Source organism: Pipistrellus kuhlii, unplaced genomic scaffold (assembly GCF_014108245.1).
Source record: "Pipistrellus kuhlii isolate mPipKuh1 unplaced genomic scaffold, mPipKuh1.p scaffold_m20_p_138, whole genome shotgun sequence".
In the NCBI taxonomy this organism is placed as follows: domain Eukaryota; kingdom Metazoa; phylum Chordata; class Mammalia; order Chiroptera; family Vespertilionidae; genus Pipistrellus; species Pipistrellus kuhlii.
The window spans coordinates 1-66189 of NW_023425447.1; the positions used below are offsets into that span (position 1 = coordinate 1).

Genomic DNA, 66189 nt, shown 5'->3' on the forward strand with positions numbered 1-66189 from the left:
ACCCTTCGACAAATCATCTAAACAAAAAAACAGCAAAGAAATATCGATCCTAAGTGACTCACTAGACCAGATGGAATTAATTGACATCTTCAGAACACTCCACCCCAAAGCCACAGAATATACATTCTTCTCAAGTGCACATGGGACATTCTCAAAGATAGACCACATTTTGGGTCATAGGCAAAGTCTCTTCAAATTCAAGAAGATAGAAATCATATCAAGTATCTTCTCAGACCATAATGGCATAAAACTGGAAATTAACTACAATAAAAATAATCCAAAGAAATCAAACACATGGAGACTAAACAGCACGCTATTAAACAAGGACTGGGTTACCAGAGAAATCAAGGAAGAAATTAAAAACATCCTGGCAACAAATGACAATGAAAACACAACAATCCAAAATCTATGGGACACAGCAAAAGCAGTCTTGAGAGGGAAGTTCATATCCTTACAAGCCTATTGCAAAAAACTAGAAAAAGGGGTAACAGATGATCTAACTCTACAACTCAAAGAGTTAGAAAAGGAGCAACAAGAAAAGCCCAGTGTAAGCAGAAGGAAGGAAATAACAAAAATCAGAGCACAGATAAACGACATAGAGACCAAAAAAACAATACATAAGATCAACAAAACCAAGAGCTGGTTCTTTGAAAGAATAAACAAGATAGATGAACCTCTAGCCAGGCTAACTAAGAAACAAAGAGAGAGGACCCAAATAAACAAAATCAGAAATGAAAGAGGTGAAATAACAACAGACCCCAACGAAATACAACGGATTGTTACAAAATACTACGAACAACTCTATTCCAACAAACTGAACAACCTGGAGGAAATGGACATATTCCTAGAAAAATACAAACTGCCAAAACTCGATCAGGAAGAATCTAAAAATCTCAATAGACCAGTGACTTGGGAAGAAATTGAAACAGTCATCAGAAAGCTTCCAGCAAACAAAAGCCCAGGGCCAGATGGCTTCACAGGAGAGTTTTACCAAACATTCAAGGAAGAACTAAAACCTATCCTCCTCAGACTTTTCCAAAAAATTCAAGAGGAAGGAACACTTCCAAACTCCTTCTATGAAGCCAGCATCACCCTAATACCAAAACCAGATAAAGACAACTCAATGAAAGAGAATTACAGGCCAATATCCCTCATGAACATAGATGCCAAAATCCTCAACAAAATCCTAGCAAATCGGCTCCAGCAGAGCATCACAAAGATCATACACCATGACCAAGTAGGATTTATTCCAGGAATGCAAGGATGGTACAATATCCGCAAATCAATAAACGTGATACATCACATAAACAAATTGAAAGATAAAAATCATATAGTCATATCAATTGATGCAGAAAAAGCATTCGATAAAATCCAACACCCTTTCCTGATAAAAACTCTTAACAAAGTGGGAGTACAAGGATCATACCTCAACATAATAAAAGCTATATATGATAAACCCACAGCCAACATTATACTCAATGGGCAAAAACTAAAACCATTCCCTCTAAGAACAGGAACAAGACAGGGATGCCCACTTTCGCCACTCCTGTTTGACATAGTACTGTAAGTACTAGCCATTGCAATTAGACAAGAGGACGAAATAAAAGGCATCCAAATTGGAAAAGAAGAAGTAAAGTTATCCTTATTTGCAGATGACATGATATTGTACATAAAGAACCCAAAAGACTCCATTAAGAAACTAATTGACTTAATAAATGAATTTGGCAATGTAGCAGGATACAAAATTAACGCCAAGAAATCCATGGCATTTCTATACACCAACAGTGAAACTACAGAAACAGAGACTAAAAAAGCAATTCCATTTACCATTGCACCAAAAAAATTAAGATACCTAGGAATAAATTTAACTAAGGAAGTAAAAGATCTATATGCAGAAAATTACACGACATTGAAAAAAGAAATAGAGGATGATGTAAGGAGATGGAAGAACATACCATGTTCATGGATTGGTAGAATCAACATCATCAAAATGTCCATACTTCCTAAAGCAATCTATAGGTTCAATGCACTCCCCATTAAAATACCAAGGGCATATTTCACTGACCTAGAAAGAACTCTCCAACAGTTCATTTGGAACAATAAAAGACCCCGAATAGCCACAGCAATCCTGAGAAAGAAGGGTAAAGTAGGAGGGATCTCAATACCGGACTTCAAACTGTATTACAAAGCCACTGTTCTCAAAACAGCCTGGTACTGGCACAAGAACAGACATATAGATCAATGGAATAGAATCGAGAACCCAGATATCAACCCAAATCAATATGCTCAATTAATATTTGACAAAGGAGGAAAGAATATACAATGGAGTCAAGACAGTTTCTTCAATAAATGGTGTTGGGAAAATTGGGTAGACACATGCAAAAGAATGAAACTGGATCACCAACTTACACCATACACAAAAATAAACTCAAAATGGATACAGGACTTAAACATCAGACGGGAAACCATAAAAATACTAGAAGCATCCTCAGGCAGCAAAATCTCAGACGTATGCCAAAAGAACTTCTTCACTGATACTGCCCCTAGGGCAATGGAAGCTAAAGAGAAAATAAACAAATGGGACTACATCAAAATAAAAAGCTTTTTTACAGCAAAAGAAACCATCAACAAAACAACAAGAAAGCCCACGGTGTGGGAGAACATATTTGCAAATAACACCACTGATAAAGGTTTAATCTCTAACATCTACAGACAGCTGATACAACTAAATAAAAGGAAGATGAATGATCCAATTAAGAAATGGGCAAGGGACCTAAATAGAATATTTTCAAAAGAAGACAGAAGGAAGGCCAAAAGGCACATGAAAACATGCTCAAAGTCACTAATTATACGAGAGATGCAAATCAAAACAACAATGCGGTACCATCTCACACCTGTCAGAATGGCCAACATCAACAAATCGACAAACGACAAGTGTTGGCGAGGTTGCGGAGAAAAAGGAACCCTCGTGCACTGCTGGTGGGAATGCAGACTGGTGCAACCACTGTGGAGAACAGTGTGGAGTTTCCTCAAAAAACTGAAAATGGAACTCCCATTTGACCCAGTAATCCCACTCCTAGGAATATATCCCAAGAAACTAGAAACACCAATCAGAAAGGATATATGCACCCCTATGTTCATAGCAGCACAATCTACAATAGCCAGAATTTGGAAACAGCCTAGGTGCCCGTCAGCAGATGATTGGATCCAAAAAACTATGGTACATCTACACAATGGAATACTATGCTGCCATAAAGAAGAAGGAATTCTCATCATTTGCAGCAACCTGGATGGAATTGGAGAACATCATGCTGAGTGAAATAAGCCAATCAATGAAAGAGAAACACCACATGACCTCACTCATTTGTGGATAATAAAGAGCATTATAAACTGATGAACCAAAAGATAGATATAGAGACAGTAAAGCAACAAGCAGATTGTCAAATTACAGCGGGGAGGGGAGGAGGATCTGGGGGAGATAATAGATCAACCGAAGGACTTGTATACATGCATATAAGTACAACCAATGGACATAAAACTATGGGGAGGGAGGGGATATGGGGGAGGGAGGGAGGGGGGCAAAAAAAATCATTAAAATATGTAAAATAAATAAATTAATTAATTAAAAAAAATTAAAAAAATAAAATAAAATAAAATAAAATAAAAGTGAATAATGAGCCAAAACTGGTTTGGCTCAATGGGTAGAGCATCGGCCTGCAGACTGGAAGGTCCCAGGTTCGATTCCAGTCAAGGACATGTACCTTAGTTGTGGGCACATCCCCAGTAGGGGGTGTGCAAGAGGCAGCTGATCGATGATTCTCTCTCATCGATGTTTCTAATTCTCTATCCCTTTCTCTTCCTCTCTGTGAAAAATCAATAAAATATATTTAAAAAAAATAAAAGTGAATAATGAAACATTGAAATAAAATAATTAGGAACTTTTATAGATTCTTTCTAGATAGTCACCATTCTATACACACACACACACACAGACACACACACACACTTCCTTTAACATTTGCATCCTGGACCACATATACAAGAATTCATAAATTGTTAAAAGAAGCAGATGAGCCCTAGCTGGTTTGGCTCAGTGGATAGAGCATCAGCTTGTGGGTCCCAGGTTCGATTCCAGTCAAGGGCACATAACTGGATTGCGGGTTTGATCCCCACTGGGGGGGCGTGCAGGAGGTAGCCAATCAATGATTCTCTCTCTTCATTGATGTTACTATCTCTCTTTCCCTCTCCCTTTCCCTCTGAAATAAATAAAAATATTTTTAAAATAAAAATAAAATAAAAGAAGCAGATGATAACAACTGCATGTCCTTAAGTTGAACTCAAAGTGGCCAATTCCTAGAAGTCATAAGTCATGAATTTATTTATTTATTTATTTATTTATTTATTTATTTATTCTTCCTAATCATAGAAAATATGTCATTGTAATAACTTTGTTAAAAGATACTTTGAATTTATATTTAATATTATTTTCATTAGAGAAAATTCAATTTTGCTCTATCCACTGGATCTAACTTACTTTTGAGTCTCCTGAGGAACAATTAGAAATGCCAGAAATAACTTGTAATCTAAAAAAGCATTAAAAACTACTTCTGTCTGGGCCCTGACTGGCTAGCTCAGTTAGAGCATCATTCGGATACCTTCGATCCCTGGTCAGGGCACATACAAGAAATAACCAATGAGTGCATAAATAAGTGGAAACAGCAAAGTGATCTCTCCCTCTTCCTCTCTCTCTCCCTCTTCCTCTTCCTTTCCCTCTCCCTCTCCCTCTTCTTTTCTCTCCCTCTCTCTTTTCAATCAATGCATTTTTAAAAACTTCTTATTTCTGGAAATATAGATTCTCTCAATCTTATTTCTGTGTTTCCTATATGCTGAAAAATTACAGAAACAACCTTAATTTAAAAAAAAAAAAAAAAAAAAAAAAAAAGAAGGCCAGAAACACTGCCAAAACCGATTTGGCTCAGTGGATAGAGCATCAGCCTGCAGACTGAGGGGTCCCATGTTCGATTCCAGTCAAAGGCATGTACCTGGGTTGTGGGCACATCTCTCTCATCGATGTTTCTAACTCTCTATCCCTCTCCTTTCCTCTCTGTAAAAAAATCAATAAAATATATATTTTTTTAAAAAGGCCAGAAACACAAAACAACTATTATCTATCCTATATAATAAAAGCCTAATATGCTAAATGTCCAGTTGTCCAGTTGTCCATTCAACCAAAGCGTAATATGCTAATGATGTGCTAGACCCTTTCAACTGCTCCCTATGCCATGCACTGACCACCATGGGGCAGACAGTTGACTAGTCAACCAATCGCTATGATATGCACTGACCACCAGGGTGCAGACAGTAGACAGGTCAAGCAGTCGCTATGATGTGCACTGACCACCAGGGGGCAGACGCTCTGACCAGTAGGTTAGCTCGCTGCTTGGATCCAGCCAATTGGGAGTAAGCAAGACAGGTTGGACATGTCCTGGAGCCCTCCCGCAGTCCCTCCCTGGCTGGCCAACCTTCCGCATTCCTTCCTGGCCCCTGATCTTGCACCCGTGGAGTCCCTTGGCCTGGCCTGTGCTCTCTCACAATCCAGGACCCCTTGGGGGATGTTGGAGAGCCAGTTTTGGCCCGATCCCACTGGCCAGGCCACTGGTGCATGATTCTTTATATATATATATATAATAGCAAAGTGATCTGAATGATGGATCACCCGGAATTACCAGTATTACCAGTCACTATGACATGCACTGTGGTAGCCAACTGGCTCAATTAGGGCCCCAATCTTAACCTCCCATGGCCCCTCCCCCTGGCTGGCCCTGCCCCTGACTGCTCCCCCCCCCCACTGAAAATGGGGCAGGGCCAGCCAGCTAACCTCCCACAGCCCCTCCCCCTGGCCAGCCTCGCCCCCAGTTATCCCCCATTGGGGAGGACCCACAAGACCCCACCCATGCACAAATTATTATAATCTGGACTATATTATAATATAGTCCACATTATAGTAAAGCTATGTCAGCAAGTTTGAAACTTTCTACATGTCCCCCTTGCCCATTTGAAAATCTCCAGCCCTTAACCTTTTATTCTCCCACTCAGTAGTCTGGGTGATATTTGACTGCAGTGGATGAGGAAATATTGAATATGGCACACATAAGAAACAAAAATGTGAATTCAACTCAAGTTTGAAAACAGTATTATTTAGTATGTCCAAATGCCTATCAGGCTAGGTCCTATTACACATGTGCTAAAGGCATAAAAAAGGTGTTTACAATAATGTGTGAAGGATGCTAATTGATACCATTGTAATCAGCCAAGAAAAGGAGCAAAGGGAAGGCCAGATAATATAAGCCTTCCATTTAACACTCTCCAGGTCTGTTCCCCACAAATCCTGAAGGAAGGGATTACCCATGCATGTCAAACTTGTAGCCTGCAGGCCACATGTGGCCCACAATGAATATTTTTGCAGCCCAGCCAATATAACAGTATGTAAGAAACATTTTAATAAAAATTTCATAACTTAATTGTTACAATATCCTGTTATACATAATTATTAATAACGAACTACAATGTTCACTAATGACTAATTACTACAATTGTGTTGCATTCATTTCCCTCACATGTCTTATGCACAGGTGCACCAGTTCTCTCCACTAATACTTGCAGTGAATATTTTAGCAGCCTATTGCCACATCATTAGTCTTGGGCTGACTTGTTTGATGTGCACAACAGGAAAAATTTTGATTTTGAAAAACAAGAAAAATAGGTTTATTTGCATTACACTTATTAATTTGTGCAGTTATTCAGTGTCTGGTAAATTAGTGTTCAAGAAAAAAATATTTTTTATTAAAATGTTCTATTATTTTATGTTAAAAATTACTCATTTATTTCAGCCCTTTGTATTCAGCATGTCTATATCAAAATAAACCTATGTTTCTATGAAAATTGAAGCATTTTGTTTTTTTGCAGCCCACATAAACTTAACCCTTGTTTATTTGGCCTGTGTTAGGCTTTGAGTTTGACATGCTTGGACTAGACAAAGAAAGAATAAACTCATGCCCAGGAAGTAGAGAGGTTGCTTTCCTGTCAGTCATATCTGAGAGCAGGTCATTGGCCAGAATAGGCGTGGCCATTGCAAAGACACAAAATCTAAAATACATAAGCTCCTGAACAAAGAAGTCCTCCCCCTCTCCCTCTCTCTCTCTCTCTCTCTCTCTCTCTCTCTCTCTCTCTCTCTCTCTCTCTCTCTCTCTCTCTCTCTCTCTCTCTGCTTGCACCTGACTCCTGGCTTGTGGGGCTTTCATGCTCTGCACTCACCTACATGGCCCAAAGCTATGTGGACCCCACACACAGTGGACTAATGGACTTTAACCAGCCTAATGATACATCAAATTCAGCTTCAACATGGAACAAAAACTCTGGACACTGGCTTTGCTTTTAGTTCTGCTGAATCCAAAGCTGAACCTTTCCTAGGACTGATTTAAGGGAAATGGGACTTTGAACATTGAGGGGTATAACTTCATACAAATAAAAATAATTCATTCTCCCAAGCAAGTCTTAGAAAATTCTTTTTCTCAAGATATCGTAAGAAACCAACCCCCAAAACCCACTGGGGAAAGGGATCCCTCAGTCCAACTAGCAACAGAGAAATTCCACTTTTGCAATTCTCCAATAGCACTATCATTTATTCATATTTTTCACAAAGTACCTACTTTGGGATAGTTTTAAAAGTAGATATAAAAAGTTGGTTCATTGGAAAGATAAAGTTAATAAACTCCTGGCTAGACTGATCAGGAAAAAAATACAGAATATGAATTACTAATATCAAAAATGAGGGAATACCAGTACAGTCCTATAGACATTCAACGTATTAAGGAAACATGAACATTTGCCAGTAAATTCAGTAACTTAGGTGAAATGGACAAATTGCTAGGAAAACACAACTTACAAAAATTGACACAAGATGAGGTTAAAAACCTGAATAGCCAGCCATCAATCTATTAAAGGAATTAAATTGATTAGCAAATCTTTCCAACCTCTCTACTTCCTGGGCATGAGTTTATTCTTTCTTTGTCTAGTCCAAGCATGTGTTAATTCATCACTGCTTTGTATCAAGCCTATAAAAAAAGACAAAATATAGACTAAAAGCTCACTTTAATTGCCTTTAGTAAGATTACAAATTTCATTATAACTGATTAAAGTTACCAGTTTTATATATATATAAAAAAAAGGTAGGCTCATAGCCCATGCAGCATTGCTGTCTAGTACTGTGATCAGAAAGGGAACCATCCATAAATAAGTGATTAATATTATAGTAAATTAATCTCTAGGGAGTATTTCCCCAAGAATCTGCATCACATGCCCATGTTTTCAGCCTATCCCATTTAATTTTCACAACAATCCTGTCAAACCTATGTTGACAGATGCCGTTTATAAGTGAAGAGACAAAAAAAAATCAGTGAGGAGAGATTAAAAATGGCAGCAGAGTAAGGGGATGCTGCATGGACATGCTCCGAGGACCAAACTGGAATTACAACTAGAATACAGAAAAACTCCCTGAATAATCAACAGAAGACTCTGGAGAGAACCCTGATAACTGAGGACCAAAAGTGGAGACTGCATACAGACTGCTAGGAGGGACAGAGGTGTGAAGGGCTGGCCAGGTCCCCACAGACAGCAAGTGAAGTTCAGCTGGGGGGGATTGCCACTGAGAACTCTGGGGCCTAAACCCCAAGCTGCCCCTACTCCCATCAAAGAGCATCAGAACTGAGAAGGTTACCCAGATAACATCTGGCTGTGAAAAGCAACAGGTTTGCTATCAGCCAGGGAGAGACAGCAGGAAATGCATGCACCCTCCTGAAGGGCCAATGTACAAAATTCCCTGTTGAGCCAATCACCTTATGCTCCAGTAGAGGGAGGAAAGTGTGGACTAGAGCTGTGTGAGGAGAAGTCAGGATTAGGGGCCCTGGGGTTAGAGCTCAGAAGGCAGACACGTGGTTTCCTATGCTGAGTCATTCCCTCATGCTTTGGAGGTCATCTTTCTCACACAGACATTCGCTATACAGGTGACCTTACCTGGGAGGAAGACAGTTGATCCACTCTATTGGAAAATACCTTGCCCCACAATGCAGAGTTGCTCAGACCCAGTAAGAGACTACAACTAGCCTTTAGGCAGAAACAATTGCCCCACACTATAGAGAGAGAAAAACTTCTTACCACATCTGTGGATGATTGACTGAGGGCAAGTCAAGACAAAATCCTATCAGTCTGTAGAGAAAGATGGTCTCTTGAGGCTTTGAATCTTTGCCTGCTTTAATTAGTCAGAAACAGCATTTGACACTGTCTTGCACTACAGATTGAGAGTTGTATCAGATATACCTAACACATAGTCACAAACCCAAAAAGGCAGCCAAAATGAGGAGACAAAGGAACAACCCCTAAATGAAAGAATAAAAGAATTCCCCAGAAGAAGAGATAAATAAATGGAGATGAGAAATTTATCTGAAACAGAGTTCAGAATAATAATGGTACAGATGCTCAACAGCATGATAAAAGATAAAATAACCATGAAAACAGACATAAATAATGACAGCAAAAATAAAGAACACATTATAAGGAATATGCAGCACATTAGGGGAAGCTGAGAATCCAATCAGGGAATTAGAAGACAGAATTGAAAAAAAAATCACTCAATCAGAGAACCAAAAAGAAAAAAAAGAAAATTAAAAAACAGGAGGACAGTTTAAGTGAGCATGGGACAATATGAAACATAGCAATATTACAATAGCAAGTGTGTAAGAAGAGGCAGAAAGAGAGAAAGGAATAGAGAACATGTTTGAAGAAATAATGGCAGAAAATTTCCCTAACCTGGCAAAGGAAAAAGTCACACAAGTCTGGGAGGCACAGAGATCCCCAAGTAAGAAGAACCCAAATGAGCCCAATCAAATCATAATTAAAATGCCAAAAATTAAATACAAATTGTGAATCAAAAAGGCAGCAAGAGAAAAGCAAACTGTTGCCTACAAAGGAGCTCCCATAAGGTTGACACCTGATTTCTCATCAGAGACTCTATAGGCCAAAAGGGAATGGCATGAAGTACTCAAGGTAATAGAAAGCAAGATCTGAAACCAAGATTACTATCAATATATCCAGCAAGGCTATCATTCAAAATTATCATTCAAGGCTATCATTCAAGACTATCAGTCAAATAAAGAGCTTCCCTGACGACAACAACAAAAAAGAAAGGATAAAGGAACACATCAACACCAAGCCAACATTACAAGAAATGGTAAAGGGATTGTTATAAAGAGAAGAGGAAATATAGAGAAATATAGGCACACAGAATTAAAATGGCATTAAATAAGTGCCTATCAATAATAACCTAAATGTAAATATATTAAATGCTCAAATCAAAAGGCACATGGTAGCTGAATGGATTAAAAAACATGACCCAACTATATGGTGTCTACAAGAGACCCACCTCAGAACTAAAGATACACACAGGAAGAGAATGAAGGGATGGAAAAAAATTTTCCATGCAAATGAAAAAGACAAAAAAGCTGGAGTAGCAACACTCATATCCCACAATATAGATTTCCAATTAAGGCCATCATAAGAGACAACAAAGGACACTACATAGTACTAAAGGAATCAATCCAACAAAAGGATATAACCCTAGTAAACATATATGCACCCAATATAGAAGCACTATATATATACAAAACTTCTAGATTTAAGGAAGAGAATGACAACAATACAGTCATAGTAGGGGACTTTAACAACCCACTGACCTCAATGGATAGATATTTGTGACAAAAACAAGGAAACAGTGACTCTAAATGATACATTGGATTAGATGAATTTAATTAAAATTTATAAAACATCTCACCCCAAAGCTGCAAAATATACATTCCCCTCATGTGCACATGGATCATTCACAAAGATAGGCCACATATTAGGATACAAAACAAGTCTGTATAAGTTCAAGAAGACTGAAATTATATCCAGCATCTTCTCATATCACTGTGTAATGAGATTAGAAATCAACTACAATAAAAACAACCAAAAACATTCAAACACACTGAGGATAAATAGCATGGTATTAAACAACTAGAGGCCTGATACACAAAAATTCGTGCAAGAGTAGGCCTTCCTTCCTCCAGCTGCTGGCACCAGCTTCCCTCCGGCACCAAGGAACCAGGCTTCCCTCCTCTGGCCGCCCGCAGGCACCCAGGACCCCAGATGGCTTCCTCTGGGCTACCCACAGGCACTCAGGACCCCAACTGGTTTTCCTTAGGCCGCCCACAGGCACCCGGAACACAGACTGGCTCCCCCTGGGCCACTGCAGGCTCCCGGGACCAACTAGCTTCCCCACGACCATCCACAGCCATTCAGGACACAGGCTGGCTTCCCCTGGGCTCCCCACAGGCACCTGGGACCCTGGATGGCTTTCCCTGGGCTTCCCACAGTTACCCAGGACACAGGCTGGTTTCCACTGGGCTGCCGCAGGCACCCGGGACCTGGCTGTCTTCCATCTGGCCCCAGCTTTGTCAGAAAGGACATCCAGAATGATGTCCATAAGATGTCCAATATAATTAACATATTACCCTTTTATTATTATAGATGAATGGGTTACCAACAAGATCAAGAAAGAAATAAAAAACTTCATAAAAATAAGCAAAAAAAAGACCACAAATCTCTGGGACACAGAAAAATAAGTCCTGAAAGAGAAGTTCATAGTACTATAGGCCTACCTCAAAAAACAATAAAGATCAACATTAAACTACTGTGTTTAACCCTATATCTTAAAGAGCTAGACAGAGAAAAACAATAAAAGCCTAGAGTAAGTAGAAGGAAGGAAATAAAAAAGATTGGAGCAGAAATATATGACATAGAGACTAAAATAAAATTAAATTAAATTGAATTAAAAAAATCAATGAAACCAAGAGCTGGATCTTTGAAAGGATAAACAAAATTGATGAACTGTTAGCCAGACTCATTAAGAAACAAAGAGAGAGGACCCAAATAAATAAATTAAGAAATAAAGTGGAGTAGTAACCATTGACACCAGAGAAATACAAAGGATTATAAGAAAATACTATGACCAACTATATGCCAACAAGCAGGACAATGTGGATGAAATAGATAAATTCCTAGAAAAACACAATCTCACACTGAATAAAGAAGAATCAGAAAACACTGAATAGACTAATGAAAACTGATGAAATAGAAGCAGTATCAAACTCCCAGCAAACAAAAGCTCAGGTCCAACGGCTTCACAAGGGAATTTTAACAAACATTCAAAAAACACCTATATTCCTGCCAAAATCAGTTTGGATAGAGCTTCGGCCTGCGGACTCAAGGGTCCCGGGTTCAATTCCGGTCAAGGGCATGTACATTGGTTGCGGGCACATCTGCAGGAGGCAGCTGATCAATGTTACTCTCTCATTAATGTTTCTAACTTTCTATCCCTCTCCCTCCTCTGTAAAAAAATCAATAAAATATATTTTTTTAAAAACACCTATATTCCTCAAACTCTTCCAAAAAATCCAAGAGGAAGGTACATTTCCACCCCCTTTTTATGAGGCATGCATTATACAGTGGTGCCTCACACAACAAACTTAATTCGTTCTAGGGGCAAGTTTGTTATGCGAAAAGTTCGTTATGTGAAACGTGTTTCCCATAACAATACATGTTAAAAAAAATAATTCGTTCTGTAGCATAAAATATGCTAAGAGGACATAAAAAAAGATAAATTTTTTGTTATTATTTTTATTTAGATACATCTAAAAACATAATTTTTTAAAAAAAAAAAACACACATTTTTTTAATTTTAAGACAGACTAAGTAGAGTCTACCGAATCTTGCACATCTTCATCCATTTTCTGCTTTTTGGCCAATGGTTTCATGAAAAACCTGTCCAAAGTCGTTTTGTTTTTCTCTTTTCTCCAACATCTGCTGGAAATAACGGACAAGAGTATCGGAGTAAAGATCGTTGATCCTGTTTGCTTCAGCTGAATCCGGATAGTGGGCATTGGTAAACTCCTGAACTGCTTTCCATTTGACCAGGATGTTCTTGATGTCAGCAGTTGGGATTGGTTGATTGTTTGATTGTTGCTCCTCATTATCAGATGACGCTTCCCTTTGAGCATTGTCCTGTTGCTGGACCAGAAGTGCTTGGAGCTCTTCAGTTGTCAGCTCTTCTTCGTGTTCCTCAATAAGCTCCTCTACATCCTCTTCCTCTACCTCTAATTCCAACCTTTGGGCCACTGTGATGATGTCCTTCACCACTTCTGTGTCATCAACTACTGCTTCTTCCTGGGTCCACGAAGGCACAAGCATCTTCCAAGCAGAAATGAGGGTCCTTTGTGACACTTCTTCCCAGGCCTTCTGTATAAGTCGTATTGCCATAAGGACATCAAATTTCTCCTTCCAAAACTTTCGGACAGTCATATTGTCTCCACCAAACTCGCATTCTTCAAACACCTTATTAAAGAGGGCTCTAGTGTAGAGTTTTTTAAAGTTCGCAATAACTTGCTGATCCATTGGCTGAAGAATGGATGTGGTGTTTGGTGGCAAATACTGCACCTTGATAAAAGGATAATTTTCCTGCAATATTTCCTCTAGGTCTTTTGGGTGAGAAGGGGCATTGTCAAGTATCAGAAGGGCTTTGAGCGGCAGTTCTTTTTCCAGCAAGAATTTCTTCACGGCAGGAGCAAAGGTTTCCAGAATCCATTCGTTGAAGATAACTTGGGTCACCCAGGCTTTTTGATTGGACTTCCAATGGACAGGCAGTTTGGACTTAATAACGTTATTTTTCTTGAAAATTCTTGGATTTTCAGAGTGATAAACCAATAGAGGTTTGATCTTGAGGTCTCCGCTGGCATTAGACGAAAACATAAGGGTAAGTCTGTCCTTCATGGCTTTGTGTCCTGGCAATTTCTTCTCCTCTTTTGTAATGAAGGTTCTGCTAGGCATTCTTTTCCAGAAAAGACCCGTTTCATCGGCATTGAACACTTGTTGTGGGCAGTATCCTTCATCCTTAATACATTTTTGAAAGTTAATAGAGAACTTTTCTGCTTCTTTCTTGTCAGCACTGCCAGCCTCACCATGCATAGTAACGCTGTGGATTCCACACCTTTTCTTAAATCTAAAAAACCACCCCCTGCTGGCTTTGAATTCTTCTTCATTATCTTGATTGCTGCTACTTCCAGGGACGTTTTTCTTTAGATCGTCATAAATTCTCTTGGCTTTGTGACAGATAATATCTTGGGTTGTTACGTCACCTTTCACCTGCCTGTCCTTAATCCAAATCGCTAATAGCCTCTCCATTTCCTCGTGGATTGAAGACCTATGTTTTTCATGAAATAGTTTTGATACTCCTTTGGCTACTTTGGCTGATTTGATTGCATCCTTATTTGTCAAAATGGTGAAAATGGTGGTCTTGCTAAGGCCAAACTCTTTGACGAGGTCACACTGTTTTACCCCACATTCACTCCTTCTAATTATTTCCTGTTTCATTTCAACAGAAATCACCTTCCTGCTTTTTTTAGAAGCCATGATATAAAAAAAATATTGAGTTTAACTTAAAAGGACGACTGCCGTGATACATGCGTGATTTAATTCGTAATGAAGAACGATTGCCGTGATACGTGCTTAAGTTAAGCGCAGTGACTAACGACTGCCTGCAGTGCCTGCGCGGAAGGATGCAATACATCGGCAGCGATCGTGGAAGCTCGGGCGAAGCAGTCGTGGAAGCTCGGGCAAAGCGGTCGTGGAAGCTCGGGCAAAGCGGTCGTGGAAGCTCAGGCGACTTCGTTGTGTGAAACGAAGTTCGTTGTATGAATCATGAAATGAAGTTCGTTGTGTGCAGCGTTCGCTGTGCGAGGCGTTCTTTATGCGAGGCACCACTGTACTAATGCCAACACCAGATAAAGAGACTACAAAGAAAGAGAATTACAGGCCAATATCCCTGATGAACATAGATGCTAAAATCCTCAACAAAACGTTAGCAAATTGCATCCAGGAATACATCAAAAACATCATACATCATGATCAAGTGGGATTTATTCCAGGGATGCAATGTTGGCACAATATTTGCAAATCAATAAATCTGATAAATTACATAAACAAATTGAAAGACAAAAATCACATGATCATACCAATAGATGCAAAAAATAAAAAGCAGCCAGAGAGAGACAGAAAGTTACATACAAAAGAATCCTCTTTCTATTTACCTAATGCTAAAATTTCACCCTACTTACATAGCTAATTTCCAATCCCCTGTGACAAGTCCATACACACTAATCTCTTTGCTGTCTTAACTATAAAAAAAATTGTTTTTCTCTCAGTCCTTTTGTTGTTGTTTGTTTAGATGTTGATTGTATTGAATTTTTATGCATTTTGTGACATTGTTTTGCTTATCCTTTTTTTTTTTTTTTTTGGTTTGGTATTTTTTTTTATCTGCTTTGTTTTTTTGCTTGTGTTTTCCCTTACCTCGCTTGATATTAGTTGGTGTTGTGGTTTAAATTAATGTCCAGGTTATTGTTGCTGGCATTTGCTGGGATTAGTGGTTGTTCTATTGGAATTTTCTCCCCATATATATAGTTTGTTCCCCTTTTCTCTCATTGTCTCTCTTATTCGCCCCCCCCCCCCCGCACCCCATTTCCCAATTTCATTTTCACACTCCTTTTTTTCTCTTTTCTTTTTACTCTTCTTCTTTCTCTCCTGTCCCTTAATATGCCTTTCTCTGGTGGTCACCTTCATTAGAGGTTATTAATATTAAGAATACATTTCTGTTCAGTGCCTTGTGTGTTGTACCAGGTTGTGTTACATTCTGTGTCTTTAAATCAATGAAGGAGAGAATTACATAACACCATGGGGAGACAAAGAAACAGCCAACATATGAAAGAAAAGCAGGCATCACCAGAAAAGTAAACGAGTTAGAGGCAAGCAACCTATCAGAGCAAAAAATCGTCATAAGATGGCTAAAAAAAAAGACAAATTGGACAATATGAGTAAGAACCAAGAGGAAATGAAGAATAACAAAGAAGAAATGAAAAATAAAATTGCTGTTGGAAAGAACACAATAGAAAGCATCAAGACTAGACAAGAAGAAGCAGAGGAGCGCATCAGTGAGCTAGAAGACAAGATGGAAAAAATACCCAAGTAGAGCAGCTCCTAAAAAAAAAAAAAAAAAAAAAAATTGAAAAGCAGGAGGAGAGCCTAAAGGAACTTTGGGACAGCACGAAACAAAACAATATTTGCATAATAGGGATTTCTGAAGGAAAGGATTCTGAGCAAGGAATAGAAAATCTGTTTCAAGAAACAATGACAGAAAACTTTCCTGATATAGGGAAGAAAACCCCCACACAAATCCAACAAGCTCACACAGTCCCAAGCAATATGAACCCCAAAAGACCAATGCCAATGCACATTATAATTAAACTGGCAAACACCAATGACAAAGTAATAATCTTAAAAGCAGCCAGAGAGAGACAGAAAGTTACATATAAAGGAACCCCCTTCAGACTAACAATTGATTTCTCAACAGAAACTCATCAGGCCAGAAGGGAATGGAATGAAATATACAAAGTCAGGCAAAAGAAGGGTCTGAATCCAAGAATACTGAACCCAGCAAGGCTATCAATCAAAAATTGAATGTGAAATCAGGAGCTTCACAGACAAAAAAAAAAAAGAATAAGGGAATTTATCACCACCAAAACAGCAATGCAACAAATGCTAGAGTCTGCTGTAAAAAAAAAAAAAAAAAAAAAAAAAAAAAAGAAAAGAAAGAAAGAAAAAGAAATAGGAAGCAAAGAACGAACACAAAGGTACAGAATAAAAATGGAGATAAATAAGTACCAATAAATAATAACTTTAAATGTAAATGGATTAAATGCCACAATTAAAAGTCATAGGGTAACTGACTGGATAATAAAACAAGATCCAGATATCTGCTGTCTACAAGAAACCCACTTCAGAAAAAAGACACAAACAGACTGAGGGTGAAGGGATGGAAAAAGGTTTTCCAGGCAAATGGAAATGAAAAAAAGGCTGGGGTAGCAATACTGAAATCTGAAAAATTAGATAGAAAAGTGAAGGACATAAAAAGAGATAAGGAAGGCCACTTCACAATACTAAAGAAAGCAATACAACAAGAAGAAATAACTCTGATAAATATATATACACCTAATACAGGAGCACCCAAATACATAATAAAACTCCTGGAGGATATCAAGGGAGAGATTAACATCAATACAAGCATAGTAGGAGATTTTAATACCCCACTGTCACCATTGGACAAATCCTCTAAACAAAAAATCAGCAAAGAAACATCAATCCTAAATGACTCACTGGACCAGATGGAATTAATTGACATCTTTAGAACATTTCACCCAAAAGCCACAGAATATACATTATTCTCAAGTGCACATGGGTCATTTTTAAAGATAGACCACATGTTGGAACATAGGCAAAGTCTCTTCAAATTCAAGAAGATAGAAATCATATCAAGCATCTTCTCAGATCACAGTGGCATAAAACTGGAAATCAACTACAATAAAAACAATCCAAAGAAATCAAACATATGGAGACTAAACAGCATGCTATTAAACAATGACTGGGTCACCACAGAGATCAAGGAAAAAAAAAACACATCATGGCAATAAATGACAATGAAAACACAACAATCCAAAATTGATGGGACATAGCAAAAGCAGTCTTGAGAGGGAAGTTCATAGATCTACAAATAACCCTACAACTCAAAGAGTTATAAAAAGAGCAACAAGAAAAGCCCAGCATAAGCAGAAGGAAGGAAACAATAAAGATCTGAGCAGAGCTAAATGACATGGAGACCAAAGAAACAATACAAAACATCAACAAAACCAAGAGCTGGTTCTTTGAAAGGATAAACAAGATTGATGAAACTCTAGCCAAGCTCACCAAGAAACAAAGAGAGAGGACCCAAATAAACAAAATCAAAAATGAAAGAGGTGAAATAACAACAGACTCCGCCAAAATACAAAGGATTATTACAAAATACTACAAAAAAAAACTCTATTCCAACAAACTGGACAGCCTGGAGTAAATTGACATATTCCTAGAAAAATATAATCTTCCAAAACTCAATAAGGAAGAATCTAAACAGCTTAAAAGGCCAGTAACTATGGAAGAAATTGAAGCAATCATCAAAAGCTTTCGGAAACAAAAGCCCGGGGCCAGATGGCTTCACAGGAGAGTTTTACCAAACATTCAAGGAAGAAATAAAACCTATCCTCCTCAGACTATTCCAAAAAATTCAAGAGGAAGGAACACTTCCAAACTCCTTCTATGAAGCCAGCATCACCCTAATACTAAAACCAGATAAAGACAACACAATGAAAAAGAATTACAGGCCAATATCCCTCATGAACATAGATGCCAATATCCTCAACAAAATTCTACCAAATTGGCTCCAGCAGTACGTCGGAAAGATCATAAACCATTAACAAGTAGGATTTTCCCAGAAATGCAAGAATGGTACAATACCTGAAAATCAATAAACGTGATATATCACATGAACAAATTGCGAGAAAAAAATCAGTTATATCAATTGATGCAGAAAAAGGATTTGACAAAATCCAACCCCCTTTATTGATAAAAACTTTCAACAAGGTGGGAATAGAAAGATTATACCTCAACATAATAAAAGCCATGTATGATAAACCCACAGCTAACACCATACTCAATGGGCAAAAACTAAAACCATTTCCCCTAAGAACAGGAACAAGACAGGGGTGCCCACTTTCACTATTCCTCTTTAACATAGTACTGGAAGTACTTGCTATTGTTATCAGACAGTAAGAAGAAATAAAAGGTATCCACATTGAAAAAGAAGTAAAGCTGTCCTTATATGCAGATGGAATGATATTGTACAGAAAAAAAAAAACGGAAAGACTCCATCAAAAAACTAATAGACTTAATAAATGAATTTGGCAATGAAGCAAGTTACAAAATTAATACCAAGAAATCTATGATCTTTCTATACACCAATAGTGAACTTACAGAAAGAGAGACTAAAAAAGCAATCACATGTATCATCACACCAAAAAAAATTAAGATACCTAGGAATAAATTTAACTAAATATGTAAAAGACCTATATGCGGAAAACTACAGGATACTGAAAAAAAAGATAGAGGAAGACGTAAACAGATGGAAGAACATACCATGTTCATGGATTGGTAGAATCAACATCATTAAAATGCCCATACTACCCAAAGCAATTCATAAACAGCCTAGGTGTCAGTCAGCAAATGACTGGATCAGAAAACTATGGTACATCTACACAATGGAATACTATGCTGACATAAAAAAACAAGGAATTCTTACCATTTGCAGCAACCTGGATGGAACTGGAAAACATTATGCTAAGTGAAGTAAGTCAGTTAATGAAAGAAAAATACCACATGATCTAACTCATTTATGGATAACAAAGATCATTATAAACTGTTGAACAAAAAGATATAGAGACAGCAAAGCATCAAACAGAATGTCAAATTACAGCAGGAAGTTTAGGGAGATGTGGGGGAGATAAGAGATCAACTGAAGGACTTGTATGCATGCATATAAGCATAAACAATGGAAGCAAGACTCTGGGGGGATGAGGGCATGTATGGGAGTGGGATGGGGGAGGAATGGTAAGGTATGTACACATATAATACCTTAATTAAAAAATGAGAGGGAAAAAAATGTATGGTTAAGAATTTTAAGAAGGGCCCAGACTGCTGCCTGTAATGCACATGTCTCTTGGCGAATCAGGGGCCCCGAGCTTATGGCTGAGGATGAGAAAAAGAAATTCCAGGCCTAGGAAATACATTCTCCCAAAATAATCCAAGAATGCTGAGATTTGGCAGCTGGAGGGGTGGGGGGAGGGGGCAGTGCCCTGAACCAGGGACAGAAGACATAAATTTTAGTATTGTGCATGCCGGTATGAGAGTGTTTGTTGTTGTTTTATGTCTCTTTGTTGTTTAATTTGTTTAAAGGTAGGTCAAGTCCTGCTTTGGGGGAATCCCAGTTGTCTGTGGTGAGGCTGAACATGTGACAGAGATTGTAGGACATCCCAGGAGCTGTCAATAATCCTAATTCTTAGGGACTCATCTTGCTCTTTCTTTCATGGTATTATCCCACCTGAAACTCTTCGCTAGTGAGATTTCAAGAATTTAACTGAAGACAGCTTTGTGACATCTCAAGGGCCCTGAGGTGATGCAAAGATTTATTCTTTCTCCCTAAAAAGGAATATGTTTTAACTAAAATAGACCAACTCAATATACCCTGTTTCCCCCAAAATAAGACAGTGTCTTATATTAATTAATTTTTGCTCCCAAAGATGCGCTAGGTCTTATTTTCAGGGGATGTCTTATTTTTCCATGAAGAATACGGTACACATTTATTGTTAAATGAAAATAAAGGAAATTTATTGCCTGTATACAGTACGGTAGTACGGTAGTTGTCAACACAAACCAGATAAACTGTGAATCCTACAGTATCAAGAATATACTCATTTATTCAATGACAATCATGTCATCATCTTTGGAACATCATCATAACGATCTAATTCCTGAATTTCCTGGTGAATTTCTTGTGACTCCATTTCTTTCAGAATCAGTGGACCAAATCTCTCATGTTTAGCCTGGGGGGGGGGCTTATTTTCAGGGGGGATGCCTTATATTTCACTCAGAAGGAAACCTGTAAGTAGGTCTTATTTTCGGAGGATGTCTTATTTTGGGGGAAACACAGTACTTGAAATTACATAAGGAAGTAAGCTATGCAGGCTGGGTTGAGTAACAAGATAATTGCTTCCACAATAATGGGCGGTTCTTAAAAGAGAATAGAGCACATTCTGAGGGTGGTCCCTGGTCCCGGGGGCATACGACTGCCAGCCAGATTAGCATGTCCTTTCCTTGAACAGAAAGGGCAATCATGGTTATTGGTCAAGAAAATGCTTTAGATAATAACTGGCTTTAAAAATCTCAAATTTGTTTTTTTTTCTGAGACAAAATGTCAACCGAACAGATGGACATGTTCTGAACCTAGTCCCAGAGCAGATAGAAGGAGCTCCTGTGAGCCACTCAGGGAGTGTTAGTTGGCAATCTAAGGGATAGCAGAACTCTAAGAGAAGGTAAGGGTCTGCTGGACAGGATTTCCTGACCAAGCAGCCCACACTGCGGCAGAGACCTCTCCCAGAGCTACGGGCTCAGAGGGAAAACTACGCCATCTTACAAAGAAAAGAGGATCTTATCTGAGGCCTGAAAAACCCACAACTGAGGAGACCACCAAACAGCTGTGACGCCCTAATTGGAGCAAACACATGGATTGAAGGGAATTCTTCAATCCCCTACGGAAAGGTCAGAGTTTGCCGGGGATAACAAAAGGGATTTGGGTCCCCTCTGTGGCGGCGGCAGCGGCTGCAGCGGCTGCACGGCCAGAGCCACACATACAAGTGACGGTGGCTGCAGAGAGGATCGTGCACTGCAAGACCCAGTGCTGGGTTTGGTGTGATCTTCCCAAAAAACGGGACTTTTATATTATAAAATGCCAAGGGACGCGGGACAAATTGTTAAGAATTGGGACTGTCCCGCCAAAAGAAGAACATCTGGACACCTTGACACAGACCCATCCTGCACCTCATCCCCTTCACCCCCTTTCTTCTGAGTACTAGGGAAGGACTGCCCAGTTTGGCATATCCTGGGAGACTGCAGGGGGAAATTGCCTTCCTGGAAACAGGGGATCAGAGTAAGAAGAGACCATGTGGGAGCCAGCACCCAGGCAGCCTACCTCAACAAACCATAGAGAGTGCCATAAAGAAAGAAGACTACAGCCAAGAAGACTAGGAAGTAAATCCAGAAACACTGCCACCTAGGGGCTGAAATACAAACTTTTTTTCCATTTTTCTTTTTTGAAATAAATCTTTATTGTTCATATTATTACAAAAGTTCCTCATTTTTCCCCCTCCACCAGGTTCCCACCCCCCCCCTTTCTTCACCCCCCACTGTCCTCATCGATAGGTGCACAGTTTATGTTCCGTCTCTTCCCTCAACCCCCCACTCCCCTTTTCCCTAAAAATCATCAGTTCACTCCCCTTCGATACCTCTGATTCTATTATATTCACCAGTTAATATTGCTCATCAGGTTTTTTAATTCTCTTGGTTTTTAGATTCATTTGTTGACAGTTACATATTTCTTGTTCATAATTTTTATCTTTATTTTTTTCCTCTTCCTAAAGAACCCCCTTCAACAATTCATATAATTCTGGTTTGGCGGTGATGAACTCCTTTAGCGTTTTTTTATTTGTGAAGCTCTTTATCTGGCCTTCGATTCCGAGTGATAGCTTTGCTGGGTAGAATATTTTTGGCTATAGGTTCTTGCTATTCATCACCTTGAATATTTCGTGCCATTCCCATCTGGCCTGCATGGTTTCTGTTGAGAAATCAGCTGACAATCATATGGGTGCTCCTTTATAGGTAACTACCTGCTTTTCTCTTGCTGCTTTTAATATTCTCTCTTTGTCTTTTGCTCTTGGAATTTTAATTATGATGTGTCTTGGTGTGGTCCTCTTTGGATTCCTTTTGTTTGGGGTTCTGTGTGCTTCCTGGACTTGTAAGTCTATTTCTTTCCCCAGGTGGGGGAAGTTTTCTGTCACTATTTCTTTCAATATGTTTTTGGTATCTTGCTCTCTCTCATCTTCTGGGACCCTCATAATTCTGATGTTGGTTCGCTTGAAGTTGTCCCAGAGGTTTCTTACACTATCTTCAACTTTCTGGATTCTCTTGTCTTCTTGCTTCTGCGGAGGAGTGTCCTCTGGCTCTTTGTGTTCCAAATCTTTGACTTGATTCTTGCAATCTTCCATTCTGTTTTTAGGGCTCTGTATAATATTTTTTATTTCAGAGAATATATTCTTTATTTCTAGTTGATCATTTATTATTTCTATTGGGTCGGCAACTAAGTAATTGCGGATTTTTTAAAGAAAATCAAAGACAATTTTTTCATGGAACTAAATAACTTTATTCTGTAATGTATTGCCCATTTTGATCAATGACCTTTTGCCATCTTTCAGGCAGCATCATAATCCCACGTTCAAAAAACTTCTGGTTTTTATTAGCAAAAAACTGAATCAGGTACGATTTGACATCATCATCATTGAAATTTTTACCATTCAAGGAGTTTTGTAAAGATCGAAACAAAAAGTAATCAGATGGTGCAAGGTCAGGACTATATGGTGGATGTGGCAAAACATCCCAACCAAGCTCCATTAATTTTTTCTGAGTGACCAAAGATGTGTGTGGCCTTGCATTGTCATGATGGAATACAACACCTTTTCGATTTGTCAATTCGGGCCGCTTTTCTTCAACTGCATTGTTTAATTTCGTTAGTTGTTCAATGTAGACATCAGAATTGATCGTTCGGTTGGGTGGTAAGAGTTCAAAGTAGACAATTCCTTTGTAATCCCACCAAACTGATAACAAAACCTTCTTTTGATGAATATCAGCTTTTGATGTTGTTTGAGTTGGTTCACCTGGCCTGCTCCACGATCTTTTCCGCTTGATATTGTTGTAAACAACCCATTTTTCATCGCCAGTTATCAGTCGTTTTAAAAATGGATCATTTTCATTACGTTTCTTTAGCAAATCGCAGCTGCTAATGCGTTGCGTTAACTGTGATTCTTTCAGGTCGTGAGGAACCCATGTATCGAGTTTTTGAACATAGCCAAGTTGTTTTAAGTGATTTTCAATGCATGTATGTGATACATGAAGCTTCTCTGCAATCTCACGTGTTGTACTGTGACAGTCTGAATTGATTATTGCTTTGATTAGGGCGTCATCAACTTCAACTGGACGACCAGAGCGTTTTTCATCTTTGAGTGAAAAATCACCAGAACAAAATTTGGCAAACCAATTTTGACACTGCCGTTCTTTTAAGGCTTCGTCACCATAAACAGCACATAACTTTTTATGAGCTTGCGATGCGTTTTTCCCTTTGCGGAAATAAAAAAGCAAAATATGACGAAAATGTTCCTTTTGATTTTCCATTTTTCAACGAACACCAAACGAAAACTACAAAACAGATCAAAAAACTTTTTTTACTGATTAACAGCTGAATAGCCAACTATCAAATAACAAAATGTGTTTTACATTTGTACTACATCTGCAAACCTAAAAATTCAACTGAAGCCATATATGTGTGAAACCCGCAATTACTTAGTTGCCTACCCAATAGTTGATCCCTTTTCATATCTTCATAGGTCTTGTTTATTTTATCGGCCTTTTCTAGGAGATTCTTGAAAAACCTTATAAGCGTGGTTTTGAACTCTATATCCAGTCACTTTTTTTGTCCTCCATTTCTTTCGTTTGTGATCTGTTTCACTGTCTCAGCATTTTCGCTGCTTCCCTGAGTTGGTAGGCTGGGAGGATCAGCTGTATCTATGCCAGGAGACAGCCTTATTCGACTAGATTTGGAAAACTGCAAGAGCCTCAGTATTCAGCTTGGATGGGGCAGAGTTTCAGGGTGGAGCCTACAGCCTTGGCTTCCTGTTAGCCCTGCCCTATGAGGTTTCTGAGTCTCAGTGTTCCTCGTGTCCTTTGGTACTCGCTGCAAGCACCTCTGAGAGAAAGGTGCCCTAGAGTTTCGCCCACTACCAGACAGTCTAGTGTCTCCCCCAATGAGCTTGCAACTGGGGTTCAGTGCAATTGGAAGAGGGGTTAAGAGCAGTCTGGAGCTTATGTCTCCTTCCCACTTGGGCAATCCAATCAACAGTCTGTCCTCTGTTCGAAATATGCGGGACTCGGGGACTCTGCCTTTCGCTGCTCCCCTGAGCTTCTGCCTTACAGCCCAGATTCCCTCTGTATGATCCTGGGGCATGAGGGTGTCTCCCAGAACTGGGGTTCAGTGCAGTTGGAACTGGGGCTCAGCACAGTCTGAAGGTTTTGTCTCCTTCCCGCTAGGGAATGCCAGCCAGGCACTCAGCCTCTCCTCCTCTCCGGCTCCATCCTCTCCATGCACGCAACGTGACTCCGTATCTTAGGCTTTTACAGCTCCTCTGATTTTCCTTCTGGATTTCTCTTTCCTTCTCGTTGTAGAATTTCCAGTCAGTCAACTTTCCTGTAGTTCTGCATAATGTCCACTTTATATTGTAGTTGTATTTTTTGAAATTGTTGTGTGAGGCTGCAGTTAGGAGTTTACTTATGCTGCCATCTTGGTTTCTCTTTTTCTTTTCTTTCTTTTTTTTATTACTTTTAATTAATCAAAAATAAAAGGACACAAATACTAAGAAATAGCCAACTTCAAATCAAGGACTAGCTTACAAAACTGAGGTGCAGTGGAACGCAGGAAACTGCAATACTATCTGGACCAAATAGAATAACAGAGGAAGTGAATGACCAATACTGCTCATTATTATGCTATAATAAATTTTCTATTTTTTATTTTATATTCATTTTTTATATTTTTTATTTTATTTTCATTTTTTACATCTTTTACTTAAGAAACAAATTTTTTCTTTTTTCCTCACTTGATATTACCTTTACAATGATCACATTTTATAGTTTCAATCATCATTATTACTACAGCTATTTTGCATTTTATTTCCTTTTTCTTTTTTTAAGTACCATTTTATTTTTCTTTATTTTACATTAGGATTAGACTTCGTCATTCTATTTTAATATCTACTATAGCATCGTTCAACCCTATCTCAACTCGACCTTTAAGCCATCACTCTCTTCCTAACCTTTACCCTTTTCATCTCCTGTTTATCTTAACCCTTTCCTGCTTTAGTTTTTCCCTATTCTTTCTGTATACCTCCCGCTAAAATTCTCACCATACTTATAGATCTAATTTCGAACTTCTTGCTCCAAGTGCATAAATACCACTCTCTTCGCTATATTAACTATTAAAAAAAAAAACTGTTTTCCTCTCTATCCTTTTGTTATTGTTTGCATGAATGTTGATTATATTGAATTTTTATGCTTTTTAATGAGATTGATATGCTTATTCTTTTGTTGTTATGGTTGCTTAGTATTTTTTAATTGCTTTGTATTTGTTTTCTACTTCTGTTTATCCTAGCCTTGCTTAAAAATAGTGGGTATTGTAGTTTGTTTTAATCACCCAGTATTCTTGCTGGCATTTGCTGGGAACAGTGGTTGTTCTATTGGAATTTTCTCCCCATATATATAGTTTGTTCCCCTTTTCTCTCTTAGTCTGCTACTTCTCTCTCTCTCTCCACTTTAATTTCAACACTACTTTTTTTTACTATCTATTTATCCCCCCCCTTTTTTTTTTCTTCTTTCTCCCCTATCCCCAAAATTGCCTTTCTCTAGTAGTCACCTTTATTAGAGGTCATTGACATCGCAAATACATTCCTGTTCAGTGCCTTTTGTGTTGTACCTGGTACTGTTGTATTTTGTGCCTTTAAATCAACACTGGAGAAAGAGAACTACATAACCATAACCAGACAAACTGAAAAAAAGAGACCATGGAGAGACAAAGAAATAGCCCGCACATGAAAGAAAAGAAGGCATCACCAGAAAAGGAAGTAAACAAGTTAGAGGCAAGCAACCTACCAGAGCAAGAATTCGGAGTAATGATTATAAGATGGCTAAAAAGAATGGAAGACAAATTTGACAATATGAGTAAGAACTAAAACGAAATGAAGAAGAAGCAAGAAGAAATGAAGAAGTACCAAAAGGAAATGAAGATGAACCAAGAAAAAATGAAAAATGGCATCACTACTATGAAGAACTCAATAGAAAGCATCACGAGTAGACTAGAAGAAACAGAGGACCACATCAGTGAGCTAGAAGACAAGACGGAAAAAAAATACTCAATTAGAGCATCTTCTAGAAAAAAAATTAAAAAGCTGGAGGAGAGCCTACGGAAGCTTTGGGACAATACAAAACAAAACAATATTAGAATAATAGGATTCCAGAAGGAAAGGAAACTGAGGAAGACATGGAAAACGTATTTCAAGAAATAATGACAGAAAACGTTCCTGAGATAGAGAAAAAAAACCACACAAATCCAAGATGCTTGCAGAGTTCCAAGCAAAATGAATCCCAAAAGACAGATGCCAAAGCACATTATAATTAAATTGGCAAAAAACCAACAACAAATTAAGAATCTTAAAAGTAGCCAGAGATAGACAGAAAGTTACATATAAAGGAACCCCCATCAGAATAGCTACTGATTTCTCAACAGAAACTCATCAGGACAGAAGGGAAAGGAATGAAATATACAAAGTCATGCAAAGGAAGGGTCTGAATCCAAGAATACTGTACCAGCAAGGCTATCAATCAAAATTGAAGGTGAATTCAGGAACTTCACAGACAAAAACAGACTAAGGGAATTTATCTCCACCAAACCAGCAATGCAAGAAATGCTAAAGGGTCTACTGTAAAAATAAATAGGAAGCGAAGAAGGAACACAAAAATAGCGACAAATAAGGACCTATCAATAATAACTTTAAACATAAATGGATTAAATGCCCTAATCAAAGACATAGAGTAATGTATTGGATAAGAAAATAAGACCCATATATCTGCTGTCTACAAGAAACCCACTTCAGGGGGAAAAAACACACACACAGACTGAGGGTGGAGGGATGGAAAAATGATTTCCAGGCGAATGGAAATCGAAAAAAGAGTCTGGGGTAGAAATAATTATATCTGACAAATTAGATCTCAAAGTGAAGGACATAACAAGAGGTAATGAAGGTCACTTCAAAATACTAAAGGGACCAAACCAACAAAAAGAAATAACCCTGGTAAACATATATGCACCCAATACAGGAGCACCCCAATATATAAAAAAACTGCTGGAGGACATTAAGGGAGAGATTAATAGCAATACAATCATAGTAGGACATTTTAATACCCCACTATCACCTTTGGTCAAATAATCTAAACAAAAAATCAGCAAAGAAACATCAAATCAAAATATCTGACTGGACCAGATGGAATTAATTGACATCTTCAGAACATTTCACCCCAAAGCCATGGAATATACATTCTTCTCAAATGCACATGGGTCATTTTCAAACATAGACTAAATGTTGGGACATAAGCAAAGTCTCTTCAAATTCAGGAAGATAGAAATCATATCAAGCATCTTCTCAGATCATAGAGGCATAAAACTAGAAATCAACTACAATAACAATAATCCAAAGAAATCAAACACATGAAGTCGAAACAGTATGCTATTAAACAAAGACTGGGTTACCAGAGAAATCAAGGAAGAAATAAAAAAAACATCCTGGCAACAAATAGCAATGAAAACACAACAATACAAAATCGGTACGACAAGCAAAAGCAGTCTTGAGATGGAAGTTCATAGATCTACAATTCTACTGCAAAAAAAAACAAGAAAAAATGGTAATAAATTATCTAACTCTACAACTCAAAGACTTAGAAAGAGAGCAACAAGAAAAGCCCAGTGTAAGCAGAAGGAAGGAAATAATAAAAATCACAGTGGAGATAAACAACATAGAGACCAAAGAAACAATACAAAAGATCAACAAAACTAATAGCTGGATCTTTGAAAAGATAAACAAGATTGATGAACCTCTAGCCAGGCTAACCAAGAAACAAAGAGAGAGGACCCAAATAAATAAAACCGGAAATGAAAGAGGTGAAATAACAACAGACCCCACTGAAATACAAAGGATTGTTACAAAATACTGAGAACAGCTCTATTTCAACAAACTGGATAACCTGGAGAAAATGAACAGATTCCTAGAAAAATACAACCTTCCAAAACTCAATCAGGAAGAATCTAAAAATATCAATAGACCAGTGACTTTGGAAGAAATTGAAACAGTCATCAAAAAGCTCCAGCAAAAAAAGCCCGGGGCCAGATGGCTTCACAGTAGAGTTCTACCAAACATTCAAGGAAGAAATAAAATCTATCCTCCTTAGACTATTCCAAAAAATTCAAGAGGAAGGAACACTTCCAAACGCCTTCTATGAAGCCAGCATCACCCTAATACCAAAACCAGATAAAGACAACTCAATGAAAGAGAATTACAGGCCAATATCCCTCATGAACATAGATGCCAAAATCCTCAACAAAATTCTAGCAAATCGACTCCAGCAGTACATCAGAAAGATCATACACCATGACCAAGTAGGATTTATTCCGGAAATGCAAGATGGTACAATATCCTCAAATAAGTAAACTTGATACATCACATAAACAAATTGAGAGATAAAAATCATATAGTCATATCAATCGATGCAGAAAAAGCATTTGATAAAATCCAACACCCTTTCCTGATTTAAACTCTCAACAAGGTGGGAATAAAAGGATCATTCCTCAACATAAAAAAAGCTATATATGATAAACCCACAGCCAACATCATACTCAATGGGCAAAAACTAAAACCATTTCCTCTAAGAACAGGAAAAAGACTCCTGTTTGACATAGTACTCTAAGTACTAGACATTACAATTAGACAAGAAGAAGCAATAAAAGACATCCAAATTGGAAAAGAAGAAGTAAAGTTATCCTTATTTGCAGACGACATGATATTGTACATCAAAAACCCAAAAGACTCTATCAAAAAACTAATTGACTTAATACATGAATTTGACAATGTAGCAGGATACAAAACTTATGCCAAGAAATCTATGGCATTTCTATACACCAACAGTGAACTTACAGAAACAGAGGCTAAAAAAGCAATCACATTTACCATTGCACCAAAAAAATTAAGATACCTAGGAATAAACTGAACTCAGGAGATAAAAGACCTATATGCGGAAAACTACATGACACTGAAAAAAAGAGATAGAGGAAGATGTAAACAGATGGAAGAACATACCATGTTCATGGATTGGTAGAATCAACATCATCAAAATGTCTATACTTTCCGACACAATTTATAAGTTCAATGCACTCCCCATTAAAATACCAACGGCATATTTCACTGACCTAGGAAGAACTCTCCAAAAATTCATCTGGTACAAAAAAAGACCCTGAATAGCCACAGCAATCCTGAGAAAGAAGAATAAAGTAGGAGGGATCTCAATATCAGATTTCAAACTGTATTACAAAGCCACTGTTCTCAAAACAGCCTGCTACTGGCACAAGAACAGACATAGAGATCAATGGAATACAACAGAGAATCTGAATATCGATCCAAACCTCTATACTCAATTAATATTTCACAAAGAAGGTATGAACATACAATGGAGTCAAGACAGTCTCTTCAATAAACGGTGTTGGGAAAATTGGACAGACACTTGCAAAAAAATGAAACTAGATCATCAACTTACACCATACACAAAAATAAACTCAAAATGGATACAGGACTTAAACATAAGACGGGAAACCATAAAAATACTAGAGGCATCCACAGGTAGCAAAATCTCAGACATATGCCAAAAGAACTTCTTCACTGATACTGCCCCTAGGGCAACGGAAGCTAAAGAGAAAATAAACAAATGGAACTACATAAAAATAAAAAGCTTTTTTACAGCAAAAGAAACAATCAACAAAACAACAAGAAAGCCCACTGTATGGGAGAACATATTTGCAAATGTTATCACTGATAAAAGTTTAATCTCAAACATCTATAGACAGCTTATACAAGTTAATAAAAGGAAGATAAATGACCCAATTAAAAAATTCACAATGGACCTAAATAGAATATTTTCTAAAGACAGAAGGAAGGCCAAGAGGCACATGAAAACATGCTCAAAGTCACTAATTATCCGAGAGATGCAAATCAAAACAACAATGCGGTACCACCTCACACCTGTCAGAATGGCCAACATCAACAAATCAACAAACGACAAGTGTTGGCGAGGTTGTGGAGAAAAAGGAACCCTTGTGCACTGTTGGTGGGAATGCAGACTGGTGCAAACACTTGGAGAACAATATGGAGTTTCCTCAAAAAACTGAAAATGGAAATCACATTCGACCCTGAAATCCAACTCTTAGGAATATATCCTAAGAAACCAGAAACACCAATCAGAAAGAAAATATGCACCCCTATGTTCATAGCAGCACAATTTACAATAGCTAGGATTTGGAAACAGCCTAGGTGCCCATCAGCAGATGATTGGATCAAAAAACCATGGCACATCTACACAATGGAATACTATGCTGCCATAAAAAAGGAATTCTTATCATTTGCAGCAACCTGAATGGAATTGGAGAACATCATGCTGAGTGAAATAAGCCAGTCAATGAAAGAGAAACACCTCAATACCTCACTCATTTATGGATAATAAAGAACATTATAAACTGATGAACAAAAAGATAGATACAGAGACAGTAAAGCAACAAACAGACTGTCAAATTACAGTGGGAAGGATAGGGAGATATGGGGGAGATAAGCGATCAACCGAAGGACTTGTATGCTTGCATATAAGCAAAACCAATGGACAAAAAACTCTGCTGAGGGAGGGCATGTATGGGCATGGTGGGGGCAATGGAAAGATATGTACACATATAATAACTTAAAATAAATAAATAAATAAAGATAAGCAAAAAGAAGAAAACAAAAATATCTCAAAGTTGTTAAGATATAATAAATAAATGTAAATAAAATGAAGAATTTGTGATAAAGCTTTTCAGTAATAATTATAAATATATTAATAATAAAAGTCCAATCACTCAAGAGGAAACTGCCTCTGCTCTCTGTTGCAGAAAGAAGCCAGTCACCCTTTTCCCTGTAAAAATAGAGAAGCCACAGCAGTAACCTTAGATGGTATCTCTAAGGAAAAATGTAGCATTTAAATCCGAGTGGTTAAAGGCTTGTGAACAGTCTACTGGGCCTGCTCTCTCCTCCCCCAGCCTTTCCTCCAACATCATATGCCTATAAACATCTAAATATTTAAAAAATAACAAAACAAAAACACTGAAACATAACTGCTAGACAAGTTTTAATTCACCTGCTCTTAGCTTTTATTACAGAAGGTCTCTTCTACTTTGTTGAAGGTATATTTTCTTGGAAGTAAGAGTGCATTTAAAGTGTGTTCATAAATGTTAATCTAAAGAATTCTGGCTGTTTACTTTTTTGGTAATCATTGAAATATTAAAGTTTCTAAGAATGAAGAATTCTAATACATTAAAAAAAAAACAAAGATAAGGTCTGTACAAGTTGCTGAGGGTAGGACAGAAAGAAAGACTATTAGAGTAGAAATACTTAATGGAAGGACTAAAGCACTGTTATTATGTATTTTGAAGGAAAAAGAAAGTGGTTTCTAAAAGTGGTTATTTCTGGAAGTTGAAAAAATATTTTTAAAAGTTGTAAGAATGTCTGTGGAAGTTATAAGAAGTTTAAAAAATGTTAAAAGGAAATTGATTAAATGACACAGGTCAGTAAGCCAAGACAAGCAGAACAGGGAGCCCGAGATATTAAAACAGCAGTTTGCAACCATCTAAAAAACTTCTTCCATAAACCAATGACACTTAAGAGTCAATGATTTGCATGTTGTCTCCCTAAACAGAGGGTAAATAGCTTATGCCAAGTACTCAGGGACACTGATGGGAGAAATCCAATTACTCTCATTTGCTGTCCACACCCAAAGACAAATAAAATTGGGAAATAATCCTTATTTTGGCTAATTATTTTCTAGTAAAATAATTATGTTATATTAATCAGGAATTTAGTAAATAAAAAGACCATCTTTTAATCATAGGAACTGAAGGTTGCTAGCCTATGTTCCTGTCTAAAACACTTCAATATTTAGTCTTTTGGTAAAATCAAGTTTGACAATCCCACATGAGGTTGAATTAAAAAAAAAAAAAAAAAAAACTTTCTCTTGATCTAGAATTGGCTTTAGATCATCCCAATAGGCTCTGAAATGCCTCAAATGTTTGTTTTCTGTCTCATGAAGGAAATTTTTATACTGAAGGTACATAGGAACCTTTGTCAAATTATAATTACAGTTATAATTAATGGTTATTGGTTATATAATATTATAGAATGTTGTATTTTACAGAAAGGAGAATGTTCCATGCCATCTGTATTATAATGAAATCCATAATCAGGTCATTTTAAATTTCTTCTTGTCATTTGGAGACAGTTATGTATTGTTATAATGCACTTGGAAAAATATTATATCTTCTGAAGAGTCCATGGAAAGGACTGGCAAAGAAAATCAAAAGATCTTAAAGCAGGTTAGTGTATTTTTCTTCCTATGTTATCCCTCCAAAATTTGGTAATTCTTAATGAATGAATCATGGCAATGCATTTCTTTGCATAAATTCAATAAGACCCGTTTCAAATGGTGGTTTTATTGACTGAAAACTTTGGAGTGTCATGTTTTAAAGAGTCCTGTCAGGACTCTGAACACTTGAAGCCAAGAAGAGTGCCATGGAGAAACCCTAGTATCTTACTTGGTAGCACTAAAAGTGGATGGCGCTGGTGGTTGGTCAGAGTGGAAGGGAAGCAACGAGGGCCCCTCTGTATCCCTGCAAAACCCACATGCACTCTAGGCCACAATGAGCAGAAGTGCTGCTGAAATGGGCCTTGAAGCCTAGGGTGTGGCCCCAGGTGGAGCTGCTGCAGGTGAGGAATTCACCTAACCCAGCAGATACTCCAGGCTGTACTGATGGCAGCTAGATGGCTTGGCTTCCCTGCCATACAGGGCACATTGAGGCTCAATCGTGAAATTTGGGCAAAGGCGGTCAGTTACCATTCTTGTGTTTATGCAAACAATCAGGCCAAATTGAATGCAATAGATAAATTGGTCTTAATTTGGCTCTTTAATAAACATAAGGGTGATTTAAGGAAAAAAGTTTTCTTTCAATTAAGAGTTATTAGAACTGAAATGTTTTCTTTCCCTTCCACCAGACCATTTATTATAACTCTTGCTGTTCTAATTGCTCAATAATACTAAATTTTATAACACAGTTTATCTCCTCCAGGTCACAAGTCCACCCCCTTCCATGCCCAGACCTCATCATCTCTCTGACAGAGAGCAAGGATCTCTTGACTCTGTAAGAAAACTTTCTCCCTCCGCAGCATGGAATTAGCCAGAGGAACCCACTGATGCCAATTTCCCTAAAAGGATTCAGAGCCAGGATTCTTAAGGGGATGTGTTGGGAAGTTAGACAGACATGAGCAGAGCAAGGACCATGGGCCAACTGGAGAAGAAATAGATGGGACCCTGAGATCTGCTTCTCACCACTCTGAACTGTTCTGAAGCCGGAAATGAAGAAACCTGTGTAGACTCACTCTCCCTTCCTCTAAGAAAGCCAACAGATTATAGAACAGCTAATAGAGAGAATTAATAAGCACTGAAGCCCCAGATGTTACTCCAGTCAAGATCTCTGGACTGCCATTACAATCCCTTGGGTAATGAAGATGAAATGACTCAAGCTGCTGCATACCCTACTCCCTAGCTCTGAGTCTTCTAGCAAATCCCCAAGGCTGAAAATCAGCTGAGGATCAAGGAGGTGGAGGGGAGGAATAATGAGAAAAAGAAGACTTTTTTTGTGGGGGGCCCAGCAGCCTGACTCTGCTAGTTAATCAGTACATTCCTGTTAGCCTATAGTCTAGTCACAGCCCCTTCCTCTATTATCTGGTCTTGCAAGACCTATTTACCTAAATAATCACATTTTACCGAGGCCACAAACCCCGCAGCGGGTTATCAGCACTGGTGCCAAGCCAGGCCTTTAGGTGTGTCACGTTCCCCATGCCAACATACGGGGCTTTTTGCAAAGCCTGAGAAAGATCCAGAAGTCTGATCCATATGGCTTCATATTGGCTTACTCAGGATTTGGAGAACTGACCCCCTGAGTCACTGTACTAATACATGTGAAACATCTGAAAATAAATGGCCTTATCTTGGACCTCCAAGTACACCTGTGTAATTTTTGGTCACCTGGTAAATTCTGTAACAATCACACAATGGACACTATCAATGTTTGCTTCTGTGGCACACCCCTACCTCTGTTTCAATTATAACTGCCTTTCTCCTTCCTAGTGAGGAATTCCTTCCACAGATATGTTAAGGAGATGATTAGGATTAGGCAAGACCTGCATAAATGGCAGCCATCTGAATTTTTAAGAGGACTATGCCCATTTCCTTTTTCCATATATATTCGATTTATTGTTTAACTCTCAGAGGACTTATATTTTTCCAAATCCTTTGGGGGCATATCACAGATTTTTTTTCTGACACTGACATTTATAAGATAGGTTTTATTTTTCTCGATTGAACCAACGTGCTGTCACTTGCTGACCTCTGAACTATAAGACAATCTTCATTTTCAAAAACTTGAGGGGGAAAAAACTTGAGGGAAAAAAAATGGGTCTACTTGGAAAAATAAAACAGACTATAATCACATTTGGTCTTTCCCTGTGTCCCCTCCTGACACATGGAAAAACAATGAACTGGGAAAAGGGTATAGTGGCATACACATACATGACTCACCTTGGTCAATGTCCATTCTGGTTATAAGTCCTTGGAGAGGAAAGCTACTCTGGAATTTTTTGAGCACTTACTATCTGCCAGTGACTGTGGAAGGTATTTTAACATAAATGTTAATACACCAAGGTTCAAGACCTCAACTTAAGGTCCTGATATATCTTAAGAATCACCTTTACTCTGAGATAACCAGGATGAGGGGGATAGTTGTAACATGCAAACATCCTGTGACCCAGCCATAAATGAAGAATACCACTAGTTTGTAATGTAAGCAGAAAAAAAGATAATATTAAGGGAAGTGAAATTAATAAGAATGATTTATTATTTTTAAAATTCTAAGTTCAGTATTATCTTCAATATGTATTTTTCAACTTAAGGTTTTTAACTAAATTTTGCTTTATCTAATAAAACTTATCAGAACATCTAGTTTTCATTTACTAACTAGAGGCCTGGTGCACAAAATTTGTACACTGGGGAGAGGGAGGTCTCTCTCAGCCCGGCCTGCGCCCTCTCACACTCCTTACCACCCACCTGTTCCTTACTGCTTGGCTCGCTGCTCCTTAGTGCTGTTTCAGAGGTACGAGGTGAGCCCGGCTTCTGGCTGAGCAGCACTCTCCCTGTGGAAGCCCACTGACCACCAGGGGTCAGCTCCTGCATTAAGCATCTGCCCCCTGGAGGTCAATGTGCATCATAGCAACTGGTCATTCAACCATTTGGTCTATATGCATTTTAGGGTTTATTATATAGGATAATATTAATGTTTGAAAGGGGCTATCTCCCGTTCTCATATGAAAGTTTTTCACTGTGTCCATGCACATGAAGGTGGGGCTTTTGGGGGGAGGGGATCTAGTTTAACCAAAACCTGCCTTAATTTGAAAATGTGAGAGTAGCTTAAAGGTTAGAGCACTGTTCATTTAAAAACTGAGATACCTATTCAAACTGCAAGAAGACAGAAGTGCACTCTTATTTTCATTATTTACCATAAAGAAGCTGTTACAACCGTGTCCACTAGTTTACAACTATCACTGAAAGACAGAGGCAAAATCCAAAGAGGCCTCTGGAAGCTGTACTTTCAGCCTACAGCAAGCTGTATTTTCCAAAATGGTCACTGCAGTGAACTTCCAGAGCTCTATCTATTCTTCCCCAACAAGAATCAGTTTCTTTCCCTCCTCTTCCCTTGAACTTCATAAAGATTCCTAGCTGCTTCAACAAAGAAAATACAGCATAAATGAGTTCACAAGACTTCCAAGGTTGAATCACAAAAGGTGATACTCTTCTACCTGGTCCTCTCTCTTGTCTTAGGACACTGACCCTAAAAAGCAGCCACCATGCTATGAAGCCCAAACCAGCCCACACAGAGAGATGAAACAAAGAAGATCTGAGACCATGAGCAACAGCCAGCCTCAACAAAAAGAAATTTAATTAATTGGGCCTCCAGTGGATTCTAGCCTCCCATCTTTGGGCCACCCCAGCTGATGCACATTAAAGCATAGGTGAGGGATTCTGAGCCCTCTCCCGAAGCAGAAAGAGAGAGCAACTGAGGGTCTTGTGCTGTGAGTGTTTATCGGCAAGCTGGGAGACAGTGAACACCGGAAGAAACTGCTGGGGGGCTGCTGACAGAGGTGCCCCTCACAGGGAAGCACCCACGAGGGCGGTGTCCCTGCCCGGAGCTACCTACCGGCTTGGACGGGGAAACCTCGCCATCTTGAGAGGAAGATAGGATCGTGTCAGAGGCCTGAATATCCACAGCCGCAGCGACCACCAAGCATCTGTGACCCCCAGAACGCGGATCCCAGGCGGTGCGAACACCTGCCCTCACAGGATTGCCCCACTGCTCAGCGAAAAGGTCAGATTTCGCGGGGAGAGGGTGGAGAGCACTCGCAGCGAAAACAAAAAGCCTGCGAGCACAGAGCGCGCTCACGGAAGCTGGAGGACAAGGGTGGTGATTACAAGTAGAAGCCCCCGCTGTTGGGCTGTTGTCACCCTTGAAAGTGGACAGGGCTCCTAACAGGGGAGATATCTAAAGAGCAACACATTTGTATCCGGCTCGGAGGGATATTGGAGAGTTGCAGGAGATTCCAGTTGCTCGGACCTGCCCCCTCCCCCAACCCCTCCATAGTTCCAGCTTCAGAGAGGACGGGGGGGGGGGGGGGGGGGGGGGGGGGGGGGGGGGAAGCTGGAGAGGCTAGAGTCTGAGAAGTCAACCTAGAAACACTGCCATCCAGAGGCTAATTCACAAATTGACTCTAGTGTAATAAAAACAAAGCAAAACCTGCCTAAAAATCAGGACTGAATCATAACAATAGAGGAAGCGAATGACCTTCATTACTGCAAATTTTAATTAAATTTTATTATTATTTTTTTAATTTTTAAATTTTGTTTTTTATTTTTGTTTTCATTATTTGCAACGTTTACTCAAGAAACTATTTTTTTTCCTCACTTGATTTTATCTTGATAATTATTAAATTGTATATGTAATCAACATTATTACTACTACTAATTTACCTTTTTCATCTTACTTTCTTTTATTTTTATTATTTTTATTTCATTTGATTATATATATATATATTTTTTTTTTTTTTTAATTTCAGGATTACTGTTCTACAGTCTTTATCTATCCTTCTTTCTCCAACACTTTCTTCTATCTCAACCCTACCTTTATGCCTTCACCCTCTTTCCAATCTTTTCCTTTAATACCCTGTTTATCTTAACCCTTTCCTGATCTAGATTTCCCCCATTCCTTCTGTCTACCCCCTCCTAAAATTTCACCCTACTTGTATATATCTAATTTCCAACTACCTGCTCCAAACCCATTCATACCTCCCTCGCAGTTGTCCTAAAAACAAAACAAAACAAAAAAACAAAACAGTCTTCTCTCTAACTCTTTGAAGTTGTATGTTGAATGTTAACTTTACTGAAGTTGTATGCTTTTCTTTTATAAGATTGATTTGCCTATGCTTTTTGTTTGATTGTATGTTTTTGTTAGCTGGGTTCTAGTCACCCTTATTGGTGGTTATTAATATGGCAAACACATTTCTATTCAGTGCCTTGTGTGTTGTACCTGGTTGTGTTGTATTTTGTGCCTTTAAATCAAAGCAGGAGAGAGAGAACTACACAACCAGATATCCTAGATCAGGGGGAGACCAAAAAACAGCCAGCATATGAAAGAAAAGCAGGCTTCACCAGAAAAGGAAGTAAACGATATAGAGACAAGCAACCTACCAGAGCAAGAATTCAGAGTAATGATCTTAAGATGGCTAAAAAGAATGGAAGACAAATTTGACAATATGAGTAAGACCCAAGAGGAAATGAAAAAAAACTAAGAGGAAATGAAGATGACTCAAGATGAAATGAAAAATGACATCGCTACTATGAAGAACTCAATAGAAAGCATCAAGAGCAGACTATAAGAAGCAGAGGATCGCATCAGTGAGCTAGAAGACAAGATGGAAAAAAATACCCAATTAGAGCAGCTTCTAGAAAAAAAAATTAAAAAGCAGGAGGAGAGCCTACGGGAGCTTTGGGACAATGCAAAACAAAACAATATTCGAATAATAGGGGTTCCGGAAGGAAAGAAAACCAAGGTAGATATGGAACACGTATTTCAAGAAATAATGACAGAAAATTTTCCTGAGATAGAGAAGAAAAAACCCACACAAATCCAAGATGCTCGCAGAGTCCCAAGCAAAATGGATCCCAGAAGACCGACGCTAAGCCATATTATAATTAAATTGGCAAACACCAATGACAAAGTTAGAATCTTAAAAGCAGCCAGAGAGAGACAGAAAGTTAATTATAAAGGAACCCCCATCAGACTAACAACTGATTTCTCAACAGAAACTTATCAGGCCAGAAGGGAATGGGATGAAATATACAAAGTCATGCAAAGAAAGGGTCTGAATCCAAGAATACTGTTCCCAGCAAGACTATCAATCAAAATTGAAGGGGAAATCAGGAGCTTCACAGACAAAAAAATACTAAAGGAATTTATCTCCACCGAACCAGCAATGCAAGAAATGCTGAAGGGTCTACTGTAAAAATAAAGAAATAGGAAGTGAAGAAGGAACACAGGGGTATAGAATAAAAATGGCATCAAATGAGTACCTATCATTAATAACATTAAATGTAAATGCTTTAAATGCTCCAATCAAAAGACATAGGATAACAGATTGGATAAGAAAACAAGACCCATACATCTGTTGTCTACAAGAAACCCACCTCAGAAAAAGAGATGCACACAGACTGAGGGTGAAGGGATGGAAAAAGGTTTTCCAGGCAAATGGAAATGAAAAGAAAGCTGGGGTAGCAATACTTATATCTGACAAATTAGATCTCAGAGTGAAGGACATAACAAGAGACAATGAAGGCCACTTCATAATACTAAAGGGAACAATCAAACAAGAAGAAATAACCCTGGTAAATATATATGCACCCAACACGGGAGCACCCAAATACATAAAAAAACTGCTGGAGGACATTAAGGGAGAGATTAACAGCAATACAATCATAGTAGGAGATTTTAATACCCCACTGTCACCCTTCGACAAATCATCTAAACAAAAAATGAGCAAAGAAATATCAATCCTAAATGACTCACTAGACCAGATGGAATTAATTTACATCTTCAGAACATTCCACCCCAAAGCAACAGAATATACATTCTTCTCAAATGCACATGGGACATTCTCAAAGATAGACCACATTTTGGGACATAGGCAAAGTCTCTTCAAATTCAAGAAGATAGAAATCATATCAAGCATCTTCTCAGACCATAATGGCATAAAACTGGAAATTAACTACAATAAAAATAATCCAAATAAATCGAACACATGGAGACTAAACAGCATGATATTAAACAAGGACTGGGTTACCAGAGAAATCAAGGAAGAAATTAAAAACATCCTGGAAAAAAATGACAATGAAAACACAACAATCCAAAATCTATGGGACACAGCAAAAGCAGTTTTGAGAGGGAAGTTCATATCCTTACAAGCCTATTGCAAAAAACTAGAAAAAAGTGTAACAAATGATCTAACTCTACAACTCAAAGAGTTAGAAAAAGAGCAACAAGAAAAGCCCAGTATAAGTAAAAGGAAGGAAATAACAAAAATCAGAGCACAGATAAACGACATAGAGACCAAAGAAACAATACATAAGATCAACAAAACCAAGAGCTGGTTCTTTGAAAGGATAAACAAGATAGATGGACCTCTAGCCAGACTAACCAAGAAACAAAGAGAGAGGACCCAAATAAACAAAATCAGAAATGAAAGAGGTGAAATAACAACAGACCCCACTGAAATACAACAGATTGTTACAAAATACTATGAACAACTCTATTCCAACAAACTGAACAACCTGGAGGAAATGGACATATTCCTAGAAAAATATAATCTTCCAAAACTCAATCAGGAAGAATCTAAAAATCTCAATAAACCAGTGACTTGGGAAGAAATTGAAAGAGTCATCAAAAAGCTTCCAGCAAACAAAAGCCCAGGGCCAGATGGCTTCACAGGAGAGTTTTACCAAACATTCAAGGAAGAACTAAAAACTATCCTCCTCAGACTATTACAAAAAATCCAAGAGGAAGAAACACTTCCAAATTCCTTCTATGAAGCCAGCATCACCCTAATACCAAAACCAGATAAAGACAACTCAATGAAAGAGAATTACAGGCCAATATCCCTCATGAACATAGATGCCAAAATCCTCAACAAAATTCTAGCAAATCGACTCCAGAAGAACATCACAAAGATCATACACCACGACCAAATAGGATTTATTCCAGGAATGCAAGGATGGTACAATATCCGCAAATCAATAAACGTGATACATCACATAAACAAATTGAAAGATAAAAATCATATAGTCATATCAATTGATGCAGAAAAAGCATTCGATAAAATCCAACACCCTTTTCTGATAAAAACTCTTAACAAGGTGGGAGTACAAGGATCATACCTCAACATAATAAAAGCTATATATGATAAACCCAGAGCCAACATTATACTCAATGGGCAAAAACTAAAACCATTCCCTCTAAGAACAGGAACAAGACAGGGATGGCCACTCTCGCCACTCCTGTTTGACATAGTACTGGAAGTACTAGCCATTGCAATTAGACAAGAGGAGGAAATAAAAGGCATCCAAATTGGAAAAGAAGAAGTAAAGTTATCCTTATTTGCAGATGACATGATATTGTACATAAAAAACCCAAAAGACTCCATTAAAAAACTAATTGACTTAATAAATGAATTGGGCAATGTAGCAGGATACAAAATTAATGCCAAGAAATCCATGGCTTTTCTATACACCAACAGAGAAACTGCAGAAACAGAGACTAAAAAAGCAATTCCATTTACCATCGCACCAAAAAAATTAAGACACCTAGGAATAAATTTAACTAAGGAAGTAAAGGACCTATATGCGGAAAACTACACGACACTGAAAAAAGAGATAGAGGAAGATGTAAGGAGATGGAAGAACATACCATGTTCATGGATTGGTAGGATCAACATCATCAAAATGTCCATACTTCCTAAAGCAATCTATAGGTTCAATGCACTCCCCATTAAAATACCAACGACATATTTCACTGACCTAGAAAGAACTCTCCAAAAGTTCATTTGGAACAATAAAAGACCCCGAATAGCCACAGCAATCCTGAGAAAGAAGAGTAAAGTAGGAGGGATCTCAATACCAGACTTCAAACTATATTACAAAGCCACTGTTCTCAAAACAGCCTGGTACTGGCACAAGAACAGACATATAGATCAATGGAATCGAATCGAGAACCTAGATATCATCCCAAATCACTATGCTCAATTAATATTTGACAAAGGAGGCACAAATATACAATGGAGTCAAGACAGTTTCTTCAATAAATGGTGTTGGGAAAATTGGACAGACAAATGCAAAAGAATGAAACTAGATCACCAACTTACACCATTCACAAAAATAAACTCAAAATGGATACAGGACTTAAACATCAGACGGGAAACCATAAAAATACTAGAAGCATCCACAGGCAGCAAAATCTCAGACGTATTCCAAAAGAACTTCTTCACTGATACTACCCCAAGGGCAATGGAAGCTAAAGAGAAAATAAATAAATGGGACTACATCAAAATAAAAAGCTTTTTTACAGCAAAAGAAACCATCAACAAAACAACAAGAAAGCCCACAGTGTGGGAGAACATATTTGCAAATGATACCACTGATAAAGGTTTAATCTCCAAAATCTACAAACAGCTTATACAACTAAATAAAAGGAAGATAAATAATCCAATTAAAAAATGGGCAACGGACCTAAATAGAACATTTTCAAAAGAAGACAGTAGTAAGGCCAAAAGGCACATGAAAACATGCTCAAAGTCACTAATTGTCCAAGAGATGCAAATCAAAGCAACAATGCGGTACCATCTCATACCTGTCAGAATGGCCAACATCAACAAATCAACAAACAAAAGTGTTGGCGAGGTTGTGGAGAAAAAGGAACCCTCGTGCACTGCTGGTGGGAATGCAGACTGGTGCAACCACTGTGGAGAACAGTGTGGAGTTTCCTCAAAAAACTGAAAATGGAACTCCCATTTGACCCAGTAATCCCACTTCTAGGAATATATCCCAAGAAACTAGAAACACCATTCAGAAAGGATATATGCACCCCTATGTTCATAGCAGCACAATCTACAATAGCCAGAATTTGGAAACAGCCTAAGTGTCCATCAGCAGATGATTGGATCCAAAAGCTATGGTACAACTACACAATGGAATACTATGCTGCCATAAAGAAGAAGGAATTCTCATCATTTGCAGCAACCTGGATGGAATTGGAGAACATCATGCTGAGTGAAATAAGCCAATCAATGAAAGAGAAACACCACATGACCTCACTCATTTGTGGATAATAAAGAGCATTATAAACTGATGAACCAAAAGATAGATATAGAGACAGTATATTAACAAGTAGACTGTCAAATTACAGCAAGGAGGGGAGGAAGATCTGCGGGAGATAATAGATCAACCGAAGGACTTTTATACATGCATATAAGTACAACCAATGGACACAAAACTCTGGGGAGGGAGGGGATGTGTGGGAGGGAGGGAGGGGGGCGCAAAAAAAAAAATCAATAAAGCATAGGTGAGCCCTTTTAGCCCTCTCCAAATTGCAGATTCATATGCAAATAAACACTGTTATTGTTTCAACTCACTAATATTTGAGCTTAGTAATTGGAATGCAAACTCAGGACTGAAAGCACCTATGAATGAATTTTACCTAAAACAAAATAAAGTTTATGTTTTGCTCCCCATGTTGATCCCCAAATTAAGGCAGAGATAAAAGGTATACATACATCTTCCAACAGTGATATCCTGCTGCAAGGTGCTTATATATAGCTGCAGGGTCAGCTGGGGGGCTGAGCCCAGGAAAGCCTGGATCACTGATGCCCGGCTGAATGCAGATCGGTGGGTGAACATCTTGCCCTCTGCCTGGCCCACTTCCTTCTCAATCTCCTCTGAGAGGCCATTTTTTGGCATTTGTCGCTTCTTGGTGATGCTGACATAAGGCTCTTCGATGTGGCCTGACTGACAATAGATGCATAAGACTTCAAAACACCTGGAAACAAATCAGCAAATCATGATAATCAGAGGCAGACAGGATTCTCTTTTTTTCAGTTACCCTGCTTACACTTAGCCTGATTCTCAAAGCCTTGACTTGGCTACTCTGGACTGTAGCCCCTCCTAGAAAATCATCCACATCAAGGGCCAGTTTTGAGCATGCAGTCCTCCTGAGTCCTTCCAGCAGGCAAACTGGAGCTGACTGAGAACTAAATTGAGAGGTGACATCAAAGCCCACTGAGGCAAGCATCCAAGCAGATACTAGAAGAAAAATATTCAATTTGCCTTCCTGACATTTATTAGCTGTGCATTCTTGGGCAAGTAATTTAATCCTTGAGTCATTTCCCTCAATTATAAAGCAGAAGTACAATCTACCTTGCCACACTATAATGAAGCTAACACAGAATATATGTACACACACACACACACACAAATATATATATATATATATATATATATATATATATATATGCACATAGATATCTTTATCTATAAACTCTCACTGTTTTTTTTTCTTCTTTTTCACATCCAAGAGATGCCCTAAATTTCCTTAGTTAAAGCAGCAGCTATGGTTGTGAGATTCATCCCCCAAATCACAGAACAATTTGCCATTTAGCATTTCTCTGAAAGACCATAATTTATTTCCTATCTCTCTGCTCTCATAAGACCTTATGGAACATGACTAAGTTCAATCATGCTTGGGGGCTGACCAGCTTTGGAATTTCAAGCCTACCCTGAGGAAGGAGCTGTAACCAGTCACCTTTCTATACTGACAGAGTATCTGGCTTTTAAAATTAGATTTCCTCTTTAGGTAATGATATGGATATTGAAGGAGGAAAAAGTACTGATATGTCTGATTTACTTTGAAATATACATACACAAATGGATTGATGGCTTGATAGAAAGATGGATAGATGTATGAAATAAAATGTTAATTATAGAATCTAGGTGGCTAGTACTTGGATGTTCACCATATAGTTCTTTCAAGTTGTCTTCTTTATGTTAAAAAATGTTCCTGTCAGAGCGGAGGAGGTTTTGGGGGCTGGATGAAATAAGGTGAAGGGATGACGGGGGGAAAAAATAAATAAATATATATATATATATATATATATATATATATATATATATATATATATGTGTGTGTGTGTGTGTGTGTGTGTGTGTGTGTGTGTGTGTGTGTGTCTGTGTGTGTATGTATATTAGAGGCCCAGTGCACGAAATTCGTGCATGGGGTGAGGGGAGGGTGTCCCTCAGCCCGGCCTACACCGTCTTCAATCTGGGACCCCTTGAGGGAAGTGTGTATGTGTATTGTATGTGTATGTGTGTACTCTCATCCTGAGGGATGTCCATTGGTATCGGGCCTAAACAGGCAGTCGGACATCCCTCTCATAATACAGGACTGCTGGCTCCCAACTGCTCACCTACTTGCCTTTCTGATTGCCCCTAGCCATTTCTGCCTGCCAGCCTCATCACCCCCTAACCACTCCCATGCCAGCCTAATTGATGTCTAACTGCTCCCCTGCCAGCCTGTTTGCCCCCAACTTCCTTCCTCTGCCAACCTGATCACCCCTAACTGCCCTCCCCTGCAGGCTTGATTGCCCCCAACTGCCCTCCCCTGCTGGCCATCTTGTGTCCACATGGGAGCAGCCATCTTTGACCACATGGGGGCAGCTATTGTGTGTTGGAGTGAAGGTCAATCTGCATATTACTCTTTTATTAGATAGGATATTACACACATACACACAGGCTACAGTGTAGTGATAGCCAGAGGGAAAGGGGGTGGGGTGGTAGAGGTGAGCAAAGGAGAGAGAAATGGGGACAGAAAGAGACTTTGCTTGGGGTGATGGGCTCACAATGCAGTGTTAAGATGATGTTTTGTTGAGTTGTACACTTCAAACTTGTATGGCTTTGTGAACCAATGTCACTCCCATAAATTCAATAAAAACTTTTTTTCATAATAAAAACCACGGGGGGGAGGGGGAATGGGTTTTTCCTAAGAATAATTCCGAGGCAACTATCGCAAGAAGAATCTATAACAATCTATAATAATAAAAACATAATATGCTAATCAGACCAGACAGCTGGACATCCTCCGGGACACTGCCCTCCCTTGCTGGCCTGGTTGCCCCCAACTGCCCTTCCCTGCCAGCCAATTTGGTTCTGAGTGGTCAGTTTCTATGCCAATCAGTGTCAAAAGCTCTGCCTCCTAGGCAACCATTGGCTCCTCAAAGTTCACTCAGATTTGGTTCTGATTGGTTGGTTTCTATGCCAGTCAGCATCTCTGGGCCTATCTCCAGGCCTGATCAGAGAGGCGAGGCTGATCAGCAGCCCCCTGCAGAGGCCTGGAGAGAAAGAGAGAGGCAATGGCTGATCAACAGCTGCCACAGAGGCTATGGATTAGACCCTGCCTCTCTCTTTGGGCCCCTCTTCCGGGCCTGATCTGCAGTCCCCTTGGCAGTCAGTGCTAGCTCACAATGGCAACCCAGCACTGACTGCAGGACTGACTTCTGGTGTATGGTCAAGCCTTTGATCAGTCATTACAGACCCTGGGTTTATATATATTAGTAAAGTCTTTTGAAGGTATACAATAAAGAAAAATACTATAGTGATAATTTTGCAATGTTCTATAAAATATTACTAGAACTTCTTAGGTTTTATATTATTAACATAGATTTTCATGAGCTATTTTTTCCTCATTACACCAGTAAATTAAATGGAGGAAAATTCCTTGAACTAGAAACTCATTTATATTCATTCCTTCTCCAAATTAATTTATAAAATCAACATATTGTAAAAGCAAAAACAAATGTTGTTGCTGTTAAGAGGTATTTCCCACCACCCTCTGGTTTTTCAGAATATCTATTATTCACAGTAACACTGCCCTTAAAAAAAAAAAATCAAGATATTATTTATTCTGTGTTCTTAGCATTGAAACCCGGCCTTACTTAGGAAATAACCATACAAACTGCAACTATAGTTTTAAATATAATACTGATATAAATGAAATATGCTGCTATCCACTGCTTCCCTAAAGGAAAGGACAGTGGGGTCTAGATTGCAGTATTTAGCCCATAATCATTATAATTCAGTTTAACTGAGTAAATTCAAAAACAGCATCTCACCTAAAAAGAATATGTTGGGCCATTTAGTGTGCACCCAAAAATACACAGAGCTAACTTTTCCAAAAACAATTTCAAAATATTACTAAGTCTAATTGATAAGGCAGGAAAAGAAACACACCATGACTCGCCTTTGTAGGGGGGGGGGGGGGGGATAACGTTAATCCTATGTAAAATCTTAGAGTTAAAATAGAAACAGTCAACAGGAAAAATTTCCAGTAACATATTAAGTCACGCTAATACACAACATTAAATTGCTCTTTTTTTTCATCTGGAAGCTAAGAGGCTTGGAACTGCACATGTGTATCTCAGCTCAAAATTCATGGGTCCGATATCTCCTTGAAATAAATCAGCTGCATTAGAATGACAGAGTCCTTGTTGACCGAAGGGGCTTGTTTATTACTTTGTTTTTTATATTTTATTTTGTTGTTCCACGAAAGAAGACAATGACTTATTCAGAATTTTCTGGAAATATCTTTTTATGGGGTTGAAACTTTTTTAAATGGCTAGTTATCTCTTCAAAGCATCAAACTTTTTATTTTTTAATAAAGTTAAAATACTTTTACTGTAAAAACTGAAAAATGTAGAGAAGCATATAATAAAGGAGGAAATTATGCACTTTCTATATTTTTCAGGAGAAAATTAAAATCACCCATAATTACACCATCAGAAATTACCACTTTTATCTTTGCCATCCTGTTTTATACATATTATATCATTAGCTTTATCTTAGGTCACTCTTAGTTTTTACAAAAATATTAAATGACAGACATGATAGGGTATTATCATTGACCTGGATAACTGTTTAGGTTGTGTTTTTAAATTTTTCCAAAATGACCAAATTTTCTTGATTTAAGACTGAACTGATAAAATGCACTCCACCCTCCTCTGCCTTCTTTCACAAAGTGTAGAGAACATAATTCACTCCACTCTATTTCTAAGAAGCCTTGTGGACATAGTTTAGGATCTTATTTTCCTCATCTGTAAATGGGAACAATTACATATAGTTCATGATGAGGATTTGATGAACTGAGGCATACAAACACTTACCAAACCATCTAGCACAAGAAGCATTTGACAAACATCAGTTCCCTTTTCTGTGTCACTTTACTTAAACATCTGCCAGTACTGAGTTTTCTTTTCACAGATCAGGTTTAGGCATGATGAGAGCCTTGCCCACAGTCAAATAACATTGATTTTACTGAGCAGGAATACAATCAGGGTTCAGGGTGCTGTGTCCTACTAGGCCAGGGAGGATGAACTCTCTCCTCATCAATGGCTCCAGGTTGCAGGAGTTTTAAAATTTCCCTCACCCTCTTTGTCTCCTTTTCCCATTCCCTCTCCTCCTCCCCTAACCCTTTCCCCCCCTAACTCTTCCCTTGCTCTCAAGATGTCAGTAGCAACTTATTCTGCCCATGTACCTGTTTCTTTTCCTTTCTAAAATTCCACAGCTTCAGGAAAATTTGTTCATCCACTTTGTCCTGACTCTGTGTAAACTACAAGCCCACATTCTGAGTGTCAGTGAGAAAGGCTGTCTTTAATATGAAGTGCAATGTTTTATTAAGTGCTTAGTAAAACTTATCTTGCTGCTTAACTTTGTGTTGTGTATGTGGGGGTTAGGGTGGGGGTGGTGTTGGGGTCTCCCTAGGTCCATAGCTAACTGAATAGCTGAATTTTATGGCTGCTGAGATGCCTCTTTGGCCTTTCTATGTCTACCAATTCCTCTATCACTTATGTCTAAAGTTCAGTAATATAAATTTATTTCTAATCCAGATAGAACCCCTTGGATTTGCTTTTCCTACAGAGATGAAAGACATCAAAACAACACCTTTTTAATTCTCTTCCAAGTCCTTGGATAAGCCAAAGTCTACTTCAATACCATATATTTCACTTGCTTTGTGTTAATAAAAACTAGTTTTTCTTTCCTTAACACACCACGAATGTTTGTCTTCGTGGAACATTGTGTTCCAGCTTCAAGGACCAGATTTATAAGTCAGGCTGGGGCAGAAGATGGTTCTACAACCCCGTGTATTTCCACACACAAGAAACAAGACTGATGCGTGGCTTTCTAGAGTTATGTATGAGAGTTGAATAAATTCATATTTGTAAAGCGTTCAGAACAGTGCCTGTCACACAGTAAACTCGACGTGTTAAATAAATTAATCTGTCCCCGCTTTTGCTCCAACTGGAATTTAGGACAAACTTCCCAAGGGTTTGTTAGACCCAAGCCAACCCTGCCAGAGCTCACCTGACCTCAGAGAAAGTCTGAATTTTTAAGAGGTCGAACCACATGAAATTGCCATGTTTTATCAGTCAAATTCCACTGAATGTTGGTAATTTCATTGGTAAGAACCTAACAGGAACTCAGTACGCCCGGCCTCATTGCCACTTTCCCAGGAGTGGGTCACGTTCCTGGGTCTACAGAGGTGGCTGAGAGTCCAAGTGGGCCGGCCTGGCCCGCTCCCGACGCCACCACCTGACCCTCCCAGTAGGCCGCCTCCCCCCTCCGGAGCCAGCGCGGGCAGGGGGAGCTGCCAAGGTCTGGGCCTGGGACCCGGGGTCCCGCACGAACCTGAAGAGGGGTCCGAGCTGCAGCAGGTGCAGCAGCAGCACGAGCGGCCGGTCGCGGCTGAAGTCACGGTGCACGAAGAGGAGTGTGAGCTGCACGAGCGCGCAGGGCAGCAGCGAGAAAAGCAGCGTCAGGGACTGCCACATGCCATCCCCGCCTGAGCGGTAAGTGCTGCTCAGGTACAGCGCCGCCATCGTCTCGGCCACGAACAGGAACACGGACGCAAGCACCGAGCCCGGGAATTTCATCTTCGCGTGTCGGCGGCGCTCCCGGCTGGCGGCGGCGGCGGCGGCCTGAGGGGCTCCCGGCAGCGGGCCCGCGGCCCCGCTCTCTTCGCTCCGCGCCGCCCGCCGGGCGGGAGCCGATCCCAGGGGCGACCTGCTCCGCGCGCTGAGGCGGCGCCGCGGGGACACGCCCACACGCGCAGCCGCGCACGCCCAGCGCCCGGTGCCCGCGCCGGAGGCCACAGTCTCAGGGCGGGTCGCGAACCCGCACCCCGCAACGGCCGGCCCTGGGCTTTGAAGGCGCCGCGGCCCCGTTGGCCCCGCGCGCAGCCACTGGGTCCTAGAGCCCCTTGGCGGTAGTTACCGATAGGAGCCTTTCACATCCATTTGAAAAACTGCAACCAACGGGGTGGGGTGGGGGTGGGGAGTTGTACAGAGTTAGGGTCTGGCCCTCTTTCCAGTCCAGTCTCTATTTTCTGGGCCTAAGGAACACCTAATTCCTGAAAGGACCTGCGTTTCTGGTCATTTAAAAATAACCTGACTACACATACTTTTCAAAGTACAAGGATAGAGCATGGAAGTATGAACAAGGAGGACATGGTTTGAGGTTTGATATATGGTCAGGGCACATGATGGGGTTGCAGGCTCCATCCCTCCTGTAGGGCGTGTAGGAGGCAGTTGATACATGATTCTCTCTCATCATTGATATTTCTCTCTCTCCCTCTCCTTTCTTCTCGGAAATCAATAAAATACATTAAAACAAAACAAAACACAACCCACACAAAGCACAAGTGTGTTGTCGTGCACCCCAGGATTATCTTTTCACTAGACTAAGTAAGCATGCCCTGAGGGGCTTTCAAATACAGTGGTCTGAAGCAATGCTGCTGGTGGTGAAACAACACCAGAGATAATCCTTAGGAGCCACACTATCTCTCCCTGAAAAACTGCCTACAAAACTGTTAGTGTCTGTATCTGACTAACTCGGGGCAAAGACAAAGGCCTAATAAGGAAATGGTTTTCTAGCTTTGCTGGTCTGTGCCAGCCCCAATTGTGTTAACAATTCCTTTCCACTCACTGAATTCGTGACAACCTTCAGGACATCAGGATGAGCTCAATCCACTTTTTTCCCTCAGAACTTGAGCAGGCCACCAAATCTCTCTAAAATAAAAGTTCTAACCTGTTCCAAGGGACTACACTTTAATAATGGCAAGGTCCTTTTTCCTGCTGAAATTACATGATTCCATCAATCTGCAGTAAGTTTTAGCATTTTTCTCCTTTAGAAAATGATGTCGAACATTCCATAGGAAACAAGACAAAAGTTGTAAGAGAAAAAACAGGAATGGCTGTGTTTCTTCATTCTTGTATGTCCTGGGAAAAATCTATAAGAGTTAAGGGGAGGATTCCTCCAACAGCTGAGAGGTAACAGGCCCATTCTCTAAAAGGATTACTATGTCTATTTATAGAACCCAGCCAGTCACCATGCCCTGGATCAAGATTCACACACTGTCACAAATACGGAATAGGCAGCAACACTCCACAGAATATTTTTGTAATATTTTATTTGATGCTGTCTTAAGCTTTAAAGGAAACATTAATTTGAAGCTTAGATTTATTAGAGTACAGTTAACATTTAACATTAAGATTTTATTCTAAGGCAAAGGATTATCACAGATTTTATTAAGCAGACTGTACATAAATGGGAGTGGGATAAGCCAATAAACAACATCACTTTAAACAAAGTCTAGTTTACAGCAAATTATTTTCTACAGTACAAAACAAATAAAGAAAACACATTTTGAAAGATCACAGTGTTTAGAATATTGGGGTTTTTTTTGTTTTTACTTTTTAAAAAATATATTTTATTGATTTTTTTACAGAGAGGAAGAGAGAGGGACAGAGAGAGTTATTGATAGAAACATCAATGAGAGAGAATCATCGATCAGCTGCCTCCTGCACACCCCCTACCGGGGATGTGCCGGCAACCAAGGTACATGCCCTTGGCCAGAATCGAACCGGGGACCTTTCAGTCCAAAGATCAACACTCTATCCACTGAGCCAAACCGGTTTCGGCTAGAATATTGTTAACAGCAGTTTTAAAAAACAGTAATGTGCATCTCAAAGCTTCTGACTCAATCCTGCTTCTAACGAGATTTCATTGCACCATGCAGTGACTGTGAGCAAAACCCAACATGAAGGGGAGGCAACACCAACTGACTGCAGCACTTCCCCCTCTAGGAACAACTGTTAACAAAATCTAAAATCAGATGAGCATTTGCAAGTTGATCCTTGTCCATCTGCACACCAGCTAACTTACCCCAGTGACCATGTCTTTATGTATTATCAATTGCCTTTTTATCATTGAGAAAAAATGTATATGTTTAAGCTTATGATTGCTAGTTTCCCTGTCAAATAAATAAATGGATTTAATGTCACATATTGTATTATACTTTCTTGCTAGGACTGAAATACCATCATTTTAAAAAATATTATATGCACAATAATAGACATAAAAAGTGAGTTTTTTAGTATAATAATATGTAACATACCAGAATACTTGAGAATTTGGTTTCCTTATAAAATAGTATTACAACTTTTGTGAAATAGTAAAATATCTGACAGAATAATCTGCTCTATATTTAGACCTAACTGCTAATAGATGTCTTTGAAAGTGCCTCACAGTACCTCTCACTCCGGTAGTGTTTCTCAAAGTGTGGTACGAGTACCCCCAGGGGTACGGGAAGAGTTTGGTGGGGGTACACATTGCACGGAGTTTGGTGGGGATATGCACTGCACCATGCTTAGCTGCATCTAATTCTACGTTCTCACGAGTACGAGGGGTACTCAGCGTTATGAAAATTATAGAAGGGGTACACATATGTCAAAGGTTTGGGAAACACTGAATATAATAATTAGCAAAAGTTCATAGAACCTATTTTTACACAAAGGTATTTTTTAATGTGTGTGTTTTTTTTAATTGATTTCAGAAAGAGGAAGAAAGAGGGAGAAAGGGATAGAAACATCAATGATAAGAGAAACCAAATGGTGGCATAGGTAAACACCTGAATTTGCTGCCTCATACAACCACTTCAAAACTACAACTAAAAGACATAACAGACATTATCCAGAACCACAGGAAGACTAAGTGAAAAGTCTACAACTAGAAAGGAAGAGAAAAGCACACTGAGACTCAGAGGAGGTGTCGAAGTAAAGTGCAGAGGTACAGAAACACGTGCGCAGAGAGGGCTGGCAACTGAGTATGCAGCTGGCTTTTTCAATCTACAGGGAAACACAATCGCCCATCTGCTCTGAACTCCAGTTCCCAGTGAGACTCTGGGGACCTAGACTCATATGGGGAGAAACTGGACTATCTGGCTTTGGGCAGAACTCCAGGGCAGCTTTCTCTCAGAGGTGCTTGCAGCGATTACTGAGGAACACTGAGACCTGGAGGCCTCTTAGGGCAGGGCTGAGAGGAAGTCATTGCTGTTTTCTCCGCCCTGAGACTTCGCCCATCCAAGCTGTGTGCAGGGGCTTTTGTAGATGAATGGCCTGGTCCTTTGAAATCTAAACTTACCTAAAAATCTGCAGCTGAGTCAGAGAGAACAAGAACATCCAAAAGAAGGACCAAGGCCCCAGAACAGCTTGCATTGCTTCACAGATGGGCCTTATCTGGGCTCCTCCAAAACCCAAACAAGGAAGAGGAATCTGCAGATCTCTCCATAGTTTCTACTGAGTGGCCTCAGGCAGAGGCTAAATTAGCACATCCTTGGATATCCAAGAGCCAGTGTACCCAGGGGGCAGTGTAGGAACATCCAGATTACAACTCATCAGATCCATAAGGGACACACTGAGAGGGCAGACTCAGTGAGCACAAAAGCCCCACTGAAGCAAGTTTTGCCTCATAATGGTGTCTCCAGCAGTTCTCTCAGCATAGACACAGCTGATCCTCACAGCCAATTGGTCTGGAGGTCAATTCCTTCCAGTGATATCAGCAATAATCAAGGGTTAACTATGACAAAACTGTGCGCAGAGACCACAAAGGGGTGCACCAAGTGTGTCCATCTCAGGTAACAGGGGAGACTGATACACTTGGCCCTATAGGACACCTAGAACACAAAGCCACTCTATCAATTGAGGGAAGCAGCCAAAATGTGGAGACAAAGAAATAGGTCACAAATTAAAGAAATGGAGGAAAGCAAACTGCTGGATATAGATTTCAAAACCACAGTTATGAGGTTTTTCAAGAATTTTCTAGAAAAAGAGAATAAATGTAGTGATATCCTCGAGGATATGAAAAAGGAGGAACTAGAAATTAAGCATACACTGACTAAAATAAAGAATAATATACAGTAGGGGTGTCGAACTCAATCAGAGAAGGGGCCAAAATCTAAAATCCAGCCTAAATCGCGGGCCGAATGGTTTACTGAACAGTCATAAACTGTCATTGTGATGGAAACGCAGCGGAGTGCAGTGATGACAGCGCGGTGCGGGCCACATTGCAAGGCCTGGCGGGACGGATTTGGCCCGCGGGCCTTGTGTTTGACACATGTGATATACAGAGATCCAACAGTAGACTAGAGGACCCCAAGGATCAAGTCAAAGATTTGAAATACAAAGAAGCAAAGAAATACCCAGCCAGAAAACCAAAAAGAAAAAAGAATCCAAAAATATGAAGATAGTGTAAGGAGCCTTTAGGACATCTTCAAGTGTACCAACATCTGAATTATGGGGGTGACAGAAGGAGAGAGAGCAAAAAATTGAAAACTTATTTGAAGTAATAATGACAGAAAACTTCCCCCATCTGGTGAAAGAAATAGACTCACAAGTCCAGGAAGTGCAGAGAACTCCCCCAAAAAAGAAGGACTACACCAAGATATACCATAATTAAAATGCCAAGAGCAAAAGACAAAGAATATTAAAAGCAGCAAGAGAAAATCAGTTAGTTACCTACAAGGGAGCACCCATAAGATTGTCAACTGATTTCTCAACAGAAACTATACAGGCCACATGGGAGTGGCAACAAATATTCAAAGTGATGAATAGTAGGAACCTACAACCAAGATTACTCTACCTATCAAAGCTATCATTCAGAATTGAAGAACAAATAAAGAGCTTCACAGATAAAAAAAAAAAAAAAAAAAAAAAGCTAAAGGAGTTCATCACTGCCAAACCAGTATTATATGAAATGACGAAAGGTATTCTTTAAGAAGAAGAAGAAAAAGGTAAAGATCAAAATTATGAACAACAAATACATATATATCAATAAGTAAATCTAAAAATCAAGTGAATAAAAAATCTGATGAACAGAATAATCTGGTGAATATAATAGAATTGGGCATAGTAAGGGAGTGGACCGACAATCCTCAGGGGGAAAGGAGTGTGGGGGATGCGAGAACAGACTGGACAAAAATCGTACAAGTATGGATGAGGACAGTGAGGAGGGAGGTAATGGCAGAGGGTTTGGTGGGAACCAGGTGGAGAGGAACGATGTGGGTGGGGGAGAGGAACAACTCTAATAATTTGAAGAATAAAATTTATTTTTATTTTTATTTATTTTTTAATAAATCTTTATTGTTCATATTATTACAAATGTTCTTCATTTCCCCCTCCTCCATTGCTCCCCTCCACCAGGTTTCCACCCCACCCTCTGTTCTTTCCCCACCCCACATTGTCCTCATCCATGAGAGCACAGTTTATGTTCCGTCTCTTCCCTCAACCCCCCACTCCCCTTTTCCTGTTCATCAGAGTTTTTAATTCCCTTATTGATAGTTATGTATTTGTTGTTCATAATTTTTATCTTTATTTTCTTCCTCTTCCTAAAGAACCCCCTTCAGCAATTCATAAAATTCTGGTTTAGTGGTGATGAACTTCTGTAGCATTTTTTTATTTGTGAAGCTCTTTATCTGGCCTTCAATTCCGAGTGATAGCTTTGCTGGGTAGAGTATTTTGGCTGTAGGTTCTTGCTATTCATCACCTTGAATATTTCTTGCCATTCCCATCTGGCCTGCATGGTTTCTGTTGAGAAATCAGCTGACAATCATATGGGTGCTCCTTTATAGGTAACTACCTCTTTTTCCTTGCTGCTTTTAATATTCTCTCTTTGTCTTTTGCTCTTGAAATTTTAATTATGATGTGTCTTGGTGTGGTCCTCTTTGGATTCCTTTTGTTTAGGGTTCTGTGCGCTTCCTGGACTTGTAAGTCTAATTCTTTCACCAGGTGGGGGAAGTTTTCTGTCACTATTTCTTCCAGTATGTTTTTGGTATCTTGCTCTCTCTCTCTCTCTCTCTCTCTCTCTCTCTCTCTCTCTTCTGGGACCCCCATAATTCTGATTTTTTTTAAAAATAAACATCAATGATGAGAGAGAATTATTGATCAGTTGCTTCCTACATGCCTACTGGGGATAAGTAAGAAATCTGGGTATGTGCCCTGACTGAGAATGAAACTGTGACCTCTTGGTTCATGGGTTGATGCTCAATCACTGATCAACACTGGTGAGACAAAGCATTTTTAAAGAAGTCTCTAGATTTGTGTGCAAGGCTTTCAAAATTTTAGTTATATAGTACAACTTGGATTTAATGCTGATGGAAATTAACATGATTTTAAGGTAATAATAACTAATCTTTATTTTTTGTATATTTTCATAATTTTAAATATTTTTAAATGCTTAACCAAACGTATTTATTTTACTTTTTAAATTTATTTATTGATTAAGATGTCACATATTTGTTCTCATCCCTCCATTCACATCCCAAACCCCTCCCCATGCATACCCTCATCCCCCTGTTGTCCATGACCACTGGTTAGGCTCATATGCATGCATACAAGTCCTTTGGTTGATCTCTCTCCCTTTTCCCTACCCTCCCCTACCTTCCCTCTGAGGTCTGACAGTCTAATGATGCTTCTCTGTGTCCGGGTCTGTTCTTGTTCATCAGTCTATGTTGTTCATCATTTTCTATAGATGAGTGAACTCATGTGATACTAGAAATACACTTATAAAAACCTAAAATGAGACAAACAATAATGGTTATGCTGAGAGGCAAATGAATCAGTCTATAGTGAGTTTCTTTCTGGGTCAGCAGTTCTTTTGAATCCCAATTTCTATGTCAAACAATGTGTACATGTCAGCAATGATATTTCAGTTCTGGATAGTGGGACAAATGGTGGTAATGCAGGTGCGACCCTCTCTGGTTTGGTACTGGGCATCCTGCAGCAATGCACAGCTGCTGACTGCTAGTATGGCAAGGTATCATCAGCGTCTTACATCTCTGGAATGTTTCTCTTCTGTCTTCATGGCTGGCATAGTCCTGTGTTTTTAACTCTGCCTTTGTGTTGAGACAAATCCACTGCAAAGAGTACAATTTTATTAAAATACTAATTTATTGAGAAGTTCTTCAAAGTTCAATAAAACTTCAATAGTATGTATTAATTCCTAGACTAAGAACAAGCAATTATATTCTATAGACTGATTATTCTTTTGTATCCTCCAAAATAATTAAGGAATTGTACTAGTGTACTAGTGAAATGTATCATTGGGAAGGTGAGCTTTTTTCCTTCCAAAGATAAAATTATATTTCTGTAAGTATTGTGAATTGTGCAAAAAATCATTTGGTGAAATAAATTCTATTCACTTGGGAAATGGGCATTCTGAAACTAACATGTCGAGTTTGACTATTCCTATATATGACTTTGCAAATTTCTCCTAATCACTGGATTCTACAAAATCCATTTTTAAAATGTTTGTTAATTTAGTGCCGTTAAATCTATTAGATTATGCCCTAAACCGGTTTGGTTCAGTGAATAGAGCACCAGCCTGCGGACTGAAGGGTCCCAGGTTTGATTCTGGTCAAGGGCATGTACCTTGGTTGCAGGCACATCCCCAGTAGGGGGTATGCAAGAGGCAGCTGATCGATAACTCTCTCTCATCAATATTTCTAGCTCTCTGTCCCTCTCCCTTCCTCTCTGTAAAAAATCAATAAAATATATATATATATATATATATATATATATATTTTAAAATCTATTAGATTAAAAATCCAACTTCCTTTCCAAATACAGCTATCACAAATGTTCAAATTTGGGGAAGCTGATATCTTTTTAGAGAATGGACTGTCCTTCTTTATCAAATTCTAAAACCAAACTTTTGCTCTAAGAATGTTCCACTTCTGCTCCTAGACAGTCTATATAAAACTGATGGTATACTTTGCATTTTCTAGAGCAAAGGGATTCTAGTCTTAAGAAGACATCTTTAATATTTAAATATTAAAGACCTAAAAAAAAGAGAGACAAAACTAATTATTCAAAAAAATCTTATTTAAATGCATCCACATATAAGGTTACTAAAGTCATCTTGGATCAAATTCAATAGCAGAAGTTATTTTTAATTGGTAATTGCTACATAAGCACAGATCCTAAAACAAAATGGGGGCGGGAGGAGCATTAGAAGTCCCATTAAAACACGCCAAAACCGGTTTGGCTCAGTGGTAGAGTGTCGGTTTGCAGACTGAAAGGTCCCGGGTTCGATTCCGGTCAAGGGCATGTACCTTGGTTGCAGGCACATCCCCGGTAGGGGGTGTGCAAGAGGCAGCTGGTCGATGTTTCTCTCTCATCGACGTTTCTAGCTCTCTATCCCTCTCTCCTCCTCTCTGTAAAAAATCAATAAAATATATTAAAAAAAAAAAAGTTAAAACAAAAGCAAAAAGATTGACAGTTGTCAAGTATAGTCTATATCTTCTTCAAATTAATTGCTAAGTTACAGCTACTTCACACACTATAAAAAACAGTACATGTTAAAGCATTGTAAAGTAGCACCACACAAGAAAATACAAAAAGAAAGCATCAGAAGAAATGGTATTACTCTAGTTAAGAAACTGTATTCTGTGTTTACACACAGGTATACACATCCAGATGTTTTTACCATTATATTTTTAAAGTGCTCATGCTTTCTTAAATGAGAGGAAGGTACATATTTAGGTACTTTTTGAATACTAATACTCATGTGCAAGACATTAAGGCCACCTGCTGGTTTCAATTTAGTAGGTGGTTCCAGAACAAGAAGATATATCTTGTTCCTAAGATGATTCTGAATACAAAGACTAAATACAGAAAGGTTCAAAAAATAGTGGAGAAAGAGGAGAAGAAACAAAGTTTTTCTTATTTAGAGACACTTGTGGCATTTTTCAAAATTTTTGTCCCCAAAAGTATAATAAAAGATGACCTCAGGTATCTGTAAGAGCCAGATTTAGTAGATTTAATATGCTGGCTCAGACCAATCATTGTGTCTTTAATGGGCCTGATGGTGGGGGGTAGGAGAAGAACTACTAGTAATTTGCATATTACTCTTTTATTAAGTAGGATGGTTAGTTTGGCCTAGTTCATTTATAGTATGCTTAAAATATTTATTTTTTTTCTACAATAAAAATTTATTTTTTTGTTGTTGTAGAAAAAAATAAATATTTTACACATACTATAAATGAAGTAGGCCAAACTAACCATCCTACCTAATAAAAGAGTAATTTGCAAATTAACCACCATTCTACTACACCCACTGGCCATGCCCACCAGTCAATCAGAGCAAGTATGCAAATAAACTCAACCAAAATGGCTACAGCCACAGAGAGCAGGAGGGAGGCTTGGGTTTCCTAGGCAACATAGGAAGCCAAGCTTTCCACCTGCCCTTGCTGGCCTAAGCCTCCACTCAAGGCTATAAAGTTTCAATTATAGAAGGTAAACAAATACAAACAGAAATAGCGGCAGCCACCAAGCTTTAAAGAGTGGGAGGCTAGGGTTTCCCCTGGCAATGGAGGAATCAAAGCTTTCTACACACCCTGGCTGGCCCAGACCTCCACTTAAGGCTATAAAATTTCAATTATAGAAGATACATAAAACCAAACAGAAATGTCTGCCGGCCACGGAGCAAGCAGGAGGCTTGGCTCTACTCCAGGCTACAAAGTTTCAATTGTAGAAAATAAATAAACCCCAGATACCAGGGCCTCTTCTTGGGTCTCCAGGGGCCTTGGCTGGCCTGCAAACCACCACAGGCCCCTCACTCAGACCGCCCCATGCCCCAAGGGAATCCCCACCCTGATCCGGGACACCCTTCAGGGTGAACCAGCTGCCACTCCCCCCCCATGCACCAGGCCTCAATCCTATCTAATAAAAGAGTAATATGCAGATTGACAATAACTCCAACACACAATATGGCTGCCCCCATTTGGTCAAAGATCCTGCCCCTATGTGGACACAAGATGGCTTCCACAGGATGGCCAGCAGAGTAGGGCAGTTGGCGGGGGGGGCAGGCCTGCAAGGGTGGGCCGTTGAGAGGAACCAGGTCTGCAAGGGAGGGCAGTTGGAGGCTATCAACCCTGCAGGTAGGGGTGACCTGGCTGGCAGAGGAAGGAAGTTGGGGGGAAACAGGCTGGCAGGGGAGCAGTTAGACATCAGTCAGGCTGGCATGGGAGTGGTTAGGGGTGATCAGGCTGGCAGGCAGAAGCGGCTAGGGGCAACCAGGGAGGCAGGCAGGCAAGCAGTTGGTAGCCAGCAGTCCTGGATTGTGAGAGGGATGTCTGACTGCCCACCAGGATCAGGCCTAAACGGGTAGTCAGACATCCCTCTAGGGGTCCCAGATTGGAGAGACTGCAGGCTGCACTGAGGCACACTCCCCCCCCCCATGACCCCAATGCACAAATGTCATGCACCGAGCCTCTAGTGTTGTTATAGTGGTAGCTGGGCAACAGCACAATCAGGAGGTTGAACCTTACAGACACAGAACTCAACCCAGTAGAGTTTTCTAAGAGTCTGCGTTATGTTAATTGCACCATATAAATCTTTAAAAGGAGATAAAAGGATAGGACTTTCCTAACTTATTTAATCACAGAACCTGTTTTTCCATAGGGCAGCTCTTGGCACTCTGTTCCACATTTGGTGAAACACTGAGGTACTCAAATAGTATGCAGTGTTCTGTTTATATTTTTTGTGACAAAAAAAATATACTTAAGCTGCAGGAAGACCCTATTGTTACTGTGAAACAGCAGTGGAATGCTCTGCCTGTGCTATTAAATATAGTAGTCACACCACAAGTGGTTCTTGAGCACTTGAAATGTGACTAGTCCAATTAGAAATGAGCAGTAAGTGTAAAACACATACCAGGTTTTGAAGACTCAGTACAAAAGACATGTGAAATAAAATAGCTCAATAATTTTATGTTATTATGTTGAAATGATAATATTTTAGGTATACTGAGTTAAATCAAATACATTATTAAAAGCAATTTCACCTATTTGTCTTCACTTTTTGAATGTAACTACTGGAAATTTTTAAAATTACATTTTTTTAAAAACATTTATTTATTTATTTTTACATATTTTATTGATTTCCCCCCCTCCCTCCCTCCCACACATCCCCTCCCTCCCCAGAGTTTTATGTCCATTGGTTGTACTTATATGCATGTATACAAGTCCTTTGGTTGATCTATTATCTCCCCCAGATCCTCCTCCCCTCCCCACTGAAATTTGACAATCTGCTTGTTGCTTTACTGTCTTTGTATCTATCTTTTGGTTCATCAGTTTATAATGATCTTTATTATCCACAAATGAGTGAGGTCATGTGGTGTTTCTCTTTCATTGATTGGCTTATTTCACTCAGCATGATGTTCTCCAATTCCATCCAGGTTGCTGCAAATGATGAGAATTCCTTCTTTTTTATGGCAGCATAGTATTCCATTGTGTAGATATACCATAGTTTTTGGATCCAATCATCTGCTGACGGGCACCTAGGTTGTTTCCAAATTCTGGCTATTGTAGATTGTGCTGCTTTGAACATAGGGGTGCATATATCCTTTCTGATTGGTGTTTCTAGTTTCTTGGGATATATTCCTAGGAGTGGGATTACTGGATCAAATGGGAGTTCCATTTTCAGTTTTTTGAGGAAATTCCACACTGTTCTCCACAGTGGTTGCACCAGTCTGCATTCCCACCAGCAGTGCACGAGGGTTCCTTTTTCTCCGCAACTAAAATTACATTTGTGGCTCTATTTGTGAAACTTACATCTGTTATCTTCTACAGATGGTCTAGTGGCTTTAACCTGAAGAATAAGTTTTCATGAAAAGGAGTGCCTAAGTTAGACAACTAGAAGTATATTACCAGGGCCCTCATTAATAATGTTCTAATTCATTATAGAGCACTCACCATATAATACAGGCCTATCTTATATAATAAAAGGCTAATATATAATATTAACCAAAACCTGTATTAATATGCAACTATATAGACCAAGTGGCAGAACAACCAAACAACTGAAAAGCATCTATGATGTTTTGCTATGGGCGGGACATGGCGGGTGTTGGTAGCAGCAGGATGTTGGAGCAGGTGAGTAAGGGTGCCAGACCAAGGTCGCTGTCATCGCGGTGAGACTATGGTGGTTACTGAAAATTCTTTGCTCTCCTGAACCATTGTCTCGCCTGGTGCTCACACCTGCTGTTGGTACCAGCCCCACTCACACCCACTGCCAGCACTGGAGCCACCTCTTGCACCCACTTTCCACACCCAATGCCGGCCCCAATCACTCAGTGCCATCAGCAGGTGCGAGCAGAGGCTGTGGCCCTGATCACCCCTCAGGACTTCTCTACTTCCCCCTGTTCCTGAGGGGTGATTAAGGTTGGAAACCACTGCTTCATGGCCCACAGTTCCTTACAGATTGAGAACCGCTAGCAAGGTCACCTAAGACCATCGGAAAACACAGATATTTGCATTATGATTAATAACAATAGCAAAATTAGTTATTAAGTAGCAAAAAAAAAAAATTATGGTTGGGGGTCACCACAACATGAGGAATGGTATTAAAGGGTAGTGGCATTAAAAAGGTTGAGAACCACTGATCTAGAACCACAGGAAAGCTGGCTGAGTGGAAGTTCTACAACTAGAAGGAAGAGAAAAGCACATTTAAACTGTTAGAAGGTACAGAGGTGTGCAGTTATGGAGGCACATGGGAAACGGGCTGGAAACCGGGTGCACTGTTGTTTTTTTCAATCATGAGGGAGATACAAGCTCCTGATTGCTCTGAACTCCAGTTCCAGGCAAGACTCTGGAGACCTAGACTCATATGGGGAGAAAATGGAATGTATGGCATCAGGCCTGAACGTGAGGGGCACTTTCTTTCAGAGGTGCTTGCAGCGATCATTGTTCCTGTGTGGGGGTGTGGGATCTGGGATGTGGCGACGCAGAGAAGCGGAGATGGCTAAATGACAGCCATTGCTGTTTGCTCCACCCTGGTGATTCCCTGAGACCCTACCCCACCCAATTTACCACTCCACCCAAGCTGGGAGCAGTGGCTTTTACATATGAATGGCCTGTCCTTTCGCAGCCTAACCTAAAAAACTACAGCTAGGTGAGAGAGCTCCACAGCTTCCAAAAGAAGTCCCAAGGCTTGGCAGCAGCAGCCTGCCTTGCTTCACAGCTGGTCTTCATCTGGGCACTTCCAAACCCCAAACAAAGAGAAAGAACCTGCAGATATCACTGTAGCTACTGCTGGTTGGCCTCAGGCAGTGCCTGACCTTGCACCTCCTTGGAGATCCAAGAGCCAATGTACCCAATGGTCAGTGTGAGACCATACTATATTACAACTCTTCACATCCATAAGTGACACACTCAGGGGGTAGACTCAGTGAACGCCAAAGCCCCACTGAAGCAAGTTCTGCCTCATAGGGAGTCTCTAGCACAGCAGTTCTTCCATTGCAGACACAGCTAGTCCTCACAACCAATTGGTTTGGAGGTCAATTCCTCACAGTGATACCAACAACAATCAAGGCTTAACTATAATAAGACTGTGCATACAGCCCACAAAGGGGTACACCAAGAGTGTCCACCTCAGGTGATTGGGGAGGCTTAGCCACTGGGCCATAGAGGATATCTACTGCATCAGGCCAATCTATCAACACAGGGAAGCAGCCAGAATGTGGAGCCAAACATGTCACAAATAAAAGAAATGAAGGAAAGCAAAATACTGGATGGATATAGAGTTTAAAACCACAGTTACAAGGTTACTCAAGAATCTTCTAGAAACCTCTGAGGGACTTAGTAGACCTTCAAGGATCTTAGTGAGAATGCAAATAATAATAATAATAATAATAATAATAATAATAATAATAATTAAAAAAATAAAGGAAAAAGACCAGTCAGAAATTAAGCATACACTGACTGAAATAAAAAATAAAATCCAGAAATTCGAGGATCACAAGAATCAAGTCAAAGATTTGAAATACGAAGAAGCATAAAACGCCCACTGGAAGAGCAAAAAGAAAAAAGAATCCAAAAATATGAAGATACTGTAAGGAGCAACTTCAAGCGTACCAACATCAGAATTATGGGGGTGCCAGAAGAAGAAAGAGAGCAAGATATTGAAAACCTATTTGAAGAAATAATGACAGAAAACTTCCCCTACCTGGTGAAAAAAATAGACTTACAAGTCCAGGAAGTGCAGAGAATGCCCAATAAGAGGAATCCAAAGAGGACCACACAAAAGACACATCAAAATTAGAATGCCTAGGGCAAACGACAAAGAGAAAATCTTAAAAGAAGCAAGAAAAAAAAAAAAAACAATTAGTTACCTGCAAGGGAGCATCCACATGATTGTCAGCTGATTTCTCAACAGAAACTATGCAGGCCAGAAGGGAGTGGCAAGAAATATTCAAAGTGATGAATAGCAAGAACCTACAACCAAGATTACTCTACACAGCAAAGCTATCATTTAGAATTGAAGGGCAGATAAAGAGCTTCACAGACAAGAAAAAGCTAAAGGAGTTCATCACTGCCAAACCAGTATTATACAAAATGCTGAAGGGTATTTGTTTAAGAAGAGGAAGAAGAAAATAGTAAAGATAAAAATTATGAACAACAAAGTGACAACAAATACATATCTATCAACAAGTGAATCTAAAAATCAAGTGAATAAAAAAATGATAATCAGAATAAACTGGTGAATATAATAGAATCAGGGGCATAGAAATGGAATGGACTGACAATTCTTGGAGGGAAGGGGATGTGGGAAGAGACTGGACAAAAACCTTACACTTACTGACAAGGTAAGGGCATAAGGTGGGGTGGGAACTGGGTGGAGGGGAGCTATGGGGGGAAAAAAAGAGGAACATTTGTAATAATCTGAACAATAAAGATTTATTTTTTAAATAGGTAGACTGCTCTTTTAACTATACTGTACACCAACAACCTCCACCTCAAAGAATAAAAATATGGGTGATTTAATTCAAATTAAAATTTTTTTTTTCAAATTCAGTTCAGAGGGTAGCATGTACACAAAGGTGAAAAAGATCTAAGAAATTCTGCAGACAAGAGACTGCCATTTGTAAAAGTGTCAGACTCTTAGAAAGTGGGAAAGACAAGATTCAACACTTTTAGAAAGGCATTATCCAGCAGGCCTCAATTTATTAGCACTTTAAATTAGAGAATCCAGGAAAGGGTAACCCAGAAGGCCCAGATATTTGTTATCATGAACTTTTTATTGTTGTTGTTTCCACCACAGTAAAAATAAAATGGCCAGGTTTCTTTTTGGAGGAAAAGCAAGATAAATGCAGCTGCCATTCTACTCTCTCATGCACATATACTTGGGTGGACTGTCCTGGACCTGTGATCTGGCTACAGAATGGGCTCAACTTATTCTTCTACTAACCTCAAGGTCAGCCTGCTGGAAAACAATCATTGTCTCACTAATAGAAAGATGTAAAAGGTTGGTCAACCTTGAAGCTCTGAAAGGTCAGAGGCAACCACTTCCTATTTAATTGAGACAATGGTAACTGATGCAACTTCCCCATCAAATAATCATGTAAATCCTTACTGCTATGACAATCTGCTTATTACCTGCCTAAGGGCTATGGGTGCATCCCAAACCTGCTTAAGGGTGATGAGTGTATCCCATAGTCTCAATAAAAGGGATAGAAAGGCCAGATTCTCCCACTAAAGGTGGGCTCCCACTTGGCCCCCCATATCACCAAATTAAATTTCTTCTAGTCTTTCATTTGTGTGTGGCCCTTCTCCAAAACCCAAACCTTAAACCGGAACCCTGAACCATGGGGGACGTGAAAGGGGTTCCCACATCAGCCCTTCTGTCCCAAGTGAAGTCTGGCCTTATTGAGCCTGTAGCTCTAAACTATGAACTGACATGGCTGTAAATAAAGAGAAAACTGCCTGCCCAGGCAAAAGGAGGTTGCATGATTAAGCACATAGAAAAAACATATCAGAATGTAACTATTTGA

General features: G+C 39.3%; 1 protein-coding gene across 1 annotated transcript; it reads right to left on the reverse strand.

Annotated features, from left to right (window-relative positions):
• Positions 1 to 35460: 35460 nt before the first annotated feature.
• On the reverse strand, positions 35461 to 50110 carry LOC118718084 (membrane transport protein XK). Its single transcript, XM_045581222.1, has 3 exons — positions 49714 to 50110; positions 43758 to 44020; positions 35461 to 35496 (listed from the first exon to the last, which is right to left on the reverse strand). The coding sequence occupies exons 1-3, from the start codon at positions 49956 to 49958 to the stop codon at positions 35483 to 35485; spliced, it is 522 nt and encodes a 173-aa protein (XP_045437178.1). The 5' UTR covers positions 49959 to 50110; the 3' UTR covers positions 35461 to 35482.
• Between the last annotated feature and the right edge of the window lie 16079 nt (positions 50111 to 66189).

Coding starts and splice junctions, on each gene's coding strand:
- LOC118718084 (XM_045581222.1), bottom strand. CDS start 49,958: ATGAAATTCCCGGGCTCGGTGCTTGCGTCCGTGTTCCTGTTCGTGGCC. Junction 44,021..49,713: donor CAGCTCGGACCCCTCTTCAG/GTTCGTGCGGGA, acceptor ATTTGTTTCCAG/GTGTTTTGAAGTCTTATGCA.